Below are 71,063 nucleotides of genomic sequence, written 5' to 3' on the forward strand. Positions count from 1 at the left end.
CCAACTTTTTCAGGATCTAATGCTTCCAACGCAACTTGGCCTCAGTGACGACCATGAAGGATTCAGTCCTCGCTACGTTGTGAAGAGTGAGGATGGGGTTACTGATCGTTCTCATTTGGACCCATTCTAGGTTCTCCACAAATCTGGGTGAAGCTCATCGATTCAGAAAGAAATAGCCTAGCTTCATTGGGCCTGTGCATTATGTCCAGGAGCGGCCACTACAGGAAAATTGGGAAAAGGCGACCCTTTTTTCCCGACGCTATCCACAAGCGTCGGGAAAAAATACCCCAGGCGTCACATTTCCTCACGCTTCAATGAAGCGTCGGTGGCTCCTCCCCAAATACGACCCTCCCGATCGAGCTAGGGCCTGGCCTCCTTTTCCGGCTCTCCGCCTCCCCGAATACCCACCCTCCTTTTCCGGCTCTCCGCCTCCCCGAATACCCACCCGATCGAGCCCTAGCTAGCCCTCCTCTCCGGCACGAGCGGCTGCCTCCGCCCTCAAGCCTCCTCCCTCCTCTCCGGCGTCAACCGACAAGCCTTCAAGCCTCGAGCGAGCTTCACCTCCGCCCGAGGATCTTTCCGAGGATCTTCTCCTCGTCCCTCCTCTCCGGCTCCGACCGATTGGCCCTCAAGCGTTGATCGAGCTTCTTCTCCGCCCGAGGATCTTCTCCTTGTTCTTTGGAAGCGCCGATTCGAGGTATGCCCCCTCTTTCTCCTGTCAGCTATATACTTTACAGAAAGATGAAGAACTATAATTTCTTAAGATACTATGACAAATGATGAAGAGACGAAGAAGGGGCGGAAAGATCATTTCATGTTTTATATTTTTTATGTTTAGATCCGTAAATAACTCCCATTCTATAATTTCCTTCTATTATATCGAGCCCTAGCATCCAATCTAACCACCCCGTTCAAATGTTGACTAAGAGAAAATTGGATATATTGGTCACTTTTAGGCTGAAGGTAGATGATTATCATCAGAAGGGCAGCCGGTGTTGTAGATGACAATTGAGGACACAATTCTTTTGGTGCTATGCTATTTTATTTAGACCGTTACTTGCATTAATTCAGGAACCGCTTTGAGAATCTTGAAGATGTAGTAGTTCAATCCCCGATAGATTGGATTATGTTAATTTGGTTCTATTGCACTTTCGGCCTTAAAGCAGCTGTCGACCTGGTTGATGTTCCACACCTTTTTTCATATGGATAATTATTGGCAGTGAACAATCTGAGTATGTGCATATTGAGTCAGTGTTTTTTTTTTATTTTTTAATGAGTGTTTTCCTCTTATTCAATCTTCTGGAATTCTAATTGATTATTGGACAATCAATTACAGACTACCATAACCATCAACCTTTTTCCAACTATTTAGTGCCAGCTTTAGGACAATTAGTTATGAATATAATTTAAAATCAAGTTGATGCATTAACATGTCAAGGTTGATGACAGTTCATGAACTAATTTTTGTAAATATATTATATTAGTGAAATTGTTTAAAGAACTGTGCTGTCTGCTTCTTAACTGATGGATGAGAGCAGGTTAAGACATGCTGAGTCCCGTGATTGTTCAGCCTTCATTTGCACCTGCCGGCATGCTGCTTCTTGGGTACTGGCATTCAAAAAAGTGACAGTATCGTGGATGAACAGAATCCAGCTGCGGCGCACACGTTGGAATAGTGAAGGAAGCGAGCGGTGCAAGATTATGTAGCTATTTCTACCGCTTATGATGTCAAGGATTCTCAAAAGTGGGCTGTGAAAAACTAATAGGATTTAAAATATGCTTCTGCCACCAGAAATTTGGTTCCAACTTTGAACAGGCTGTTCGCTTTCATTTGCTCCAGCGATTAGATTTGATCTCGTCATCAGCCTGCCTTTGTTCCCAATTCCTTCCTTATCAGCATGGAGTTGCAGACTTTGTATTATAGGTTGATGTTCCTGGTAATTGGGTATTTCAGTGTGGGTTTGGGTGGGCAGTCCAGTTCCGCGTAGAAATTTTTAGCATCGTTGGTTGCAGGTTTTAGTTAGGTTGGTCCCAAGTAATACAATCTGGCTGTGATTTCAGTGTGGGTTTGGGTGGGCAGTCCAGTTCCGGGTAGAAATTTTTAGCATCGTTAGTTGCAGGTTTTAGTTAGGTTGGTCCCAAGTAATACAATCTGGCTGTGAGCCGCCAGACAAAATAAAACAGAGATCTACAGAAGAGGGAGAGAATAGATTTGTCCAACTCGTTAGTTCGCCTTTAGTTTAACCATTTCGAGATGGTCGATGAATAAGAGACATCAAATTCCCCCGTGATGTATAGCTGCGTTTGGGACTAAGAGCATAAATTTATTAACCCTTTATTTAGTATAAATTTATCATTTAACCAAATATTGATTCTTTTTTGTACATACCAGGTAACAATATGCCCCGAGGGAGGCGATTTAGAGATGTGGAGTTCCAGCATTCTCAGGTGGGATCTACTTCTGAGCAGTTCCTGCAGTTCCAGCAGCCATATGAGCACCAGCAGCACGAGTCAGGATCTCAGCACGAGCCTCCTGCTGATTGCCCGGAGGATGAGCTCCGGATCCAGGGTAATTCGATTTAAAGTTCATATTTTATGTTCATATTTGTCTTCAACTTTTTAAGACATATTTTATTTAATTTGAATAGATGGACAAGGGACGGTGAGGACGAGACGGGGACCCACTCAAGCAAAGGATGTGTGGAAGCTTCCTCCGGGTGAGAAGATCATCATCCGATGCAACGAATTGGGGCAGCCCATCAATAGAGCTGGAAGTCTTCTATCAAGCTTTTTAGGATCGGTTGCACGCAAGGGTCAGCTGTGTCCACTCAACTATACGAAGTGGAATGACATGCTTCCTTCGTATAAGGTTGAGCTTCTTAGACTTATAGAGGTAATGAATTGAATTTATTCTTTTTAATTCGACACCTCCTGTATATTAATTTGCTTAGTATTATAATTTTATTTTAGATGTTTAATATTATTATAACATTCTGAATCTTGTTGTAGGGTAAGTTTGTACTCCCTCCAGAGAGCCATGATTGGGTGCTGAAGTCCCTCAATCGCAAATGGAAAGAATATAAAGCAAAATTGAAGACGGACTTCAAGCGCGAAGGTATGACAGAGGAGGAGGTTGCTCGTGTGACTCCTCCTGATGTATACCCTCAGCAGTGGAGGGAGCTTGTTCATTACTGGTTTTCTGAAAGAGGACAGGTCACGTATATTGTTTCAATATCTTCTATTATCTTTATTATTAATATAGATTGCAAATATATATATTGAATCATATTATACTGTGTGCTTTTATTTTGGCAGACATATTCTAATATTGGTAGAGCTGCACGAGCTTCTCAAGCAGTTCCTCATACTTCAGGCTCGAAGAGTTATGCGAGACGTAGAAATGAATTCGTAAGTTCTTTTGAAACTATTTGAAATTTTACTAACATATAGCACGTATCATGATATATAGTTTGCCAATATACTTTCCGTATGTGTAGATGGTAGAGCATGGAAGGGAGCCTGGTGAGGTAGAGTTTTGTTGATGGAAATTGGACCCGGGGGCAATCTTCGGTCGAGGGAGAGGGAGCGGCGAGTCACCACGGCGGGGTGGCGACCGGTCGGCGGGCGGCATCCTCCGTCTGGTGTGGTCGGAGAGAAGCAGCTGGTCCTCGTGGTGAGGCGGCGATCCGTCAGCTGGTGGCGTCCTCCGTCTGGGTGCCTGCACACGAACCGGTGGCCGGGTTTTCCGGCGCCGGCCCTCCGACGCTCAAGTCAGGGAGGGGGCAAATAGTGTGAAAAGAGAGATAAACAGTGTCTGTAGAGTGTATCAATCTTCCCACCCCCTCCTGAGAGGCCAAGGCTCCCTTTTATAGGCGGGGGTCGGTTTACCTGCGATGTAACAGGGCGAAGCCGTAGTACGGCTCGGCATGTCGTTCAGGTCGGCGCACGGTCAGGCGAATCATTGCACTGATGTCGGCGGCGAGGGCGTCGTACAACCCGAACTAGCACGCTACCAGGCGAATTATTGCATTGGTGTCGGAGGTATGGCCGAGATCAGAGACTTATCATAGTCGACTAGACTCTGCTGGGCTAATTTGCCGTGGAGAGCTGAGAGTCCGTAGATGACAGGAGCCATGCGCATTTATTGTGGAGTAAGCCGGAGATCCGCATTTATTGTGGAGTAAGCCGGAGATCCGCATTAATTGTGGAGTAAGCCGGAGATCCGTATTAATTGTGGAGTAAGCCGGAGATCCGCATTTATTGTGGAGTAAGCCGGAGATCCGCATTAATTGTTGAGTGAGCCGGAGGGTTACAGCGGCCATGCGCAATAAATGCCAGAGGGGCGTCAGGGTATGGTCCTCGGCCGGACCTCAGAGGTGCACGGCCGTAGCAGGTGGTTGACAAGAGTAGACCTCGAACATCGGGGTTTTTCTCAGATCGGAGGTCTCGAGGTCGGTCGTCTTGAGGTCGGGCGTTCCGAGGCCGGACGCCGACTTCGGCCGTCCAGGGTCGGAGGTTGTGCGGCTTCTTAGGGGCATTTGCGTCATTTGGGGGAAAAATCTTATTCCCCCAACACTACCCCCCGACTTCCGAGTTCGAGTGGCTTGTGGGCTCGGACGTAGGAAGTAAAGTCCATTATTAAAGTTAGGGGGGCGAATCTCGTCCGCGCCCTTGCGCTTTTCGGAGTTTTTATGGCGAAACCTGCGCCCTTTGGCGCCCCGAGGTTGCTTTATTCAGCGAGCTTATGATGAAGCTCGTATCATTACGCTTCTTGAAGCGGGGGTGGCGTCTCTTGAATCGCCAAGATTGCTTTGCGGCGGATTAATGATGGGGGTCCTCGAGCTCGTCGAGGCGGTGTCTCGATCCCGTAATCGAGACCCCTTGCTCATCAATGAGTGTGCCGTTACGGGGTCTAAAGCGGACACGCGGCACGACCTAAGGTCGGACGCTTCCGATTTCGTGTTACTGGATCATAATTCCGGGGAGGTGGAGGCCACATCGGGGCTCCACGTGTCCCAGATCTTATTAAATGAGGGGAGCGGGGGTGGCGTCCGCTCGTTCCTCAAGACGATTTGATTCTGCGGACCCATGATGAGGCCCCGAGATCCGATGGGACAACGCTTCGATTTCGTACCCGATTTATTGATCCGGAGTGAATATGGTGCCTCGATCTCCGAGGTCGACACGTGGCGCAACCCGATCGGGGGATGGGAACCGACCCCGTTGATCTGGGCCGTCAGGGGGGTCTATATAAACCCCTCGAGGTTGCCCTAAAGGTCTTGTTTGGCTGCTTCTTATTTTCGTTGTCCTTCTCCCTTGCTTCCTTCCCCAACCGAACCTTGCCGTTGGTGCCCGGAGCGATTTCCGGCGATGTCCAGTAGGTTCCTACCCTGTGATTGCTAGAGTTCCTCTTTTCTTCTCCTCCCCAGCTTCCATTCGCTGCTTTTAATTTTTATTTCGTTCTCCTGTGGGAATGGGTTTGGGTCCCGAGGAAGTAGGGTCGAGCCTGTCGGGGGAGGAGCTGGAGTTGATCCGCTCCCGCTTTTTCTTCCAGCCCGGGTTTCGCCTTGAAACCGCGGGGCCTGAGGACAGGGTGACGCAGCCGCCCCCAGGTCGGATCGCGGTCTACCGCGAGACGCTCTGGGCTGGCCTGCGGTTTCCCGTTCACGAGTTCGTGAACAACCTGCTGGCCGAGTACCAGCTCGTCCCGGCGCAGTTGGCTCCGAACTCGTGGAGGACGATAGTCGGGTTCTTGTCCCTGTGCCTCGGGCACGGGATCCCGATCTCAGTAGGTCTTTTCCGCCGGTGTTTTCTGTTGAAGAAGAATCCGGCGGACGCCGGGTGGCTATACTTCGCCTTTCGGGGCGGTATGTCACTCTTTCAGGGCGCCCCTTTCTCGATTCATGAGTGGAAGGGGAAGTTTTTCTTCCTGGCGTCCGAGGCGCCTTGGGGGTTTGACCCGACATGGGGGCACCCTCGGTTGAAGGCCCTCAACAAGCTCTCCGAGCCCTCAAGGAGGGAGCTGAGGACCCTGGACTCTGTGCGAGCCCTCGGGAGGGGCAACGACCTGACCGAGCTCCTGCGGGAGGACGCCCTAGCAAGCGTGGGTCTGAGCTCGGCGCGCCCCGAGGGTAAGGGTGGTTGCGTTATTTTCTTTCCTTGTCCTTTGCTTTTACTGCCACTGGTCTGACACTTAACGAAATTTTGATTTCAGATATTCCCCATATGCCGACCAGCAACACATCGCTTTTTTCCCGCCTGAGGAGGCGAGAGGCCGAGGCCGGGGGAGCCATGCCCCAGCCTCGGAAGAGGGCGAGGTTGGCCGGCGCTTCCACGTCGGCCGGGACGGGCGGCCCCGAGGCGGGGGCCTCTGCAGCCGACCCGAGGCGGGCGCGGGTCGTCAGTGACGCGGCCCCTCCTTGCCCTGCCCCCCTTGCCCAGCGGGGGGAGTCGTCCATGGCCCGGCCGCAGCGGCCAGAACCCGAGCTTACCCGAGGCGAGCGGCTCCGGGACCTCGGGCTCAATCATGCCGAGCTCTTCCCGGGCTTTCCGGGAGGAGTCAATCGAGCCGGACTCCCCTATTCCCGAGGGGAGTTCGGCTTTTCACGATGCGGAGGTCGCACGCTCCGTGCTACGGCGTGCGATGCTTCCAGCGGACCGGGCCGAGTTCCGGAACATTCCGCTGGAGGAGGTCGTAAACGGCGCTTACTGCAACACTGCCCGAGTGAGTTTTTTTTTTTTTTTTTTTTTTTAATTGCCTTGAGTTATTGGCGAGTTCGTATGCTTTTCCATTTACGATCATCTCTGTTCCTCTCTTGGCAGCATGTCCACGAGCTCGACGCCTTGGTGTTTATCGCCCAAGGCTGTCAAGAGGAGGCCTGGCGGCTCGGCCAGCAGTTGGAGCCGGCCAAGAAGAGAGTCGCCGAATTGGAGGCGGCGTTGGCCGAGGCCGAGGCTCGGAGGGCGGCCACCGAGGCCGAGCGCCTTGCTATGGCGGGGGTGCTTGAAGAGGAAAGGGCTGCTCACGCCCTGACCAGGTCGGCCATGCGCGGTACGGAGGCGCGCTTGGGGGAGGTCCAGGCCGAGGTCGCGGCCCTCAAATATGAGGACGGGGTTTTCCGCCTCCGAATCGAGCAGCTTGAGGCCCGAGAGAGGAGGGCACTCGAGCGAGCTGAACATGCCGTGGAATTCTTCAAGGAGTCGCAAGAGTTCCGCGACATGTTGGAGGAGGAGACGGTGGACGGGTTCCTCCGGGGCTTCGAGAACTTCCGGCTGCAGATGCGCCGGTACTGCCCTCAGTACGACCTTTCGACGGTCCGTCCGAGGGAGAACCTGGGCTGGGGGTCCGACACGGAAGGCCTTCCTGCCATTTTGACATCCGAGGCGGGAATATACGAACAAGACCCCGCCGAACCTTCGACGGGGGTGGCCGAGGCGGACGGCGTCATGGAGGCGGCTCCGGCGGCCGAGACGGACGCTGTCCCGGAGGCGGTACCTGAGGCCCCTGCCCCCGACCCCGAGCCTGTGCCGGCTGAAGATCCCGAGATCATCAATGTGCCAGACGACCCCCCGGACGTTGCTCCCGCCGCTTAGGACTTAGCGTATTTTTTTTCTTTTTTCATTGTATCCGGGGTCGGCTCTTAAATGGTCGACCTCCAATTTTGTAATCGGCCTTCCGGCCTTTTGTCAATGAAAAAATACTTTTGTCATTCTGTGCTCGTTCCACCCTTTCTTGTCGTGAATGTGGCTAGAGCCTTAGCTAATCGCCTCGACGACCTCTGACTCCGTATTTTGATTTTCGGGGTGTTTAACGAAGGTGCCCCTTTTTTCTGAGTTGTGCCTTGGCCTCCTCGGATTTCAGTCATTCCGACCAGAGGGGGCCCCGAGCTTGGGTTTCTAGCAAATTTCTCTAAGTCCCATAACTCGGATCTTTGAATCGCGAAAGTCGTCGCGTTCGGCCCTCGGAGAAATCCCAAGGCATTGAGGTCGGGCCTTAGCCCTTCAAGTAAGACCGGACTAGGTCTATGCATGCTGCTATTCGGGGAGTTTGGTCGGGTTTCCGAACTCAACTCCGAACCCCTCGTAGGGAGCGCGGGCTAATAAACAAGTTATTGCCGAATGTTTTCATAGTTATCGTTCTCGGACTCTGCCGAGATTTCGGTAAGCAAGGCTGGGATTTCCAAAGGTTGCCTTGGTATTTGTGTTTGGCTGGTATACTCGCGGCCGGGACCACTTTCTCAGCTAAACATCGGAGTTTACGTAGGAGAACCGAGTTGGACCCTAATCTGTGGAGACTTTGTACAAATTGTGGAGACTTGGCGGACGGAGCACGCATAATGTAGTTAGGAGGTCGGCCTTAAGCCGACCTATTGGAGAAGCCCGGCTTTGGGGCGAGATAAGACTCCAACATTGGATGAGATTCCGTTTAGCAGTATGTAGATAAAATTTGACAAGGAGGGCGTCTAGTTAGATGTACCTCTTGCATTCTCGGAGTTATGCTTCGCATGGTGGAGTAGGTTGCCTCCCTTCCTCGTCGACCTCCGGAGTCATTTTTGACTTTAGGGGGGGCTCGGGCTTCTCACGAACCCAACGGCGCCCGCCGAGGCTGAGAGGATTTGGGGAGGCTTTATTGGTTTGCAGCTCTTTGCGAGGTCAAGGGAGCTTGAGACCCTATGATCGGACCTCGGGGCGTCCCAACCTTGGTCGAGGGATCTTGCGTCAGGTCAGCGGGTCTGTGGACGCTTTGCTGACCCGTAGTGCCTCCCGAGGTCGAGGGGGTTTGGGACTCTACGGTCGACCCTCGGGGCATCCCGACCTTAGTCGAGGGATCATTCGTCAGGTCGGCGGGTCTGTGGACGCTCTACCGACCTGCGACGCTTTCCGAGGTCGAGGGAGTCTGGTTCTCTACGGTCGACCCCCGGGGCATCCTGACCTTAGTCGAGGGATCTTTCGTCAGGTCGGCTGGTCTGGGCACGCTCTACCGACCTGCGACGCTTTCCGAGGTCGAGGGAGTCTGGTTCTCTACGGTCGACCCTCGGGGCATCCCGACCTTAGTCGAGGGATCGCTCGCTTCGGGGATCGGGGATCGTCGACCGCTCCCGTGGGTCCACTTTGTGGCGCCCCGGGTGGAGCCACCCTTTCCACCCCTCACGGCTTCTTCCCGAGGTCGAGGGAGTCTGGTTCTCTACGGTCGACCCTCGGGGCATCCCGACCTTAGTCGAGGGGTTGTTCGTCAGGTCGGCGGGTCTGGGCACGCTCTACCGACCTGTGACGCTTCCCGAGGTCGAGGGAGTCTGGTTCTCTACGGTCGACCCTCGGGGCATCCCGACCTTAGTCGAGGGGTTGTTCGTCAGGTCGGCGGGTCTGGGCACGCTCTACCGACCTGTGACGCTTCCCGAGGTCGAGGGAGTCTGGTTCTCTACGGTCGACCCTCGGGGCATCCCGACCTTAGTCGGGGGATCGCTCGCTTCGGAGATCGGGGATCGTCGACCGCTCCCGGGGGTCCACTTTGTGGCGCCCCGGGTGGAGCCACCCTTTCCACCCCTCACGGCTTCTTTCCGAGGTCGAGGGAGTCTGGTTCTCTACGGTCGACCCTCGGGGCATCCCGACCTTAGTCGGGGGATCGCTCGCTTCGGGGATCGGGGATCGTCGACCGCTCCCGGGGGTCCACTTCGTGGCGCCCCGGGTGGAGCCACCCTTTCCACCCCTCGCGGCTTCTTCCCGAGGTCGAGGGAGTCTGGTTCTCTACGGTCGACCCTCGGGGCATCCCGACCTTAGTCGGGGGATCGCTCGCTTTGGAGATCGGGGATCGTCGACCGCTCCCGGGGGTCCACTTCGTGGCGCCCCGGGTGGAGCCACCCTTTCCACCCCTCGCGGCTTCTTCCCGAGGTCGAGGGAGTCTGGTTCTCTACGGTCGACCCTCGGGGCATCCCGACCTTAGTCGGGGGATCGCTCGCTTCGGGGATCGGGGATCGTCGACCGCTCCCGGGGGTCCACTTCGTGGCGCCCCGGGTGGATCCACCCTTTCCACCCCTCGCGGCTTCTTCCCGAGGTCGAGGGAGTCTGGTTCTCTACGGTCGAGCCTCGAGGCATCCCGATTTTGGCCGAGAAATCTGAGGATCACAGACGACCCAACGTAAGAAGAGAGTTACAGCCATCAAGATGAGAGAATTATTTGCAAAAAAGGAACTGAGTCCATTGTCCTGATTGTTTTGAACCCCTAGGGGTTTCACTGGTAGTACATTCGTAGATTCTCGGAGTTCCAGCTTCGCGGGATCAGGGTCCCCTCTAGGGACTTCAATTTGTACGCCCCTGGTCGTTGCACCCGGGCGATCTGATACGGCCCTTCCCAATTTGGGGCGAGCTTTCCTTGCTCGGTCGGTCGAGAAGCCTCGGCTCTCCTGAGGACGAGGTCCCCCACTTTGAAGAGCTTGGGCTTGACTCTGGAGTTGTAGTATTGGGCTGTTCGCTGTTGGTACCTCGCCATGCGGACACCCGGGCGACCTCTCTTGTCTCTTCGACGAGGTCCAAGTTACTCCTGAGCTGGGAAGAATTGGTGTCGGGGTCGTAATGCTCCACCCTTGGAGAAGGCAGGCCGATCTCCAACGGGATGACGGCCTCAGTGCCGTATGCTAGGTTGAAGGGGGTCTCTCCCGTGGGCAGTCGGAACGTGGTCCGATATGCCCAAAGGACATTGTACAAGTCCTCGACCCACTGTCCTTTGGACCGATCAAGCCTAGCCTTGAGTCCCTACAAAATAGTGCGGTTAGTCACCTCAGTTTTCCCGTTTGTCTGGGGGTGAGCGACCGAGGTGAAGCGGTGATCAATGCCGAGCTCAGAGCAAAATTTCCTGAAATGAACATTGTCAAATTGTCGACCATTGTCAGATATAAGGATACGGGGTAGTCCGAATCTGCAGATTATGGACTTCCACACGAAGTCCCGCATGTTTTGCTCGGTGATCCGGGCGACGGGTTCGGCCTCGACCCATTTGGTGAAGTAGTCGATGGAGACGATCAGGAACTTTCTCTGTCCGGTGGCCAGGGGAAGGGCCCCAGGATGTCGATCCCCCATTGGGCAAACGGCCAGGGGGCGATGATGGAGGTCAGCAAAGCTGAAGGGCGGCGCTGGATATTGGCGTTTCGTTGGCACCGATCGCACTTCCGGACGAAATCCGTTGCATCCTTCTGGAGTGTGGGCCAATAATATCCTTGTCGCAGGACCTTATGGGCTAATGCCCGACCCCCCAGGTGATTTCTGCAGATCCCTTCATGGACCTCTCGGAGGGCATAGTCCGCCTTGGAGGGGCGGAGGCATCTGAGAAGGGAAGAAGTAAATGATCGCCGATAGAGTCTATTCTCGTATAAGACATACCGGGGGGCCTGGCGCTTGATTCGGCGAGCCTCCGTCTCGTCGTGAGGTAGGGTTCCGTCCTGAAGGTAGCAGACGAGCCCATCGATCCAGCTTGGCTCGGAGTCGATGCACATGGTGGGCTCGGGTTCCTCCGTGCTGGGGATCCGAAGATACTCGAGCGCTGTTCCCTTGGGAAGCTCGTTCATGCGGGAGGTTGCCAATTTGGATAGCTGGTCTGCCCTGAGGTTCTCCGCTCTGGGAATGTACTGAATATTGAAAGAATTCAGGGCAGATATGAGTTCCCGCACCTTTTGGAGATACTTTTGCATGGATGGCTCTTTAGCTTCGAAATCTCCTTGGATCTGGTTCACTACCAGCTGGGAGTCGCTGAAGGCCGTCAGGTCTTCCACTTTTAGTTCTTTCGCCAGCTTGAGCCCGGCGATGAGAGCCTCATACTCGGCCTCATTGTTCGAGGCCGGGAATTCGAGGCGCAAAGCTTGCTCGGCCACCACTCCGTCTGGACTGGTGAGGATAAGTCCGGCCCCGCTGCCCCCCGAGGTCGAAGACCCGTCCGAGTGCAGGACCCATGGCTGCCTCGGGGCCTCCTCCACGGATTCGGGTGGCCTCTCGGGGTCGTCCGGAAGGGTGCACTCCACGATGAAGTCGGCGAGTATCTGAGCTTTGATAGCCGGCCTGGGCCGATATTCGAGGTCGAATTCCCCGAGCTCGACCGCCCATTTGGCGATCCTCCCCGCACGATCCGACCTCTGCAGTATTTGCTTCATAGGCTGGTCGGTCAATATAGCTATCGTGTGGGCTTGGAAGTAAGGCCTGAGTCTCCGAGTCGAGATGATGAGAGCGAAGATGGTCTTCTCAAGTTTAGAATATCGGGTCTCAGCATCCCTGAGAACCCGGCTGGTGTAATAGACCGGCTTTTGGAGCTTGTCCTCTTCCCGGACGAGGACTGAGCTCACTGCAGCTGGGGAGACGGCCAAATATAAGTAAAGGATCTCGCCTTTCTGGGGCTTGGTGAGCAGTGGGGGAGAGGCCAGAAGGCTCCGAAGCTCTTCAAAGGCCTGCTGGCATTCTTCTGTCCACCGGAAGTCTTTCGGCCGTTTGAGGCTCTTGAAGAAGGGGAGGCAGCACTCGGCTGACCGAGAGACAAACCTTCCCAGGGCGGCAACCCGCCCCGCGAGCCGTTGCACCTCCTTAACTGTCTTTGGAGGCGACATCCCTTGCAGTGCCCGGATTTTCTCCGGGTTGGCTTCAATTCCGCGCTGGGTCACTATGAAACCCAGGAACTTGCCCGAGGTGACCCCGAACGCGCACTTCGCCGGGTTGAGCTTCATTTGGTATCTCCTGAGCTTGGCGAATGTCTCGTTGAGATCGGCTATGTGGTGTTCCGCCGCTCGGCTCTTCACCAGCATGTCGTCCACATAGACTTCCATGTTCCGGCCGATCTGGTCTTTAAAAATTTGGCTGACCAGTCTCTGATAGGTGGCCCCAGCGTTTTTCAGGCCAAAGGGCATCACCTTGTAGCAGTAGGTGCCCTTGTCGGTGATGAAGGCCGTCTTTTCCTCGTCTTCTGGCGCCATTCGAATTTGATTGTACCCTGAAAAGGCATCCATAAAAGTTAGCAGCTGGTGTCCTGAAGTGGAGTCGACGAGCTGGTCGATGCTCGGGAGGGGGAAGCTGTCTTTCGGGCAGGCCTTGTTCAAGTCGGTGTAGTCCACGCACATACGCCATTTTTCGTTGGCCTTCTTCACGAGGACTACGTTGGCGAGCCAGTCCGGGTAGGAGACCTCCCGGATGAAGCCGGCTCCGAGGAGCTTGTCCACTTCCTCGGCCGCAGCTCGTTGTCGTTCCGGGGCAGAGCCTCTTTTCTTCTGCTTCACAGGCCTGCTGGTTGGCCTTACCTGGAGTCGATGAACCATGACTCCGGGGTCAATTCCCGGCACGTCCGCAGGCGACCAGGCGAAGACGTCAGCATTGTTCCGCAGGAAGCTGACAAGGCAATCCCTCTCGCGGGCGCCGAGGCCGGAGCCGACCTGCACGGTTAGCTCGGGAAAATTTTCTTGTAGTGGGATTTGAATAAGGAGCTCACCGGGCTCTACTTGCTTCTTCCAGAGGGTGTCCCTCGCATCGAGGGTTTCTACGGGCAGCGAAGGGCCCATCGGGTGGTCCGGCACCTCGGTCGGTTGCTTTGCTGTGTGGGCTGCCATGTAGCATTGCTTGGCGACCAGCTGGTCTCCGCGGACCTCGCCTACTCCTTGGCCGGTGGGGAACCGCACGAGCAAATGGCGAGTTGAAACCACGGCTCGAAGGGCGTTTAGCCCAGGGCGCCCAAGGATGGCGTTGTAGACCGAGGGCAGACGGACCACCAGGAAGTCCATCCTCACAGTGCTCTTCCGGGGGGCGAGGCCGACTGTGACAAGGAAGCTGGCCTCACCTTCAACCGGGACCGCATCTCCGGTAAACCCAACCAACGGGGCATTGACTCTCCGGAGATGCCCTTCTGTCAATCCCATTTTTTGGTAGGCATGATAATACAAAATGTTGGCTGAGCTTCCATTGTCAACTAGGACACGCTTTACATCAAACCTGTTTACAATCATAGAGATGACCACAGCGTCATCATGAGGGGTTTCGACCCCTTCTAAGTCCTCGTCCGAGAACGAGATGACTTCATCAGTACGTGGGCGCTTCGGGGGTGCTCCCTGGGCGGCTGTTCCTGCCGAGGCCCGCCCAATCATGTTGATGGTACCGGCGATGGGCCTGTTGTCGCCCGGATTTTCGGTTGGTGCGACATTCTCCGCCGGCCTCCTTTCCTCATGTCGGTTCCTCACGAACCGGTTGAGTACTCCCCGTCGGATGAGCGCTTCTATCTCGTCCCGGAGTTGGAAGCAGTCCTCCGTGTCGTGCCCGCGATCTCGGTGGAAGCGGCAATACTTCCTGGGATTTCGGGGGAATCCCGTGTCTCGCATAGGAGGCGGGGGTCGGAAGAAGTCCCGACCCTCGATTTCCATCAGGATTTCGACCCGGAGAGCGTTGATGGGTGTATAGTTCTCGTACTTCCCCGAGTACGTCCGAGGCCGTGGTGGGGACCTCGGTCGAGGAGGGGTCCTCTGCTGAGGTCGCCTCTGCTGTCGGGGCGGACTTCTCAGTCTGGGGAGACTCTTCTCTCGGCGGGGAGACCGGCTCCTTTGCCGGCCGCGCTCCTCGCGGCGCTTCTTCTGCTTCTTCGAGGCGGGCTCGATTGCTCCCCGCCTGGAGGCGACTGCCTCCTCGGCCTTGGCATACTTCCGGGCTCGGGCCAACATTTCGGTGAAGTCGGCCGGGAAGCTCTTCTCGATGGAGAAGAGGAATCGGTAGGAGCGAACCCCAGTCTTCAGAGCCGACATGGCTATCGACTGGTCTAGCTCGCGAACCTCCCATGTAGCGGCGGTGAAGCGATCCAGGTACTCCTTGAGGGACTCCCCCTCTTTCTGTTTGATGTCGAGGAGGGAGTCTGACGTCCGTCGCTGGCGCCGGCTGGCAGCGAAGTTGGTAGCGAACTGCCTGCCGAGTTGCTCAAAAGAGGACACCGTATTCGGCTTCAGTCCCGAAAACCAAAGCCGAGCGGTCCCTCGGAGGGTTGCTGGGAAGGCCTTGCAGAGTATGGCCTCCGAGGACCCTTGTAGGGCCATGAGGGCCCGATAGCTCTCCAGGTGGTCGAGAGGGTCAGTCGTCCCGCTGTAGGGTTCCACTTGAGGCATTTTGAACCTCGCGGGAACCGGCTCATCCTCGATCTGGCGGGAGAAGGGGGACTTGGTAGTGAACTCAAAGTCTCCCTCTTGTCTTGCCTTCTTGCTGTGGAGCGCCGCAATCTGGCGCTCCAGATACTCAACTTTCCGGTCGAGCTCCCCCATCCGTGGGATTGTCGCTGTGGTTTGCGCCGGCTCACGGTGGTCTGGGGCTGACTCTGCCTCAGAAAGTTGGGGTCTCCGGTCGAAACCTTCTCCCGGTAACTCCCTCCAGGGAGAAGCTCGTTCTCCGTTGTTGGCTCTGGAGGAGCCATGCAAGTTTTGGCTTGGGAAAACCGGGCCGTTGGGGAGACACTCCGACGGGGCCTGGGCCCGTGGGGGGAGCGTAGGTAAGGCTTCCTCGCGCCGCAGACCCTGAACGGCGGCGGCCAGGGCCTGGACTTGCTGTACCAGGGCGTCGAACTGTTCCGGCTGGACCTGAGGAGCTGGGTCAGCCGGAGTTGGAGAATTCTGGACAGAGTGTCCAGGGCTTTGCGGGGGACGCCGGGAGATGTTAGAGGCTCCCTTACTTCTCAACTTCATGACTGCTACTCGGTCCCTTCCTCTAGCGCCAACTGTTGCTGGAAATTGGACCCGGGGGCAATCTTCGGTCGAGGGAGAGGGAGCGGCGAGTCACCACGGCGGGGTGGCGACCGGTCGGCGGGCGGCGTCCTCCGTCTGGTGTGGTCGGAGAGAAGGAGCAGCTGGTCCTCGTGGTGAGGCGGCGATCCGTCAGCTGGTGGCGTCCTCCGTCTGGGTGCCTGCACACGAACCGGTGGCCGGGTTTTCCGGCGCCGGCCCTCCGACGCTCAAGTCAGGGAGGAGGCAAATAGTGTGAAAAGAGAGATTAACAGTGTCTGTAGAGTGTATCAATCTTCCCACCCCCTCCTGAGAGGCCAAGGCTCCCTTTTATAGGCGGGGGTCGGTTTACCTGCGATGTAACAGGGCGAAGCCGTAGTACGGCTCGGCATGTCGTTCAGGTCGGCGCACGGTCAGGCGAATCATTGCACAGATGTCGGCGGCGAGGGCGTCGTACAACCCGAACTAGCACGCTACCAGGCGAATTATTGCATTGGTGTCGGAGGTATGGCCGAGATCAGAGACTTATCATAGTCGACTAGACTCTGCTGGGCTAATTTGCCGTGGAGAGCTGAGAGTCCGTAGATGACAGGAGCCATGCGCATTTATTGTGGAGTAAGCCGGAGATCCGCATTTATTGTGGAGTAAGCCGGAGATCCGCATTAATTGTGGAGTAAGCCGGAGATCCGTATTAATTGTGGAGTAAGCCGGAGATCCGCATTTATTGTGGAGTAAGCCGGAGATCCGCATTAATTGTTGAATGAGCCGGAGGGTTACAGCGGCCATGCGCAATAAATGCCAGAGGGGCGTCAGGGTATGGTCCTCGGCCGGACCTCAGAGGTGCACGGCCGTAGCAGGTGGTTGACAAGAGTAGACCTCGAACATCGGGGTTTTTCTCAGATCGGAGGTCTTGAGGTCGGTCGTCTTGAGGTCGGGCGTTCCGAGGCCGGACGCCGACTTCGGCCGTCCAGGGTCGGAGGTTGTGCGGCTTCTTAGGGGCATTTGCGTCATTTGGAGGAAAAATCTTATTCCCCCAACAAGTTTTATAAGATGACCCACACTCACCGAGATGGCAGCTTTGTCCGGGACGAGTCGAGAGATATAGTTGTATGTATTCATTTTTTATTTGTTCAGAATTTTGTTATTAATTTTACTTCTTTTAAAATATTAATGTGACTGTTTTTTTTCTTGAGAGAGATATAGGAAAGAGCTACAAATCTCATTTCAGAGCGTGTCGGGGAGTCATCATCATCCGACGCGGCCAGTCGCGTCGAGGCTCAGGTCTATGCAGAATTGATGGGCCCAGAACGTTATGGTCGGGTGAGGGGTTACGGTATCGGAGTTACCCCTACTCAGCTGTCTGCAGTGAGCCGATATACCCAAGATGCCAGACAAGGTACTAGCACTGCAGAGGTTTGTAGTTTGAAGACAGAGATGGCACAGATAAAGCAGTCATATGAGACAAGGATAGAGGAGATGAGGCAGAGTCATATGACTGATATGGCGGAGTTGAAGCAGAGCCAAGAGTTGAAGATACAATCTTTGCAGGATCAGCTTGACCATATTTCATCTTTTTTGCAGAGATTTGCTCCTCCGGTACATAACTAAATATATTTGAATATTTTATATAATTATAATGTATTCTTGTATGAGCGTGATGACTTTCGTATTTTTAGTTTCTAAAGTTTTTTTTTTTCTTGTAGGTTGCTGATACTTCATCTACTCGTAGAGATGATGATGCCGTCGACTCTTGATACATCGTAGTTTGTGTACTTACGATTTTGAGATGAATGTTTTTAGATTGTTTTAAATTTTTTTTTTGATACTTACCTCAATTTCCAAAATACGATTATGCCAGAACTTTGATAAGTATAGATCTTGGAAAGGACTTTAATTAGTATGTTCTATGTTGACTTGACAGGAACATGGTTTCAGGACAGGCAGTCCGGCTGGACGACTTGACTCCCACGATCTAGATGAGGTAACTGGAATACATCTTCTTCATGAAAGTAAACTATACTAGGTAACTAAACTTCTACATGTCAATTTTTTTGTTGCTTGCTATTTGTATTCTTTAGTAAATTCTATTATTTTTTTCTAGTTTCATTTATGCTGGTGTCTATGCACTTGATACTTATGTGTGGAATACTCCTTGATGGAATGTGGGTGGGAACAAGCGGTGTGAACTAATTCATATCCTGAACTAGTAGCGGTGTTTGAACTTTGAACTGTTGGTTCTCTTAACTATACTAGGCATAGTAGTCATAAGTTGATGGGTCACCCTAATCCACTTGTTTCTAGAAATCTTTTTGGTCTGGATGAAAATACAGCATGCCCACCCTGTTAGCCTTGGAGGTTGCAATTCTTCTGGTTCATTTATTCATAGTGGTTTTTCACCTTCTGTTACAGCATCCTCCTCTGCTGGAGTTCTTAGGCAGATACCTTGCAGAGTTGAGCTTACTTGACTATGGCTGTGTTCAGTTCTTGCCATCAGTAGCTGCTGCTTCAGCTCTTTTTTGTTGCAAGATTGACTGTTAATCGAAAATCCAACCCTTGGGTAAGAGCATGTTACTCCAAATGTTTATGGTTTCAGTTACAGGGCTTCTTAGTATATATACTGCCTGTCTTTCTTGGATGTGCCCAATTTTCTTGATGCATTTTTCCAGAACAAAATACTTCAACACTGCAGTGATTATAGGCCGTCTGAGCTAAAGTAGTGCATTCATGCCATACATGATTTGCAATTGAACAAGAAAGGATCCTCTTTGTTGGCTATTAGAGAGAAGTACAAGCAGCATAGGGTAGGTTCCTGTCTTCTACCCTGCCATCAGTTTTACTTAGTAGTTGCAAGATTCAAAACCTTAAGTTCAATTTCATTGGGCTGACGAGCACTCTTTTTGTTGAACAGTTAAAGTGTGTATCTGCATTGCTTCCTCCCTCAGAGATTCCTGCGTCATATTTTGAAGACCTCAAAGAATAATTTTCACAAGGAGAATTGTGATGTGCGACCGAAAGAATTGATGCTCCGTGATTAGATAACCTGAAGCTGGGAAATGGATGATTCAAGCGAGATACCTGAAGCTCCTGCAATGTCTTTGAAATTTTCCATCTTACCTTCATACCTTGCTCCGAGGATGCAGACGAGAAACACAGAGGAGATCTTTTGCTCCAGAAGCCATCAAAACTTGCTGGGCATTGTTCCTTCTAACTTAAAAGAAGTAATCAAACTTTGGCATTGACATCACTAGATTTTATGTATCATAAACCTCGCAACAAGAAGTCTTTTAAGGCATCATTTTTGTATGATTTAGAATCTTTCACTCAATCTCCAAGATGGAATTGTACCCAATCAAGATCCTCCTTTTTTATGTTTAAGCATAATAATATGTTAATCCTTGTTCATTGTCTATTTAGATGTTTTATAATTGTCGTCTGAAATTGAGTTGCTGTGTGATAGTTGAGCCTCTTAAGAAGACACCTGTGTCTTTTTCAAGGGACACAGCCTTGGATGGTGAAGATGCTGGTGGTCTTCAATATAGAGACAGAGAAAGCAAACCTCAAGTTCACAACTACCAGAAGTTCGCAACCCATAGGTTTGACTATGCCAACGCTTTTAAGCGTCGGCATAGTCCAAAACAAAATACGGCATGAAGCGTGGGTTGAAGTACGCCGACGCTTTTAAGCGTCGGGTTTGTATAAAATGAACGACGCTTAAAAGCGTCGGCATAGTCAAACACAAAAATACGGTGGGAAGCGTGGGTTGAAGTACGCCGACGCTTTTAAGCGTCGGTTTTGTATAAAATGAACGACGCTTAAAAGCGTCGGCATAGTCAAACACAAAATACGGAGGGAAGCGTGGGTTGAAGTACGCCGACGCTTTTAAGCGTCGGGTTTGTTTAAAATGAACGACGCTTAAAAGCGTCGGCATAGTCCAACACAATACGGTGGGAAGCGTCGGTTGAAGTACGCCGACGCTTTTAAGCGTCGGGTTTGTATAACGTGAACGACGCTTAAAAGCGTCGGCATAGAGCGACGACGCTTTTTTGACGCGTCGGGTTAAACCCGACCCACGCCCACCTGCCCGACGTCTGACCCACACTTTGTGATGCATGGCTGGAAATTCGCCGACGCTTAAAAGCGTCGGGATAGACAAAAAAAAGCGCCGGGAGATATCCTTTCTTTTGTAGTGGGCCCAATGTATTTGGGGGCCTAAGGCCGTTTTGTGTTTGAGACCTTCCCTACAGTGGGCCGGCCTAAGGTGAATTCACAGGAGGCCTTTTTTTTCCATTTTATCTTTGAGGCATTTCCTGCGGTGGGCCTTCTTTGGGCCGGGGCCTTAGGTGACCGCCTCAGTTGCCTAAGAATTGGGCCGGCCCTGATTATGTCTCAACCTCTTTTTGGATATTTGCGAAGTTTAAAGAAACACAGCATAAACATGAAGGGAGCTAATTGAAAACTGGAAACCAAAGCCAGTCCCAGTCATCTTATCCAATTCCATGTAACATAAGAAATATTTTGTAGATGAAGGTGCATTTGGATGCCATGTAGCATAAGAAATATTTCTAATTCATCTAAAAGTTACTAGTTATAATTTTATGCAAAAAGATATTTAGAATAACCCATAAAACTCTAAAGTTCATAAAACTGGAAACTTCTGTATCTTGTTTATAATTTTTCAAGCTCCTGACATCTCTCTCTATTATTGTTAGCATAATATTAGAGATCAGGTAACAACCTGCATCATTCATATTATTTTTTTTTATTAGCGTGATTCTGTATCAACATATATTATTTTTCTTTGTTAACATAGTCTTGTTAGAGTGATTTCAGAGATCACATAACAACTTGTATCAGTTAGTAATATTTTTCATTGTTAATATGATCCTATATCAACCTAAATTATTTTTTTTATAAAATCTGTACACGAGTATATATAACCTCTGAGATATACCAAATACGATGGAACAAAGAAATAAAATCTCTTTTTTTCCTCTTTTTCTTTTGATTTTCTCTTTTTTTTTGCAAATATTTTAATACGGTATCAGAGCCACCAATCACGTAACCTGCTGCCACCATCTCTTTTGCCTTTTACTTGGTCGTCATTGCCTGTCTAGAAGCTTTGAAGACCCCCATTGCCGATCTATCGATTTCTATTCCTAGGTGAAGCAACACCCGAAAATCCTCTATTTCCTAATGAATCAATATTGATTTCATTAGTAGATCTGCATATCCTCTGTTTCTGGTAGATTACTACCCGAAGATCTTTTATTTTCTATGGATCCACAGCTCCTCTCCACTGCTTTTCTTCTCAGCTTCAGATCTTCGGTCGTCTCTCCTCATCGTCGCTCGGCCTCATTCTCTCCATCTTTAATTTTATTGGCTACCTTCGATTCCTTCACCCTCCAGTTTGAAACCAATTGCTCCTCTTCAATGGTGCCTCTGTTTACGAGAATTATCAACCTTCGATTGCCTTTCCTCTGAACTTTGTCCTCATTGCAACTATAATCTTTTACATGTCATCATAAGTTAATCAGCTAAATCGATAGACATGTTAGTCCATCACGTCGGTCAGATGCATTAGTCTTCTATATCGACTTCTGATTTATTATGTCAACTCCTAATCTGCTGCATCAACTTTTGAGCTACTATAACAGCTCATATTCTGCCACATCGGACTCTATGCTGCCACATCAGCTCTTAATCTACCACCATGTTAGTCTCTGAGCTGCCATATCAGTTCCTAATCTATCATGTCATCTCCTAGTTTATTGCCTCTACTTCTGAACTGCTACTCCAGCTCTTTATCTAGTACCAGTTTTTCAGTACATTCATGATCTAGTTTTCAAACTCAAGTTGGTACTTATAGTATCATATTGAGTTTGAGGGGGATGTTAGCATAATATTGGAGATCATGAATAACCTACATTACTCATAACATTTTTTTATTAGCATAACTCTGTATAAATATATATTATTTTTTTTATTAGTATGATTTTGTTAGAGTGATTTTAGAGATCACATATCGACTTGTATCAATTAATAATATGTTTCATTGTTAATGTGATCCTATATCAGCCTATATTATTTTCTTGTATAGGGTCTATCGTTGTTAATAATTACCTTACAATCATGCAATTTCGAGGCATCTTCTTTCTTTCTTGAAAACAGAACAAGTACTCTTTAAGCTATGATTCTTGAAGCCTAACAATGAAAACCTCAGCTTTAAAATGTCTTATTCATGCATACGTTTGTCTGTCCAATGGAGTCGAAATCATTTCATGAAGTGGTCTCCCTTGTTTTCTATGTGTTCATTATTCTCCACGCTGGCTAGTAGCGGTGTTTCTATGCTTATCTTCAAAGTGGGAGCAGATGCTTCGAGACAAGTAGCATAACGATAAATTTTAAACAAATATTACTAAAGAAATGTCTTCTTTATCATGAGCCTGATGGGCGCCGACCTGCGTTGTAGCGTGATATTTCTTTAGCAAGACACAGACTTTTGAGGGCTCTTTATGGCAGTTTCACAGCTTACGCTTTAAACTCTACGATATGGTCTTCTCTTGACCAAAGAACATGTCCTTCCACTATCTTCTCTCTACATCTCAAGTGGCAGGGAGGTGATGTCACATTGATGGAGATGTGTTGAAAAATACAATTAGATTACTTCCATTGTGGCAACTCTTTTTTGGCTTCTCCTCCCATCTATTTCCATCCTTCTACCGGCGCTTGGCTTGAGGATTAATGACCTCGCGGTGGAAGGATATTTTTTAAAAATTTATATTTATTTCTGTATTCTCATAAGATATTAATTTTACACAAATATCCGATTCTTCTAATATTATTAATAAAAATCATATTTATTTTAATTAAAAATAAAATAAAATTTTGAAATTATTTTTTGTTTTTCATTGCGATCGCCGTATAAATATTTTTGTTTTACACATATACTTATTAAGAGTATTTTAATTTTTTTAATTTGAAACCGTTAAGTTTGTAACGACGTTAGATGGCGTAGGTGCATATGCAAAAATAAGAATTAAAAAAAAAGATAGATCAACAAAACAAGTGTTGGACAAATGTGTACATGCAAATATTTTTTATGCAAAATTTAGTATTTAGGAGTGTATTTATGTAAATTATTTTTTTTTTACTGCTTTCTGGAATACGATGGATATGTGGGGCCACCAAACCATCCACGCGTTGGCGCACCCATCGGCGCCCTTCGGGCAATGCAACATGGAGGGGCCCACTTCCTTTAACCAAGCTACTGCATGCTCGCATAAGAGAGGGTGGAGAAAGAAAAAAAAAAGAGAGAAGATTGGAAAAGAGTCACCTCCAAAGGTTGGATGCTAAGGTGGTGGAATTTTGGAGTTTATCATCCCTCCAACATGAAAAGTAGAGAGGTTTTGAGTGATCCTATCACTCGCTCAGACAAGCGGCCCAATGAGAGGATAGCTCAGGTGGATGGGAGAATCACGACTTCGATCACAAAATGACACGGGCGTTGAGAAGCTACACCCATGTGGCGAGGATAATTTAGTCTGACTCGGTATAGTAAGATAATTTATGTGTCATTTACTTAGTTGGTTGTGGTCTCAAGAGATCAAATTGGTCCCCATGAGCCATGCCCTCAACTTATGGGATGATGGCACCTCACATGGGCGTAATGAGGGCATGGATTCATGGGGACCATCATCGGATCTCCTTGCTCCAGTGCTCACCCATCTATCATGATGCAAGCTAAACAATCTCCCTCCATCTTCTAGCTTTTCGGGTCAAAATTAAATCAATCAAACAAGTCATTCCACGGTCATTTCTTAGCTCCCCCAACTGCACCTCCGGTTGCAATCAACAAAAGAAATTCATAAACCCAACTTGCCCTTGGCAAGTCTTTATCTCTTGGAAAAACAATTCCTCAATCGGTGCTGTATAGGATCCGCCAATGAAAGAAAGAAAATCGTCCAAAATGATCATTTCTTGCTGCTGATCCATGAAATCACAAATTAAAACCAAAACGAACATGAGATCTAAAATTATTGTAAGCATAGAAATACTAACAACGCTAGATGACCTGCTGTAACAATCTAGAACCTCATCCAAAAAGACTAGTTGGAAGGTATTTTTTGAGTTATTTAGTTCTGTATAAGTATCCAAGATCTCCTCAACGAATAAGCGATATGGGACTAAATACACGCCCATACAAATTCTCGGCTATCAAGCGCTGCGCAATACTCTACGATGCAAATCTTGCACCTTAGAGAATTCTAGATCATGGATATTATGAGCTAGTGATGCACTTTTAAATTAAAACCCTTGATATGGTAACTAGCAATCCAAGGAGTGATTTGGTGTGCATTAAACTTTTATGCATTTTCAAAATCTAGTTCTTTGATTGCAAAAGTTTTTGAATTCTAACATGGAATTGCCATAAATATCAAAACTAAAAGTAATTATATCATTTGATGCAATTAATAAGGAGAAAGAAGAGAGCATGTAAGTGACATCCTATTTAAATGAAAAAGATAAAAATAGCTCATGGTATCTCTACGTCGCAAAGTTGGTGAGTGGACGAGTCCAACGATTACATATAAATAAAAGTGAAGGGTTCTAAACTTTATTGGGAAGTACACTGAGAGGTCTTTAATAACAAAAACAAGAACAAACTCATCCCCTCCCCGGCCTGGTACGGCCAGCTGAGTTATGGGGAGGGGTGCATGGCAGGCGCTCCATGCGTGTCTCCGCTCTGACTCTGAATTAGCGGCCGAGAAGGCCCGTGTTCTTTTTTTTTTTTGTTTTGTTTTGTAATGAGATGGTCCCTTCGGCCGAGTTCTTAGCATAGCCACATATATTCGGAAACGATGCCGTAAAGTGAACAAAAGGTGCAAGGTGAGATGGTCCCCTTCGTGCGTCTAATCCTTAGATTCCAAAGAGAAGGTATATATTAATGAAAAGCTTTGATACCTAACTATGTTTCTCTCGAATCCTGGACCTCCCTACTCTTGCTTTTTCCTTGGGAAAAGGGTGATCTATCAGTGTTTCTTCATTATATTAACCCATTGCTCTGCGTAAGCCCTGATGCTTTCCTCAAGAATCCCATGGACGTGTCATGCACTCCATATTTGGCACTGGCTCCATGGAAGGAAGAGCTTGGATTTGGCTTTTGCGTTGGCTTTCGGCCAAGTCCGGATCTCCCTAGATTATAGCAGGCGACCGTGGCATGAGAATATGGGCAAGCAGGCGCGCGCGCACTTGTTTTTTTTTTTTTGTTTTGAACCCCCACACCATGGCGAGTAAATGACCCCAAATTGGTCCACTTGCATAGTTAAGTGAAAAAACAAGTTGTGGTGCTGATTCGTTGGCTTTTCATCTTAATCTTATAGTAGAATGAAGAAAAATATGATGTTGACACTGGAATTTAATTCATTCATGCAAGATGTATCTTACTTAGCACTTTCTATTTCTTTTTTCTTCCTTTTAACCTTGTTGTACTTTTCTTGATTAAGAAGTTGATTTAAAACATATGCATTGTATGAAAATGCCACGACTCCATCAATTTGCACTTGTCTTGATTTTTTTTTGTTTTTTCCGGTTAACTCTAATTGTTATAAATTGATAAAACCTTGCCCCATCTGTGTATTTATTGACAAAGACTGAACAAATAAAACCCCTAAAAAGTAATTTTTAGGGGGGGGGGGATTCAATAATGACATAATACGAATTTTCTTTCTCATGACAAATTTAAAATTTTCAATAATATAAATGTAATTATGTTAACTAACATCCGAAAAGCTTACGATTAGAAGGATAGAGTTGACAGTATATATCAAACTTAAACACCCTCCCTCACATGCCGCTTGGACTATATATATGAAGGGATAATCGAATCAAGATAAATCATAATTACGATATTAGGTAACTAGGGATAATCAAATAAGTAGCCGATCTAGAGACCTCCAAAAAATTGGAGCTTATAGAGAAAGGGTTAATAATATATATCAAGTTTAAAAACCTACCTATGTCAAAATTTTCTAATATTGTTATGAGACTTCTACTATCAATTTTTATGCTTTTTAATACTTTTCCGATTAATAGTGTTACATATTTACATATGTACTGCATTTTTTTTTAAAGCTTTATAGCAACTCGAATGGATACAGTCTTATTCAGCAAAATATCGCTTGCAAACTAAAATATGCTCTCTCTCTCTCTCTCTCTCTCTCTCTCTCTCTCTCTCTATTGCAATCCTATGTCCCTAATTGTGGAAGATTGACCTTGTTTTTGAAGGAGATGGACATCATATATCCTTCATATGAGGCAACAGGTGAAACTATCCCTGCTCCTTTCAGACATATTGGCTTTCTACTAGCACAGAAGGATTTTTCCTATTAAAAATATATTTTTATGTCAATGATGTTTTCAAATTTGAAACTAGTATCTATAGATTTTCTAATTCCGTTTTTATAATTTTTATCATGAATTTAAGGTCATTTTCCGCTAGCTAGTTTCTATGTGCTGCCTCTCATGATTCCCACATGTTATCCATCATGATTAATATAACCAAAGCCTATCTCCTAAAAGTGGAATGTTTTTTATTACCAATACATCAGTTTTATACTTACAGACAGTCGAGACTAGTAGTAAGGTCTTAAAAACATGGTAGGGTTAGGATTCCAGGGTGCGGTGGAAGAGCATAGAGGATAAGCTTTGGGTTCAAGGGTTCAGGGGTTCAGGGTCTTGCATGAAAAGCAATAGAGAATTGGTGGTTTATAAGGCTCCGAAAGCTTAGAATAGAAATTTGTTAAATGCGAAGTAATTATTGGTGGAGCTGACCTGCCATGCATTGGTTTCTTTATTTACGAACCAGATGGTATGATTAAAATTAAGCGAATCGTATAGTTACATGTGAGGGAGCATTGGAGGGAAATACTTAGAATAAAAGATTTTAGGAATGGGAATAGACTCAGAATAAAACATTTTGGGAATGGGAAGAGTAGTCACTACTTTGTGACTTGCTGTGATATATTATATTTATAGACACATGGTTACATAAGAATACAGAGAAAAAGTTTGACCCAATTGATTTGGGAATAAATTATAAATTTGAAATTCAAATTTAAAATACAAAACAAATAGCAATTATATTTGCATGTCCCAAAATTGAGAAAAATGGTTGCACGGTTTACGTTTGAAATTTAAGTTTAAAAGATTTTTTGCATGAATACCCTCCTAAATATCAAATTTTGCATGAATACCCTTCCAAAATTGATATTTGTATGTATACCCTCGTAAAATACTTGTTTTGCTATTATACTTTTTTATCTTTATTTTTGTATATGTATCCACGCCATCTAACGTCGTTAAAAATTTAACGGTTTCAAATTCAAACGACTAAAACACTCTTAATATGTAAAAAAACATTTATAAGGCAATCGAGATGGGGGACAAAAAAGTAATTTCAAATTTTTATTTTTATTTTAATTAAAATAAATATGGTTTTTATTAACAGTGTTATAAGAACCGTTATATTAGGGGCATTTGTTGAAAAAACAGTATTTTATGAGGGTACAGATATAAATATAAATTTTAAGAGGATATTCACACAAATTTGAATTTTTAAAAGAATATTCATGCAAAAAAACCAATTTAAAATGCAACAGAAATGGTAATCATGTTGGCATGCCTTGTGATCGAGGCTGGAATCTTGGGCACGAATCAAGTCTGCTATCAAAAATTATTCTGGACATTGGGATTAAGGTGAAGGATAAAGATGATACAATCTGGTTTGGAATATCTAGGATTCGAGGGGTAATATCTCGCTTGAGATGTGTTAACCTGGTAGGGCCTTTTATCATGGAAAGCATGTGGGGTGTTTATGTATGGATATGGGCTGGTAGGAATTATATGGGGAAAAACTGGGCTACAGAAGTTAGGTATTGGGTATAATGGAGGAAAGATGGTGTCAGTAATGAATACCTGTTGAATGTCGTTGGTGAGGTAGGTATAGTTTACAAGGCAATGCTTTGATAGATGAGGTGGAGATGGGAGTCATGATTCGGTGCCAGCTGGTAGGATTAAGAGGCAGGCCTTGATTAAAATGGAGTCTGGAGGCATACACGGCAGTAGATTTGCTATAGGAGGTTTTGTAAAACAAAGCATAAGTGGCTTTATGGGTGATTATTTCTTTTCCTGGATTGCAAACTGTAAGTTTACACTTAGGTTTTCCTTTTCTTGGTTAAATCTCTGTACAAAAATGATGAAAGCTATTATGAGATTAGAAGTGTTATTGCAGTTCTGTATGCTGAAAACAATTCTTTTTGAGAAAATTTGCACTTAAAACACCTATATGATCACAGGCTTGTTTACAGCGAAACCCTCTCACCACTACTAATATAGACCTTGACGAGGATGGACCAACAACTAAATTCCTGAATGGCACTAGTCTCTATTGTGGGAATACGACCTTGTCCCCAAAAACTAAATTTTTTTGTGTCTAGTCAATGGTGTATCATAATTCTAAAACTTCCGAAAAGTTCTGAATTATCTCTGTAAGCCTTACGGTGGAATGACGAATTATTAACTAGAAAATTGGTAATGAATTTGTCATGGAAAAAAGAAAAGAAGGTATGTGTATCAATAGCCAGCAGGCTTTTCTCTAATGGAGAACCACATATTATTTGTTCTTTGACACAAAGAACTATGCGTTCTTGCTACCTGACGAAGTAGGAGCAACTTACACAGGTGAATGACAATTGCAGAAGTTATCCAGCTAAGAAAACGGTACAGTTCTCCTGTTAATGCATAGGCTAGCTAGTCCATGACCCTTGAGGCCAGGCTTCTGGTCTGGATTTGGCTTTGTTTATAGGCTGGTAGCATGTAATTTTCATTCAAAGCAGAAAGAGAGAAAAAATTTCTCGGTTCTCGCATTGCGGATTGTCAAGACAAACAACTTCAAACCATTCCCTTGAATTTTAGGTATCAAAACAGTTATGTGAAGAAAATCGCTATTTCTGCCATGGTCTTGCATGTACTTGGCAAAACTATTGATGTTTTGGAAAAGAAACGTTCTGTCAATGTTTATGTTATGTGATTCTTTCAGAGAAAAAATTTCTATTTCAACCATGATCTGATGTGTATTTGGCAAAATTACTACTGTTTTGGAAAAACGAAAGTTTTGTCAATGTGTATGCGATGTCATTCTTTCGAAAATGTTGATATCCACACTCAGTGCGAGCATATTGCACTGTCCTTGAATCTTTGATTATATTTATGCGAGCTTCCTGATCAAGAGACTAGTCACCATGTCTAAAAATATGCATAGTCTTTTTTTTAAAAAAATAGATTTATTAAACCAATCCAAAATAAATATATCTGTGAGTAATAGAAATAAAATATCCAACAACTCAGAAGAGATACATGCCATAGTCCTTCACAAAATAGATCTCGTATGATTTGCAATATATGGTGCCATCCAGTAGCTACACTGTTAGCTTCTTTGTGGAAAACATTCAAAGTGTTTACAATCTAAACATGCTGAATCATTATAACTTGAAAGGTTTCTGAGATTTTAGATTTTTTCAAGTTCATAATCTATAAATGTTTTATTCTCTGTTTCATATAATTTTTTTGTTGGTCGATTGTATTCCTAAATAAGAATTCCATTAAAAATAAAGAAATTTTGAGCAATAGAAAAGTTCTATAAATCTTTCCCAATACGATGATTAAAAATTCTTATTACATATGCCCCCGTCAACCAGACTTATGCCCCCAAAATATCTTAGCTTGCAAGAGGTCAGACTCGCGCATTTAACCAAGCCATCATCCTCACTACAAATACTTATCGGTTGATGTACATGTGGTTTGTTTGACTAAATTGCATAAATAAATGTTGACAAATTCAAATTAGCGAATGGCATGGATTAGCTCAAACTCTTTCCCACCATTTCAATCATGATAAAGGACCGATCACATGATGATCATAGCAGTAAAAAGATCCAATTCATTTCATCAATCCACAATCTATTCCCATCCTGCAAATAAAAACCTTTCTATCCTACATGATATTATTTCAAGGTTGATGGAGATGGAAGAAGAAAATGGCAACCCTAGGTGATAGGTCTCATCCTGATCTATCTGGATGATAACCCAAGGTTGACCTGTCTATCTAACTCGACACGGGATCACAAGTTAAAACGCCATCTCCATCTCTCTTATCAATGTGACATTTCCTTAGAGAGGCTAAACTTGGATCCTTATGAGATAATTCCCCTTTAAATTCACTAAAAGACATCGTGTGGGACAAAATCGGACCTCACAACCTCTGGGGCCCACACCAACTTGCACGGCACGCTCCTAACAAGTTTAATACCAGGCCCGAAGCCTTGGTCCTGTCGCCCGCGCTTCTCGCAGTCGCATCGAAGCACCGCTTGCGCGGGACCCACCACACGGCCTCGGGACGCAAGGATCAACGGTGGAGATCCGCGGTGGACGTCAAATCAGAGGGCCGTGATGGTGGGCGGGACGTACCGTAGGCCGCGCAACCAATCAGCGGTCGACAGCTTCCGGCTCGTTCGCTTCCCCAAAAATTTCATGTCCTTGCATCGCGTGGTACAAGGGACTAATCATTATTAATTAACAAGGATAAAGAAACACTTGGGGGGAATCCAGTGGGGAAGGGAGCCAGTGAGATCAGGTCACCCCTCATCCGCTGTCCTTTGCCTCGCCGCGGGTCAGGAGCATGCTGCCAGCCGACACGTGCGACGGGGGCATCAACGCATTATAGAAGAGAGAGAGAGAGAGAGAGAGAGAGAGAGAGAGAGAGAGAGAGAGGAGGGATTCCGTTCGGGTTAAGAAACCCTAGATAGAAAGATGGAGCGAGAGAGCGGCATGGGACGAGGGGAGGATGGGGCTTCTCTCAGCCTCTTCTGCTTCTATATAAGGAAGGTCGAGGGGGAGAGGAGGCAAAGCAAAAAAAAGATCAGATCTGAGCGGCTGACGAGCTGCTACTTTCACAGGCTCCAACCCCCTCCCCTTCCTTCCTTCCTCTCTCTCTCTCTCTCTCTCTCTCTCTTTCCAACCTGAGCCTTCTTTGACTGGTTTCTTGAAGCGGAAACCGTAAGATTTGGGTGCAGAAAGGAGGGGGATTGGGTCGGTGTCTATTTTCTCCTTTTCTCTCTCCAAAAGCGTGGCGGCGGTGGTGATGGTGGGTCGGGGGCTGACAGAAGAGAGTGAGCACACAGCGCGGCAATTGCATCGGGGAATGCCGTTCCCGTTGCGTGCTCACTTCTCTTTCTGTCAGCTTCTTTCTCTGTGGAACAGAACCGTTGCCTACTTACTCCACCGCCTTTAATTCTCTTGTTTTTATTTCTTTCCTCGGTGACTGGCTAAAAATAGAACGGGTGCATTAACATTCGATGGGAAAGGGGTTCGTATATGTGTGTGAAAGAAGGACACGCGTGCAGGCTTTCCTCCCTTCTCCCCTTCTCTCTCTCTAACGCATCTGATCTGATATTGTCGATGATGATAACGCCTAGCTTGCTGTCCCTCCTTCTCTCTCACGCTCTCCATCTGTCGCCTGGGCGACTCCGAGACGTCCTTCTCTGGCTCGCTTCTCTACGGAAGGCGGGACTTCCGGGAACCGGTGTATGCTGGTACTATCTGGTTTCTTTCTATCCAGTTGTATATTTTTCCCTTTTTAATTCGTCATGTAGTAATATTGACATGCCTAAGACGGAGGTTTTCTATTGCTTCCATGTAGATTGGGTTGGAAATTGGTGGAGGGAATGGATGAGAGGGGAATGGGATGAAGAATTAGGCGTGGAGTGGAAAAGCGTGACTTTTGAGATGTGGGCTGTTTGTTGGGAACCGGATCGGATTAGGACGAGCCCCCTCTGTCTGCGGCGCTGGCTTGACGGAAAGATCATTGTTTTGACCGGTCCTTCGTCTATCCTTTCTCCTCCGTTTTCACCGTCTTCCTTCTCTCCCTACTCTTTTCTCTCTCTTCTTTTACTATTTTTGGCAGGATTCGTGATCTTGGCCCCCAGAATCTAGAGACAGATCTCACCGCTGCTCGGCCGAAATCATCGTCGCCGGGTAAGAACTCAACATCTCATGCGCACTCTCTCCTCCTCCGCCTCCCTTCTCTTTCGTTTGTTTTGTTCTCTCTTTATTTGAAAGGAACAAAGCAGTAGGTCGAGATATCATGATCTTGATTCCATTTCCTTTCTCTTGTCTTCTGCTATGTTATGTTGGAGGTCGTACTGGGACTGGCACTTAAAGCAAAATAAGAAGAGGACATGATTGGCTCCCAGATCTGGGTTTCCATATATGGTAAGTTTACTTTCACTCCGACTTTCTAGTTTCAGTCAAACTGGAAGTTCCGTATTTCTGTTTCGGGACGCTGTAGTATGCGTCAATATGGGTAGGTCTCTTGCTCTTTCTATCTCTTCTCGTGTCTGCCTCCAGTTATACATTCAAATAGAGTATTAGAAAAAAAAAAGAGTCTTCTTACTGCAAGAGCCAAAGCCTTCAAAATTGTATGCAAAGAACTGCTGCTCCAGGTCTCTTGCAAGTCCGCCATCAGCTGAACTTGCTCTCTTCAGATCCATCCTACCATCTGATTCCGAGATTTCTTTCTCTTGTTGCAGCTTGGTGGATTATTTTAGGTTCCTGTAATATAAAGATTATACCAGGAAGACATACGATGATTCAGCCGCAGCTAACAACTGTCGAGGCTGCTTGTATGTGGGAGAGGTATGCCAGCTTGCTCTAATTAAGTTCTTATTCTACTACGGCTTAGTTCATTGCACTAAGCCATCATAATTTTATAACATCTCGCACTAGATTGATTAGTGGGTTGAGGTAGCACATGTGATGTGGGTAAAATCTATGATTCCTTTAGGAAGCAGCAAAAGATCTGGTTCCTTGGTTTGAGTCTTGGGTCTCTCTAGTTTTTTGAAAAAAAGGGAAAAATGGTCCTAGGTATCTCATTCAGAGAGTCGTGAAATTTTTCACACCCATCGGAACTGCTACTTTGCGTTTGAGCTGTAGCTTTGATGCGTTGTGGAGGGGTTTGAATTGATCTGTTTTTTTTTTTTTTTTGGATGATGAATTGATCTGAATATCTTTAAGGCGGATTCAGATTTAAACTTGCAGAAGAATTTGTCTGCAAATCAATGAAGATTACTAGTAGGGTCTAAGTTTAGTTAAAGAAAATAACATGAAATCTCAGTGGCGGGTCATTGCCAGGTTTGTTCTAAGCTTTTACACTAGATGACTAAAGCTTGATGATTATGGATGGAGGAGTTCCAAAAGGCTTTCTACTTGGAATAAGCATTGTTGTCGAATAGTTAAAGGTTTTTTTGGAGTCCTCTAGGTTTTAGAAATACAAGTTTGGAGCTCGAGATCAAGCACATATTTCAAGAAATTAGTTACCGGTGCTTCCTAGAGACACAACTATCAGATTTTCTAATCTTCAGGTGGATGCTAGTGCCAATATTATTTTTAATATTACTTTACATAATGAGCAGCTCTAATGCATATGTGGGTGGTCCTCCTTTGGGTTCCTGAGACAAATGTTATATTAGGCTGCACATTCTAGCATACAAGATCTGGACCTTTGTGCAGTTTGAAAGTCAAATATAAGGTGGTTGTTGCAAACAACGGACATTTGATTGGAAATGATTTATTATGTTGTGTTTGCTAGAGTTGGATTTTGTAGGAAAACATAGAAAGTTAGGGCATTCTACTTACTGTCTTCTTCCCACTTGATTAGATTAATGGAGAAACTGAAGACCATGATATAGGCATACTTTATGAACCACATCATTGTCTTGAGGGTTGCAAACCAGAAGCCAAATATTTGGCATAAAGGTGAAAGATAATTGAATAAAGGTGACATGGGTCCAGAATGACAGAAGATAAAGTGAAAATATAATGATCATGTTGTGGACTGCTGCAAGGAGATAGAGCCACTGAGGTGCCACATCATCTAGGCTTTTTCTTAAACATTAACAAGATGAAGAAAGGAGCCATTCCTCGGGATTAAGTTAATATATATTTGGTGGTTGTTAGGCTATATACACAAAAAGTTCGATTAATTCAAGAAAACAAGTGCATTGCATATTGATAATGAAGATATTCTGAAATTTCTTTTGATAATTTTGGCATTCTCATTTATCAATTCAAAGTAGGTAATAAATTTATTTTGATAAGAAGGGTGCAACTTTCTTTTTGTTTAAAGCTGATTGTTAACTAGTTGGTTGGATGTGGATGATCTCACATCTCAACCATGCCGCTGATGCCGTTTAGCTCTTTTTATTGGTACTCTCGTCACAAGCCTACTGGCATTTTTATGCTGACAAGAACTATTATCACGTTGTCCTCCATAATATTATAGTTTCTGATTCTTTAGGCACATTCTCATCTTATATGAGGAGGCCTTAACACCATTATCCATCACATCATTCTCCTTAATCATTTTTTAATGAATTATTTGTTTTTTGCATTAACCTCAATCTTCTGCCATGATTAGTGCACCTTATCTTCTCCATAGATTAAACTGCTCTTAGATCCAAAAAATACCACACACTCAATGCTATGCTTTTAATCAAGAGATGCCTACAGGGCTAGGGTCAACTTCTCTTTCCCCTCTCCTTAGCAAATACTCATATCTCAATTTAACAACAAATTATCTGGCACTTTGACAATTTGTTACATTAGTATCAACATGCATATGAAGTTGGGGACTTTGATGGCATGGATTCTTATAGCATTTCTTAAACATTTTTTCTTTAAAATGTTCAAATGGGTTTGATGTTTGATATAGCCAAGAGTAGATGGATGTAAAGAATTACTTCTGGAGACAGAATGTTCAAGGGTCCATCCACTCTCAAAATAGATGCTACAAGCAGAAAAGGGCTTGACTGAATATGTTGAATTAGCAACTAAAAATAATGAATGGGATTAATAAGTAAAAAGGAAAGTGAATGAGAATAGACTACAGTGAATGCCATAGTGCATATATAGGAAAACAGATTGACCGAATATTAATTTCATATCATTCACACTCCTTTAGATGGGCCATAGACATGAGTCAAGTTTTGAAAAAAACTACTGGAATTCCCAACAGTGTTGCGATCATCACAATTTTACTTGCACTTGAGATTCTCTTTTCAGATAAAGTCCCCATTTAAGATGCGATTAGATAATTTGCATTTGACCAAGACTCAAACCTATTGACCGCAATTAGCTATATTTTATAACGATTGTAACATATTGGATTATAGTTTAGTTACTAAGGATCTGTTTAGATGCTCAAATTCATTGTTTTAGGATAGATTGAGGTAGATGAGAGAGTCATAATTAACAAAAAAAAGAAGGGAAAGAGTAGTGGAAGTGATGGGAGTGACCAGCAACCCTCTGATCCCGATTTTTGAGGATAACATAATCCATCTAAGAGATGATTTCTGATCCCAAGAAAATCAGAATTAGTTGACCAAAGACACGCCTGATCCTAAATTGTGGATAAAAATCAATCATTTATGATTTCTAACTTGTGCATTCCATCTCTCTAACGACATTGAAATTTGGGAGACTTCAACCAAGAATGTTATAGGTTAGAACTAAGAGTATTAACTTTTCAAGGATCAATTTTCCTCCTTTGACAAATATTTGGACTACCTGTTTGGATGGTTCTTGGTCTATGTATTCCTTTTTTTTGTTGGGCCAAGCATTTGTTTCTTGCCAATGTGATTAGTTCTTCATTTGATACTAGTTGCATAAGAAACTATGAAGCTGATCTGATCCCATTCTAGTAAAAAAAACATTAGTAAATTCTGAGAAACTATCAAAAAAAAGACAAATGATTATTTGAACCAATTTTCTCTTGTTAATCACGCTACTATAAATTGTCCAACACCTCTTTTAGGGTGTGAAATTTATGAAATTTTAATAAAATATTAATTTTTATATGTGAAATGATATGGTAAGATTTGTAGAATTAGAAAAGTTGTTTCTAACCTTTTGTGTGATTTTGGTGGGATCTAAGGAGTATTTATCATTCTTACAAGAATTCAGGATTTGGGATTTTAGTCTTTTTGGGGTGCAAGTTGATGAATCTATTTGGTTGTCAAATGTTTCATTTAGTAGAGCAATATCATACAAGGTGATATAGCGCTCTGAAAGTTGAGTTCTATGGGATTACGTGTCATGTTGATGAAGTAAGGGTTTTTGTCATACCATCACATCCAAACTCATTTGGGATCTTATCGTGACGTCAATTTTTAATGCCAAATTTGGGTGATATCTCTTAGAATGCAAAGTGGGATCCAATTGTTGCTCACTAGATTTCGACCTCATGTACATGTGATATTGTAATGCAATAGGTTAGATGTGTAAGCTACGGAAGTTAGACTGCTGTATATATATGTATTTGAGGATTCTCGGTTTTTTTAATTATACAGTAATTGGTGGAGGAATGATATGAGCTAGGGATTTATTTCTTCACATCATGGTTTTGCTCAAAGTGTACACTGTTCAATGTCTATAATAGCCTTTAGGTGAAATGCTATTTATGTTTTAGACGTTAATTAGGAGAAATGCTATTTGTCATAATAGCCTTTAGCTAGACTTTAATTTGATGAGGAACATATGCTTGCTTATTAAGGAATGGAATATTAGACTTGGGAAAATGATGGAGAAATCAATAACAATCGAATTTAGTTGACAAACTCCTTGAGACTCCAATCTAGGTTGGAGTTATTTTCAGATTTTGTTTCTTTTTTATTAGCTTTAAAGAAAAGATCTTGACAAACATAATCATGGGTTCATTGATTAAGTTTTGGTTAAGGCTTGATCTTAACAATCAGAAGATGTGAAGCTTTTCCTATGGATGGTGCTTAATTAGCATCTTGAAGGTAATAAAATTTTGATTTGTAAAGCAATATATCATGAAGTGTTACGTTCAAATATGATAGATGTCGTGCTGCCTTCGCTCTTATGAACAATACTAAGTTGATGCCGATGACAGAGAATAGTAAGGTATATGTTTTCAAAAGGTAATCATCATGAATCAAGAGTAAATAGTTGAACATTGAAATATTTTGTTTAAACAAGATCTAGGTCAAATTTTCTTTATGTTCAGTTATTGATGAATTTTCTTGATTGGGCTTGTCATGGGAAGGGGGGGAGAGGCGGGGGTGTAGGTGGACATTGCTAAGATGGGGTCGAGCTGATCATTTTGGCTCATTAGCTATAGTTATTATGCTTTCAAGTGGATCCAGTTTGGATGTGATCGGGGCCAATTCAAAGCTTGCTAGGAAACTTGAGATGTTGACAAATAGGTGAGTAAATTCCGTTATGGTAATTCTTGAGTTAATGATCCAAAACCCTGAATTGCTGGATTTTTTAGGTTTATTATCTGGGTGGATTGCGGAGGCAAAGAAGAATGAACGAATGGTAGGTGTTCATGTTAGACCTTAGCAAAATAAGCCTGGTCTAGTTATCCTAACATAGGTCGCTCGATTTGGGATAGTTTTGGAGCAAATATTTCTTTCTTTTTTGGTCAAACCACATTTAGAAATTCAACTATATCTTTATTTGTTTCAGTTCTTCTAGAACAATCATAAACACTTTTTCTTTTACGTGCCAACCAAAAATTAGTGTTTAATGTCTACATACAATTTGTATTCTTGAATATTCTTATTTTTGTAATTATTCACCCATTTCATTTTAATTAGTTCAACAATAGCCAAATTAGTCAACATTTATATGTTTCAATGCAACAACAGCATGTTATTAGTAACAAATAGTTTCGTTGGTTGATTAATTTGTTAGAACATATTGATGAAATGGCTGTATTAGTATTATTTTGGAAAATTCTATGGCTCGAATATTTAATGTTCTCCTACTTATCTCCTACATTACTCTTTAGGCAAAATTATGTCACCTGTTTTCACTAAGGAAAAAAAAAGAAATCTCAAAAATGGGGAAAAACGGAAAGGCAGGAAGAATGAAATGAAACAATTTTCAAAACAAAGAAGAGTAAACTAGAATATCTTTGTTTCAAATAAAAGGAAAAATTCTGAAAAAAATAGAAGAAATGAAAGAGATCCAAGTGAATGGAAAGGAAAAAAAATGAGGAACTTCATTTTCACTTTAAAATTACATATTCTATGAGTACATAGGAAATGTATCGAATCAATTCTTTCTAATAAAAATATTTGAATGCAATTTCGAATATGAAATTCAAGAGGATTGAATAGGAAATGATAAGCTGAGTCATATAATTATAATGGAATATATGATCAACCAACATTTATCAAATTTTAAAAAAAGGGTTAGAAGAAATTGTCTCATAGTTTTATTTCTCAAATCAAGAGATCCATCAAGGGAAATGTGATGCATTTAGATATAAATATTCCAACCAGAGCAATAATTTCTAAGAATATTTGGTTTTTTCTTTTTTGAATATAATAACCATTTTCAAGTAGTATTTGATGGAATATGTATGAATCAGTATTCCATTGATTGCTCTTATGTACTCAAAAAATGACATTTGTCCAAGTTTATAAAAGCTATTCTTTTTTTCCTTCTATCTGTGAGTATTAGGATTATCTCCTTTCATAGATTTGAGATTCACATCTATAAATTGAATAGCTCAAATGATCAACTTTAAAATTAGTTGTTAAAATCACTAGTACAAATTCTTCATTTGAGCAAATTGGAAACCTTTTTATTGGATGAACAATAAAGGGAAAGATTACTATTTTTATTCAAAAAGATAAGAAAGTGAATCATTGATTCATTTCATACTAGAAATAGTCATAGGAGAAATATATTTTTGTCATTAAGTATATTGACATATGTTTTTATAAATTGATATCTCATAGTAAAGCCTTTCCTCTTTGCCACAATTTCATAGATGATAAAAGCCATTCTTCTTCTCAACCAAGCTCATTTTCATTGTTGACCTCTCTGACCTTCACTGCTACTTGGCAACTTTGTCCCTGCCTCTCTTTCTCTTTTGTGGAACCTAATCCTTGACAAAGCCATCATGTGGCTTTTTGCTTGTCCCTGCATTTCTAATCCATTTCCATCATCTTTCCCTCATCAAGCATATTCATGAATACAATCACGGTATCAAGTATGCCACCACCATTATTTCCTGTTTGCTCTTTCGCTCTCTTTGTTATTGTCGGTGTACATAAGAAGATCACCTAAGAATCAAATGTCACTACCATTTGTCCACACTTTAACTCTCTTTAGCCTAGTATTGTCGGCTTTGCATGCCTATACTCATCAATCATCACCATTGGCATCACACCTCCTTTTCTTCACCACCCTTCTTTCCCACTCAAATTGCAATAATAGAAGGGATTTACCTATGTCCTAGCTAAGTTGACCGGTTCGAACTAAGCCAAATTTGGACCTAGAGTTTTCTATAGGGGTTGAGCTTAGGGTGCTAGATTCTAGGCCAATTTGGTCGATGCTTAGGTTTAATTAACACGAATGGAGTCTAGGCTGTGGGACATCCCATGTACATCCAAGTGAATAGGCCTGCAAGTGGTCCACATTAAGACTAATGCATGTATAAGTTGGATCTGACCCAATTTTCATTCAGGTGATGGTTGACCCATATCCAACACATTGACTAACTAGGATAGGTCTATGGAAAATTTTAAAACTGACTAGGTCATTAAGGTCGAGATGGATTGAATTAAGCATGACTCAGACCAAAGAAAATGAATTCATTTTCAAGGTAGGTTCGATCTAGGTTTAGGTTTAATGCATGATGAAAAAAATATACTATTCATTCTATGATTCAAAGAAAAACAAGTAGTGACAATGATATCAAGTGGGAGACAAAAATTTTTGGTGCAAATTCCTTTCTTGAGTCAAAAGTGCCAATGACTCAAATTAGGTATGCTATGTTGAGTTGATTCTTCGAATATCTGCATTCATAGGTCCAAGATTCAAATCTATGAATTCCAAGGTTCAAAAGCTCAACTCTTCAAGCAGTTGTCAGAATCAATAGTTGTTCAAATTGTTCATTTGAGTCAATTGAGAACCTTTTTGTTGGATGGTCAATAAAGGGGCAATTTACTATTTTTATTCAAAAAGATAACAAAGCGGACAATTGACACATTTGATACTAGACAATCATAGGAAATACTTTAATTACTATTTTTTAATTGCATACATTTGCTTCTAATGTATTTACAACATTAATTATACTGAAGAATACATTTTATATATTTATATTTGATAAGTAAAAACCATTCTTCTTCTCTAAAATATTAGATGATAAAAGCTATTTTTCTTCTCAACCAACCACATCTATGTTGTTGGCCTCTCTCACCTCCATAGCTACTTGCCAACTTTGTCCCAACCTCTTTCTTTTTGTGGTGCCAAATCCACGACGAAGCCACCTTGTGGCTCTTCGCTGGTCCATAAATTCTAATCCATTTCCCCCATGCATATTCATGAATACAACCATGGTATCTGGCATGGTAGTGCAGTTATTGCCAGTTTGCTATCTCTTCTATTGTTGTCATATATGAGAAGATCACCTAAGAATTAGTACTACAATCACTTGTCCTCACTTTAATTCTCTCCACCCTAGTATTATCGGCTCCACATGACCATCCTCATCTGCCGGTATCAAAACTCCTTTCCCTCTCTATCCTTTTTTTCCTCTCCAATTGCAATGATAGAACGGATTTACCATGTCCTATCTTGGTTGATCTATTCGGGTTATGTCAATTTAGGACCTAGAGTTTTGTAGATGCATTGTACTCTAGTTGAGGGTTCTAGACCAATTTGATTTGTGCTTAGTTTTAATTAAGATGGGTCGAGTCTAGGTTATGGGACATTCCACGTACATCTAGGTGAATAGGCCTGCATGTGCTCCAAATCTAGACCATGGCATGTATGACTAGTACTTGACCCAATTTTAATTCTAACTAATATATGTTGACCCATACCCGACCCATTGACTAACTAGCTTAGACTATAGAAATTTTCTTCAAACCATTATGTCGTTTAGGTTGAGATGAATTGGGTTAAGTAGGACTTGGGCCCAAAGCAATGCATTCAAGTACAAGGTAGGTCAAATCTAGGTGTACTAGATATGGTGTTGAACTATGGTGTACTAGATATGAAAAAATGACGATTTTCCAAATGGAGTATTCAATCTTGAGGCAAGCATACCAATTGAATGTTCATGCTTATTTCATTTACTAGCTAACAACTTTACCAATGAATCGATCATTTTTTCTACTTATTCTTGTTAGCACAAAATGTTTGGTGTTGGCTTGTTGTATGTCAAGTCTTGCAATGTGGTGACCTATAATCGATTACTACAGGTGTAGATTGATTTCATAATAGTTAATTATGGTGCGATTGATTAGATACTTCAGCAAATACTCATCATCTTAAAAGATCATCATAAAGGTATGTGAACACAAAACAGAATATGATAAAAATCTTTTTAATAAGATCTAATCAATGAAATATAACTAGTACAGAAAACTAAAAATAACCACAATAAAACAAAAAAATAAATACTGGCAGTAATCTCGAATTTCAAGGATGTGATAGATGGCAATGATGGTAATCATGATAGGTGGAGATATTGATTGATGGTCGAAAAAATAAGAAATGGGCAAAAGATGGTGATAGAACTAGTCGGATAATTACCTTTGCGAGTTTAGTCTATCCAATCCAATGAGAATCTTCAGGCCGTGCTCCACCAAAGTATCGAAATGAAGGATGACAGAGTCAAGAAGGTGGCTCCAAAAAAAAAAAAAGGTCAAGAAGCAGAATGAAAATGGAAGGAAAAGGATCTCTCAGGACTTCGCCGATGGTGGCACTCACTTTTCTAGGGTTTCTTCTTCTTCCCTACCAAAAGCCCTACTAAGCTTGCACCGGCGCTTCCTTCCCTCCCTTCTTCCATGCATTCAACATGCACAATTTATTTTCAAGATTATCATCCATCCTCCTCCGTTCCTAGAGATGAGTAATGATCGTGGGTATTAAAGAAAGACTAAGGCTCAAGCAATTAAGTATAGTAGTTTGGAGTTGGGTTAGGCTTCCTATCACACCTAGGTAAACTCTTTTTGCTTGGCAGTAGTAGTACATAAAAATTCAAGCCTAAACATGGCTTTGGATGGAAAACACAGAAACAACAAAAAATATAAACTATGTATAAGATGGAGTCATGAGGCTACATCAGAATGTGGCTCGAGCTTAAAACGAGGCATACATTACGAATTAATTATATATATAGACAAAATGAGTATCTATATATCCATTGGGAAGTAAACAAGAATAGTAGATTTATAATTAACAAAGCACTTATAATAATAGGTATCTTGACACTTTTGGCATGTTTGTTTTTGGATTGAATACCCCACCAAAAATGAAATATTCATTTAATGCTCTAGCAAAAATCTTAGGAATAATGACAATGTTTTCTCGGTCTTCAATTTTGGAGCATACCAAAGTTCATTATTGTTATGCTTTTACTTGGAAGATCCTCTTATCTTTGGCTCTATTTGATCATTAGCATAATTTACTCATCTTTCATTCAATTAGTCAACTACTAACACTATAGGAGAAGGGGTTAAAGGCAACATTTTTTAAATCATTTGCCAATGTGAATGTGCATTGCAAATTTTCACACCGATGCTTTCAAAAGTGTTGCATAGGCGTTGGCTATGCAAGCATGGAAAATAAAATTTTCAGCACATGCCTCAACTATGCAAGCATGGAAAATAAAATTTTCCATGCAAGGCCGTCGCGTCACCTTTTCTTGATTGATGTTTTTTAAAATCATTGCAATGCATCCACACTTTGTAAGCTGCCGCATGGCAAGAAGAATGATGCTTTTTTTGTGTCATGGGTCGGCGACGCTTTCTGCAAGCATCGAAAAAGTCTCCATATCATGGCAAAAATAACGACATGAGAAAACATCATAAGTTTGCCTAATTTGCAATGCTTCAAAGCGTCATCATGTTATATGTGTGTGTGTGTGTGTTTTAAAATTATAACAAAATCTGAACAAAACCTATATAACTAAACATTTATAACAAAATCAATATGACAAAACCTGTATCATATATCAAAATGGTCAATATGTACATAACATCAAACATAAATATCCAATGGAACTCCAAAAACTCTAAAAGCATAAATATATACATGATATCTAAAACTTCAAAAAATAGTCAAGCTTTGGGCCGTCAATGGTGAGTGGCAATCATCATAATCATCATCTATAGGACTACTGAAAGCATTGGGATCTATAATAAAAAGATAAAAAAAATATAGAAGTTGAGAATACCAAAATCATAACCTATGATAAATACTTAACCCCATACAAAAAAATACATAATAGTTATATAAAATATACATGATAAATAAAAAATACTATTTTTTAGTGCTTAGTTTTAGTTAAGATGGGTCAAGCCTAGGCTATGGGACATTTGACATACATCTAGGTGAATAGGACTGCAAGTGGTCTAAATCAAGATCATGGCATGCATGACTTGGACTTGACCCAATTTTCATTCTAACTAATATATTTTGACCCATACCCAACCCATAGACTAACTAGTCTAGGCCATAGAAATTTTCTTAAACCCATTGGATTGTGTAGGTCGAGATGAATTGGGTTAAGTATGACTTGGGCCCAAACCAATGCATTCATGTTGGAGGTAGGTCAAATCAAGGTTTAGATCTAATGCATGATGAGAAAACAAGCTATTCTTTCTATGATTAGAAGGAAGACTAATAATAACAATGGTTTGAAGTGGAGAGAGCGAGAGAGACAAAGTTTTAGTGCACGTTCATTTAGCCTTCATATACAAGTAAATAACTTTAATATTTAAAGTGTTAATGACTTGGATTAGGTTATGCTATGTTGGGTTGATTATTTCAATGTTTGATTTGTTTCAGAGGCAAATAGTGCTTAGTTCTGATTAAGTTTGGGTCATAAGAAAATATATGACTCGAATATCACATGTTTTTTTCAATAAACCACTTTTTGACCTTGAGCCTATTCATGAATAGAAAAATTGGGATCAACCACACTTAACTAGGTTAGGTTACAACTTGAGTGAAGCAAAAATATAAGAACACTTTTACATCGTGTCACTAAAATTCAAGGAAGATAATGTGGGTTACTGGCTAGAATAGAAGAAGCATGAAATGGACTTAATATTTTGTAGACAAAGACCATGGCATGTTGGTCAAGATATACTTAGTTATATGGTGTTCAAGATGGCTTCCTATATGATCTACTGAAAGGAAAGGTGGATATATGGTATTGGCTTTATGGATTGAGAATGAACTATGGTATACTAGATATGAAAAAGTGACTTGATTCGCCAAATGGAGTATTCAATCTTGAGGCAAGCATGCTGACAGAATGTTCATGCTTGTTTCATCTATTAACCAACAACTTTACCAATGAATTGAGCATTATTTTCTACTTATTCTTGTAAGCATAAAACGTTTGGTCTTGGCTCGCATTGTATCATCTTACAATATGGCTCGAGCTTAAAACGAGGCATACATTACGACTTAATTATATACATGGCCAAAATAAGTATTTATATATGCATTGGGAAGAAAACAAGAAAAGTAGATTTGTAATTAACAACAAATTAACAAAGCACATATGATAATATGAATCTTGACACTTTTGGCATGTTCGTTTTAGGATTGAATATCCTACTTAAAATAAAATATTCATTGAATGCCCTAGCAAAAATCTTAGGAATAATGACAATGTTTTCTTAGTCTTCAATTTTGGAACATACAAAAGTTCATTGTTTTATGCTTTCACTTGGAAGATCCTCTAATCTTTGGCTCTATTTGATCATTGACATAATTTACTCTTCTTCCATTCAATTAGTCAACTGCTAACACTATAGGAAAAGGGGTCCAAGGAAGCATTTTTTAAATCATTTGCCCACTTGAATGTGTGTCACAAATTACCATGTCGATGCTTTCAAAAGCATCACACAAGTGTCTGCTATGCAAGCATGGACAATAAAATTTGCAACGCAATGTCGTTGCATTGCCTTTTTCTTGATTGATGTTGTTGAGTGTCGGGAGTTAATGATGCTTTTTAAGAACTCACAAGGCATCCATGCTTTGTAAGCTGCCACATGGCATAAAGAATGATGCTTCTTTTCATCATGGGCCAACATGCTTTCTAAAAGCATCAAAAAGTCTCCACGCCATGGCAAAAATGACAGACGGAAGAAAGTGTCATAGGTTTGCCTAATTTTGATGCTTTAAAGCATCACCATGTTATGTGTGCGTATGTGTGTTTTAAAATTATAACAAAATCTAAACGAAACCTATATAACTAAACATTTATAATAGAACCTGTATGACAACACCTGTATCTTGTATTAAAATGGTCAATATGTACATAATGTCAAACATAAATATCCTCTAGAACTCCAAAAACTCTAATAATATAAATATGTACATGATGTCTAAAACTTCAAAAAATTGTCAAGCTTTAGGCTGGCAATAGTTCGTGGCAATCATCATGATCATCATCTCTAGGGCTACTGAAAGTATTGGGAAGCTTTAATAAAAAGATAAACTTTAGAAGTTGAGAATACAAAAATCATAACCTATGATAAATCATTAACCCTATACAAAGATATACATGATAATTAAGTAAAATATACAATTAGAAATAGTTATTTACTTGTACACTAGCACTTGCTATGTCAGTGCAATGAGTAGTTAAAATCTCAAATGGCAGGGCAAACATCTGCAACATAGCTGTAACCTGGTCAAGTTAAGTCCCTATGGAAGCCATCTCCATTTGGTAGCTTTTTCTTATATTTTGTATCTCATATATCATGCCAACCAACTACATTTCATAGATCTCCCTCATGTTTTGCATCTCTCTCTCCTAGCTCTGCCTTATGTTTCAGCTCTGCCTCCAGCCTACAAACCTCTGCGGTAGTCCTATTCTATCCAAACAAACCCTTAATATTAATATTCACTATAGATAATTGAGTGGAGGTGACTCCCACCCTATAACCTCTCACTCGACCATAACATTCTAGTCCCATTAATTAGGTGAAGACTTGGGCTTCAACACGACTGATTTTTTGAGATGATGATGCCTTGCCGCTAACATGCTCAGTAATAAGAGATGTAGCCTTCAACTACATTTAGGTATAAAAGTCATACATTAATGATATAAAAAATAAACTACAAATAATTGCACAAATCCGTTCTCAACACATACCACAAAATCTTGAGATTCTTTCCGAACAAAATTGTCATCTCTATGTGTATGTGTGCAATCTTATAAAACTTAACTTCACTTGGCGTTCCTCTCATGTTCTTCCAACCACAAAAAATAGAAAATAGTACATGATATATGATACATGGTGCATGATATACGTAATATGGTGCATGATACCTATTATATGATACATGTTACATGGTGTATGATACACGTTACATGATACATGATATATGGTGCATGATACATGATACATGGTACATAGTTTTAATACAAAGATTAAATAATATGATACCTGCTATATGATACATGATACAAGATACATGATGGTTATCAGAAAAATAGCAATGAAGGCTTTGATACCAATGATGGGAAAAATAAAACTAGTGGCCCTAATTTGAGGAAGAAGTCATGGGATTGGTGGCTCTCGAGTTATTTTCAAGACGAAGGTTTTCTAGGTAAAGGATATTGTGTGCTTGTTAGATCTTAGGATTAATTAGATGCCAATTTGTAGATGTATTTCTTTAATGTCTAGATACCCCAACTTTCTAATTGCTCAACAAAATTGAACCTTATCAAATGACATAATGGAAAATATTCAATTATATATTATACCTTTCCTTATTTGTTGTTAGGATTAATTAGAGAATATAAATAGAACCTATTTGGTTCAACAAGTTTTGGCTTCAATAAGAAGCCTATGAGTTTTTCAATAAAGCTTATAAGTTTTATACATGATACATAATACGTGATACATAGTTTTAATAAAAATTTAAGAGTTGTGATATGAAGCAAAAATGCCTAACAAAGAGTTTTATAAAAGCCAAAAAGTATCAAAGAAACATACAAATTCGTTTCTATGTCTTGTGTAACTCTTGAAGTCTGAAGTATGTGGAACTAATTGAGATGTTCATGCAGATTTCCTAATTTTCGAGTATAATTGCCAAATAAAAGAAATAATGTTTAATCTATGTTATTAATGCATAAAATAGAAGCTATTGAGATATTATACATAACATGTCTTTCCTCAGAAAATTAATATTATACAAGTTTCCTCCATTGTTGAAGATATACATCTGATAGACAATTCCGTGAAACCTCCTTGTTATTTCCTCTTTCTTATAATCTCGCCTCAACTTGCCCTTGAATTCTTTCCATTCGTTCAACTATTTTTTCCTATATTTCGTTTTGATCATATGCTTTATGTCTTTATAGATTTGCCTATTATTTTGTTTTAAGTATTAAGGAACTAAAAACAACATATGATAGAACGAATTGTAGTTAAAATGCATAGAATATTAATCTAATTTCCAAAGAACAGAAGACTTTGCTTATTGTTTCCATGCATGTAAGGCCCAAAAAATTCTTGATACTCTAATTAGGCCAAACTTTAAAATAGGAGGAAAATCATAAGAAAATCACAAATCAATTCCAAGAAAGAATAGAAAAGAAACAGATTGCGACAAGGATTGGTACCTCTCATAATAATCCACCTGGAGAAGATCAAGATATGTACCCCACTTGATTCCAATCACCTGATTAAAAACCTAGAATAGATTTATAAATAATATAGTTATAATTCAAAAATTAAAAAAAAACAGCAAAACCCCGACACTTATGAGAAAAAGGGATTGGAAAACCCTAGGGATACGTTAGCCAAGGAGATTAAACTAGTGGGAATAGAAGAGAGAGAAAAATATCCTTTTCGCAGATGAAGCGCTGCATGGGATTCAATTCACAAAAACCTTAGATTTGATTCCTAAAGGAATGAAGATTCATTTGCTAGACCGAACCCTTAACCCTAAATGGATGGTGGAGGAGATGAAAGGAGCGGCACTTTGAGATTCCCTAACTGGGTCTCTGAGGAGATGATGCCACCACGCCTGGAACCTGCTGTCGCTGATGCGAGAGGAGCTTGTGCCGGCGGGGGTGCTGTGAGAGAGAGGGGCTTGTGCCGGCAGGGGTGCAGGGAGAGAGAGGAGCTTGTTCCGGCGGGGGTGCTGTGAGAGAGGAGGAAAGGCTTGAGAATGGGGGGGTTACGGGGGGGTTGGGGCTGGGGAGAGTCTGAGAAGGGCAAGAGCAGTGGTTGAGAGAAGGCACGAGATAGAAAAATGATTGCACACCAACATTTCTCCAAACGACGCTTAAAAACATTGTTTATCGAAAAAGTTCCTGATGCTTTTGAAAAAAATGTCAAAAGATTTCTCAATAGGCGACATAGAAATGCATCGCCAATTAGATTTCTAGCTGTCTCCCGTACCAGGGTAATTTGCAGTTAACAACAATTAAAAGTATCGTTAATTTTCGACACTTTTAGCGAGCGTTGGGAAAGTTAAGACACATCAAAAAATTCCTGATGTTTTTAAAAGGCGTCAGCAAATTTAAGTCGCCATTGACCCCTTTTCCTGGAGTATAACAGCAAAACTCTTTTCTTTCTCTCTCCTAACTATCCTCCACATCGGCAATTTTGCACACACATTGTAGTGGAACTCAGGCTACCAGATCCATCCTGTGGGTGGTCTTACAAGCTGAATTTCACTCTCTATCACAAGCATAATGCATGCCCTTCTACTGCAAAAATCAACAAATCCAAAAAAAATTAACATATTTGGAACGTTTTCGTGTTATCTTTATGTCTGATGCATGCACTATGGCTCAGTGAGCGTCCTTCCTCACTAGTTATTCCTTTTGGGTGATTTTGATGGCAAGACACTTTTCCTACTGTGAACAAGTAGAGCTCTTGAAAAGATTGACAGTCCCTGCCGTTTTGTTTGTACTGCAAGGAAGAGTTTCCCTCCTTGTTTTCAGAAGTATTTCAAATTTGTTTTGCTGTTTTATAAAAAGAGAGATTTTTCCCAGAACTTGCATGCCATTGCTATCTAATATCTCCACCTTTATTTTTTTCCTTATGTCACTAATTGTTGTTTATCATTTAATCTTATTTTCAAATCCTTTTAGGTTTCTAAGAAAATATATGTTTTGTGGTGATAACTATTATTTGCATCAAAGATATTGTTTTAAGGCCTAGATAATAGCCAAAAAAGCTAGGTGAAATCGTAAATATGGAGATTTGTTTCTTTCCACACAATTCTATATTGAAATAGATTACCTCAATCTATTATGGTGATCCTTGAGCTGCTAATTTGTCCCTAGTGGTATTTTATATCAGTTCTCAGTTAGAACTAGCGGCATTGATAACGATCCACAGTTTAGAAAGTAGAACAGTTCTTTCCTTTCCACTTCTTTATTTTCTTGGTAGTCTATTATTCCTTATCCAAATTGCATCCTCATTTCTTTTTCTTTTTTTTTTTTGAAGTAAAGGAGGAGAAGAGAACATAAAAAAAGCCTATTCTTTACTGCTCTTTATCTTAGGTGAGCTTATCGTTTTCTCCAATTTTTAACAATCTCTTGAAATTTTATGTCATCCTGTGTTAGACTTGGTTTGTAACATCAATTACAACATTAAGAAAAGATCTTCTGCCCCTAATTATAAGTTCATTGGGAAGGGAACCTTTTTTTTAATAAACAATGCTAAATGTAAGAAAATACCTATATATTCTTTGTATTGTTAATTGCACATTTTCATAAATTTCATTAATAATTGTTTTATAATTTGTTGTTCAGTATATTTAAAATATTGTGGTAAAAGCAGATTTGGCTTCCTTCTTTTTCTTGGAAAATTGGGTGTGTGTATGTATGTCTTGGAAAATTGTGTATAAGCTACTTTTCTAATCAATGACGTTGTCATTCAAAATTAGTTTTTTTTTTTTTTTTTGTGCATGTGTTATTTGTTTACAAATTATAGCCACATTGTGTATCAAAAAGTTGAATTCATACAGCTTTTATCTCCTACTATGATTGCATTCTCATGCAACAGTTTTAATATCTTATTGCAACCGAGTAGCATATCATTACTATATATGTATAGATGTCCTGCAGCAATAAATTGACAATTTTCTCGGAAATCAGCATTGTTATTTGCTTTAAAAAAAGGAACAACACTGGTAAGGTTAGTGAGATATGGATAATAAAGCTTTTTGATTTTATTGAGATTATTTATAAGCGATTGGCTGTTTGGTATACCTACGAGTTTGCATGATGGTGAAGTTAATCATAAGACTAGGTTTGTGGATATGTCCCTATTGTCCAAGCAGATTCCCTTGCGACCATCTTGTAGTTGGACAACGGCTCATGCAACTTCAAACAATATATCAAATAAAAGAGTATCATGTAAAAGAACGTGGAGAAAAATATAATAAATATGAACTTCTCGTTGCTACAGCTGCTGCTTTTCTCTCTCTCTCTCTCTCCTCTCTCTCTCTCACTAGGATAGCTGGAAACCTAGCTCGAGGACAGGATTGAAACTAGATCTTGTGTCTTTATCAACATGGGCCTCTTCACACCCTCCACTTAGGTAGCTTATTGTTTGTCCTGATACAATCAAAATTTGCAAATCAGTAAAGCAATGCAAGGGCCTTGAGAGATTCTTTCAAATATGTTGTTATATCAGCCAAAAGAAAGATGTGGTGTATTGTCGTCGATGATTCAGTAATTTGTATTCCATATTTTTTAGTTTATCTCACAATAGAAAATGCAATTTTCTCATATTTATTCAATTAGTCTCTATGTTTCTCTGCTTTTTTATATTAAAAAATGTTTGCGTACGTATTAAGGTTGAGTGCTAGACCGATTGTTAAAATTTGGATTACATAATTGGATTATCTCCATGAACATCATTTGTTGTTATGTGAATTTTATAAGATACATGATACATATTATAGAAAATAATTACAGATTGTTAAGAGGCATTTGTCTTGAAAAGAAAAGAACCATAAACTATGTTTTGAGTGAAACGAATCATCTTTTGCTGAATTTATCTTGTTGATGTTCAGCCATTTAGCCAAATTTGACATTAGGTCAAAAAGATGATATCGAATATATAAGTAGACATTTTCTCCACCGAAAACAAAAAAGAAGAAAGAGTGAACAGAGAAGCAGACCAAACCTGTAGTCTTTTCTCTTTGCTATACCTTGCAATAGTTAAGAGATATGAGTAAACTATTCAACTATCTATAAATCATTTTCCATCAAGCAAAGTGAATATGTTATTGAGAAAGCAATTACAAATATCTGAACATACTTTAGGAATGTTAATTGCATGAGTTACAACAATTTGTTCAGTGGTCAGTCCTTGGTTACTTCAGCAAGAGTTCACCCTCCTGAGCTGAAGTATACCATTTTATAACCCAGCAGGGGCTTTAGCTATCGTTAATCCTAATTCTGTCTGCCACAAGAATAATGGTAATTATGGTTCTTCTGAATATAGGTATGTGCATGGTTCACAGGTCTTATCTTGTTAACAGATTATTGTTAATTAAACACAGTTCATTTCTTTGCGCATCACATGCATGGTGATGCTGTTGGAACCAAATATTTCATACATCATGAAACCATATGGTGGTTATTCACAGAGACCACTGCCTTATTGCATAAGAGTTAAAGCTGAGCTTCGTTTCTTTTTCTGGCTTTTTCTGATCATTGCCTAATTTTATGGTAAGGGAGCCAACTGGTTGACTTGGTAAAGTCAATGGGTGGTGGATTCCAGTAACCTGGGCCTGATCGCACCCTCATCCTAATTTGGTTGTGTTCTCAAAAATTTGATATTGTGCTGCTTGGTTTGGATGCTTATTTGAGACTTCTTGGTCCACCACATTGTTTCATGTCTTCCTTCTTCTTTTAATGAATATATATACTTTATTTTTTGGTAAATATGGATACATACATTGTTGGTACTGGATGAATTTTATGCATATGGCTGAATTTTATGTTGTTCTTTTATTTAGACCTGCATGCTTTGTTTTACACATGGTTGGCTGAACTGTTTCAAATGTTAATTCAGAGGTATTCTATTTTTAAGTGGTAGTAATTTTGTTATATTTTAGGTGCATGATACTGTTGGATTCAAATGAAAGAGTATATTTATTTTATCACATGATTTTTGACAGAAGTGTAAGACACCCTACCTTTACTTTTTATCTTGGCTCGAGTCCTGGTTGGTGTTGATTGAGCAGAAACAATTATTGGAACAGCCATGCGCATGCATGACTACTGTTTCTGTTGATCATTCCTCCCATTTTCATGCAACAATGTAGGACCAGAATGCTTGCAATATGATATTGGTGTCATTCAGATGCATCAATATTGAATGTTTCATATTAAAAAGTGTTGGCAGAATTTCAGAACATGAATATATGCACATGGCTTCTTTTTGTTTCAGTTATATTACTAATCCATTTGTTTCAGTTATATTGCTAATCCATTTGATGCAGATTTTTTTGGGTACAATTTTTTTAACTTATCCTTTTCCAAAGTAAGGTATCACTACAGAGAGTGTTTCCTGAAACAGTGGATGCAACTACACTGGCTATGTATTGCCTGCCTCCAAGAGTGCAGCATCGCTTTGAGGAAGGGCAGGCCGCTCCATGGCACTAAACAAGGGTGCACCAAAAAGGGCAGTAAGCAGGTATTAGAATGCTAGGATGCCATCTTCAAATTCAATAGATAATTAAAGAATCCTAAGTACTAATAAAGATAGTCCCCATAAAAAAGTAGAAACGATAGTAGGCAACTTAATTCAGGCTAGGTTGTACTACCATGGTGGAGCATAATTAGCATTCCTTATCGACAGTTTCTTGGCAAAACTACAAGTCAACCAAATGCTCTAAAGCATAACGACTCATGCTTAAAGTGAGGCCATGCTCATAAGTCACTCTCAATTGTAATGCTATTAATTAGATTATGCTTTTCTAAAGTAAGCTACCAGGAGGGAACTAGATAAGTGCAAATATATTTGTAAAAGAGTCTAGCCAATCAACATTGTCTTAAAAATCAAACCATCTGGAAGGAACTCCAACCAAACATGAAAGCATACACCAGCTGTTTAGTCAAGATACAGGTACCACTTTGAAGGCAAATACAAATTTCAGATTTCATTGTAGAAGTTTATCTTTCTCTGTGAAACAGCAAGCAATGCTTGTAGATTAATGGGCAAATCGAAACTTTATCTTAAATAAGCACGTTATATATTTTTGATGAATACTTGCCCAAGATCTCTACGCTTCCCAAGTTATTTCCCGATTCATCTCCTTAATTTTCATTACCCTGAAAGCTCTTTGTGTTTTAAGTTCAGTCTTTCTATCCAAGTCATCAATTTGACAAAATCTTGTTCTCTCTTTCTCTGTTCTTTTTTCAGGAGAAAAATCATGGAACAGGCTCCAGAGACTGTTGAAGTTGGTCATGACTGCAGTGACGGATAAATGAGAGAAAACTGGGTAAGTACTAGTTGGCCACTTAGGGATAAATTCTTCAAATTTCACATTCTCCGACTCTTATTTTTTACAAAGACAGCTTTTTTTTCAAAAATATGATTAATTTTTTTCATTTTATGATAATTTCTAAATGCGCTCCCATCTACTAGTCTACTAGACTACTACCAATATTTTGTATCCACTACTTGCTTTATAGTAAGTGAGAATTTTTTTTCTTCAAGCAAATTAGAGATGATTTTTTGCCTTTACAAACTCACATAAATTTGCCTGATAAATGCCTTAAAACTCGATAAAAAATGCTTTAAAGCTCTTGACAAGTTTCTGATTCAAGTAAGTTTGAATCATTTGCTGAGAAGACTATGATAAAGAGGCAGCAGCAGCTCAACCAGTTTAACCGTCACCATCCTTTTCTTCTTCTAGAGATACCATTGAGAAACACTTTCTAATCCATCCCTCATTTTTTTATAGAAATCAGAACTGCAGGCCTAAGTATCATTCTTTTGGTGGCAGGTTAATGATGGATATGTGCATGTAGAAGAAGAGCTGAAACGATCTCCCATTTGCTGATTAGGTGGCTATTTATCCGTAGTTTATAGACAACAATAAAAGTGCAGCAAAATCTAAGAGGATGGCCTACCAACAATAGTGATCTATGGAGCAAATGGAGAAACAGAAAATTCTAACAACTGATGAGAAGAGCTGCAGATCAATTGATTGCTACCATCTGCTGGAAAATATGGAGGGAGCAAAATGCTCAGATTTTCTTAAAGAAATTAAGTTCTATATCTTGTATTTTGCAAAAAAATCCTATCAACCTTCTTCAGCTAGAAATATCTCTCTTCAGTGAAGCTACTAGATCTTCATCTCAAACTTTGAAATAACCTTGTATTATTGGCACATGTTGGGAGACATTAATTTCTCTTATTTAGAAAAAGGCAGACTCACTTCAGGGTACAGAGCTTCCACAGTTGCACATTGAAGATACAGAGATCCTTCAAACCGCTTATCAGATTGTTTAGTTTGTTGTTGAATGGTTTAACGGATCTACTTGACCACTATTTTTTGTAAAAGACTATTATTTTTTTTATGTTTTTTTCTCTTGCAAATTCTTTGTAAATAGTTTCTATAAACTCTCTTGTTCTAATACCTCCCTCTTCATAAAAAAAAAAGTACCATTCTTTCATTCAATAGGAAACTTCATGGGTATTCCATCTTTTTAGCTCCTTTAGATACTAAATTAAGTTTCAGAAAAGCACCTTGAATGAATTTCAGAAAAGCTTTTCTAAGAGCTGTTCTTGATCTGAAAATTACTGATATGAGCAGAATTTGTTCAGCATGATTAATATGTCTGCTTAACTTTCTAGCGCCCTTCTAGTTCGAAATAAGTGCAGAAAAAGATGCTTAATCATTTCTAAGATGATGGCAAAACTTGTATAACCATCCTCTCTTTCTTGATAATCGAATGATTTTAGATTTCCCTTACTTCACACGACGATAAAACTTGGTAGGCAGTATCTTTCAAATATATCTAGAACTAAATGACTCAAAGTAACTCAGATATTGGTATCCAAGATGACATCTTTTCTGAATCCACTGGGACTCTTTAGTGTTTATCTATCATCCCTTTGGTTCTTTTTGCTGTCATTAGCAGTCTCAAGTATGTAAGTAGTGCACATTATCCCGTTGCAGAGATGCATACTTTCGCGTTGGCTTCCAATCATTCTTCTCTTCTAATGGCAGAAGTCCTACATCAGTTGACCGATTCCTTAAAACCTTAGTCCTCCATAAGAGATGCGCCATTGAGCTCCTTTAAAAATTAGGTCCACCAGGTGGTCCTTGCTCTTGGATGTACATCCAAAATATTCGTTAATCTAGTCTTTGCAAAAGGGGCTTGAAGTTTCCAAGTAGCCTCAACAAGGCGTTCTAGTTGAATGATCTATCCCTTTGAACTTATTATCATCAACCTGTTAGTTCTTGAAAACCAGCAGAGTTCTTGAACAGGTCATCATGTGATGAAGGATTGTTCAAGATCAAAATACAGAAGTGCCTATTTAAGAGGAAATGCCAACCTGGTAAAATATTTAACTTTTCAGTAGCTATTTGGAAGGAAAGCTCTTCTGGAAAGAGAGATGCAAGATTCTATAATGTCTCTTCTCTTTTCAGTTTGTAAACTTGTGCACCTCCCTCTAATGAAACACTCTTGGCACGCATCCAGTTTAGACGGGACTTGGGACTAGGTATGAAGGATGCCTTGGCACCTCGTGTTACATTATGTTTTGGTGATGTTCTTGTAATTTTATCTCCTTCAAATGAATCTAGTTGTGCTTTTAGGGTTCACACAGTATAATTAAAGTTCTCAAGCATATGCAAGCATCTAATGGACAATCTAACAATTTGGTGGTGGTGAACTTCTCTGTGATGACTTCAGTGATCATGAATAACACACACACACACACACAAAACTACTTTTTCTTTCTACCTCTGGGGAATAATAACATGACAAAATTTCACCTTGAAAGATTCTTTTAAAGATCTCTCCTTTTAAAGTTAAACATTATTTGCCCCAGGCACTAAGGTCTGACAGTGTGCTGAACATTCATCTGTAACTTGAATCCATTATTACAATTTTCATTTGTCTTTTATTGATGGGATTGCTACACTGGATTTTATCCAGCATTATGCTAGATTGCATCTACCAACAAGGATTCACAGTCGATAAACAAAGTTGCTCGGCAGATCTAGTTGGAACTGAATGTACGTTCCATCATTCTTCCTAGAGGACATTATGATTTCCTTTTTTTTAATTTATTCATCTTGAGTTATTATCTTGTTGCATGTCTGCAAACTTAGGGATAAATTAGCCTTTTATTCTTTTATTCAGTAGATCTATCTTTACTTGCACTGTCTTTTTTAACAGATTACAGGATTAAAGTTGTCACTAGGATGTTGGTTGGAACACCCAATCAAATTAATGTACCTGTGATGGTGGGAAAAATAAAACCCATTCAGCACCTACCTATTGTAGCTTCTTCAAATGCCCCCCTCCTCTACATTGAAGACTGAAAGACTTGTAGCTTAATGATCCACAAAACTAGTTATTTCTCATATTTAAGCCATTCAATCACAGATGTTCTCAGAAGACTCCAATTTTTTTGAACCATATTGCTATTGACTTAATGCATAACAAATCATATGCCATAATTATCAGCACCAAAACAAGATTGGGAACCAGAACATACCATTTTGACTCCTGGCCTCGTTTTTTGACACCTCCGAGAGCTCTCCAAGGCAATGCAGCTTGGTTGACATACTCTAAGTGGGATTTGAAGCCCAAGCCATTGTCGGTAGAGCTTCCTCCAATGGTAGAATGGGGGGGGGGGGGGGGGGGGGGAGCCAGCTTTTGTATTAGATTTCTGCCTCGGTCTACTGAAGGCAAGGAGAGGCCCTTCTAATAGCTTTTCTTCTGGCGATGCTGCTGTGTTTTCATGCGGGCGGACAGACTTGAAAGGAAGGAAACACTTTAGAAACGGGAAACGGAGGCACGGGCAATGATGATCCAGAGGCGATCCTGTGACCGGGGATACGGATTGGATGAGCCAACGAAGTTGGTGTTTGGTGTGCTATTGCATTCTTGTGTGGTTGCTGGTTCTCGATTTCTTCTCTGCGTTAGCTGTTTAGGAGTAGGAGCGGCCCAATACATTTAGAGGGCTAAGATGGATTCAATGGATGAGACCTTTTTTAATAATAAAATATTTTAATAAGTATAAAATATTTAAAAAAAAAGATATGAAAATAGATAGCAAACATTATTTCAATAAAAATGCATGTATGCAACAAAGGCAGATAAAAAAAAAATCAGTTTAATATAATTTTTGAATGAAAGCACGGAAAAGTAATTATGGGTCCGTAAAACTGATTAAATAACTGAGATAATATTTGGCAGTACTGTTTACCATGTCAAGCAAGAGCAGAGTAGGAAAAGGTTATCCCATGGCACTTCATGGTCAAGATAAAAAAAAAGAATTTGCCGGGAAAGGCACCTCTCTATGAGAGAAAGTAGGGGCATTATGGGAAATTCACTCCATCTAATTAATAAAAGTCTCATCCCAACTTCTCCCCCTTCAAGTGAGTACCCAAGCAGCCACAGCACAGCAGCCATTCAACCCCCCCTCCCTCCTTTTCTTTCTCTACCCTCCAAGAAGTCCATCTCCAATCCCCCTATCTTTCTTCCTGATGGCCCAGCTGGATCAGAAGTAATGTGAGGGAAGGAAAACCAAGACCAAAACCAAAACCAAAAAAGAGAAGGGATGAAAGATAAGAGTGGCTTTGGACGTGTATCAAGCAAACCAAATCCCTCCTCTCTCTTTCTCTCCACCTAAAACAAAACTACTGTCCCCAACTTTCCAAATTGCCCCTCTGCAGGCCGGGAAACTCTCCACCTCCCTTCCATCAAGGGGGAAGACTCGTAGCCAGCTCTTGTTCCCGTTTTATATGGGGCCTTTGCTTCCTTTTGGTCAGCCTTCCGGAGGCCTTTCATTGGCCCGAGGTCTTAGGCAACCGTCTCGGCCGCCTAGGGCTTAGGCCGGCCCTGTTTGGAAGCAACTGGCTTTCTGCTTGAATTTGATTGAATAATAAACTAATTGTACTCTGGAAAAAAATAATATTCCATATTCTATTTTTTAAATTGTTTATTATATATTAACTTAAACCGGTAAAAAAAAAATCAGTTTTCGTGAAAAAAACTAATATTTGTTGAGCACCAATCTAATGTCCAAGCATTTGATTTTCCTACGGTGGTTTGACACTCTACGAGCTGCTTTAATGGAAAGCAAGGCTATATCAGAAGATTTTTTCTAAAAACCGGTCTTCTATTTTATCTTTTTTATTGTAATCTGCTTGAAAATTTATGTGCACTACTTTTTCTTTAAAAAAAACAATCTTCTTCCATGTACAACTCTGGTCCCTTTTTTTCCCTCTAAAATTTAGTTATGATGGTAGGGGATGTGTATTGCACATGTTGATTATAGTGTAAAACAAATAGGTATCGATCGAATCATCTTGAACCATATTTGGGGCTCATGAGAGAGCTCAATTAGGTGAGATCATGGAAAACTTAGATAATTTGAGGATTAAAAATTCAGAAGATAGAGTGCCTTCATGAGGGGGGGCTAGTCAAGTTGAGCTTAGTCAAGTAGACATTGCTTCATAAAGAAAGAAATAATCGAGCTCGAGCAAACTTGGTAAGATATGTTTTAGTTTGATTTATGTATGTTAACACCTAAATTTTATTGGACCATAACATGCATCTAGTATTGTAAAATGAATATGTGAAGAGCATGTGGACTAGTACGCACATAGAGAGAAGTTAGCTCTAAAGATTGTGGGAATTATTGAAACTAATGTGGGATGAAAACTGAAGCATAATAATGCCGATAAGAAATGTTGTGGAAGAAGTCTCTCGATACAATTGACAACTACCTTGGAGTGCAGAGATGAGGAGCATCTTTTTGCAAGGAGTCCAAGTGCAGTAGTAGCAGGATAGGGCACTTCCTGATGCAACTGTTCTAGAATGACTTACCTGTAATCAAGTAGATATGATGTCCTTAATTATATTTTTCTAGTAGACAATTCTTTTGCATTTTTATCTTTGATATATTAGGTTATCATTGGTTGTACTTGACTTTTGGGTCTTTGATTTGCAGGATATTGAACCTATTACGGACTTGATCAGCCAGCTTTTATTGGTTGACAACTGCTGTTCCATCCACTTCCTTAATTGATTTTGTTTTCCACGGAATACTTTGTCACCTTCAACAAATATCTTGTCAAACAAAAACAAGTTTCTATCTAATTTTACATTCTTATTTATCAACTAAATTATAAAAATTGGCCAGCCAAAAGAATCTTGAAACTTGAAAGTTTAGTAAGCCAACCTGTGCTCATTTATCCGTTTGCACATAAAGCTGAAGCCCAAGAAACTATGTGGCTTTCTGGATTACCATATATATTAGAAGACAATTATATATCTATATATAAATAAATTCCGGACGCTGTTATAACGTTGTCTCCTTTAAATCCACCCGCACGGGAAGTGTATGCGCCTCTGGATCTCTCTGTTCCGGCGGAACATCGGTAGCTTAGGGGTTCTATCTTCTCTGGAACTTCTGCTGGATGTCGCTCGGCCAACAGCAGTTTCCCGAGGGCGTGATGACCGACGTCCTCGCCCAAGGCCGAGCCGCCTGTTACAAGGTAGCGTACCACCTTCCCTCCCTCTTTCTTTCTGTTCTTGGAAAAGCAAGCACGGTTTCTATATGGTGATCCCAATTCCTCTTCTCAGGCGCGGGACGCCTTCTACGCCTGCTTGGAGAAGGAGGCGGACAAGAAGCCCACCGAGGTCGCCACCGTCGGCCTTCTCTACCCCGCCGAGTGCAAGGCCTCCCGAGCGCACTTCGTCAACCAATGCCGCCCCACCTGGGTGGGAATCTCATCTTTCTTTTTCCATCGAGAGCACCAGGTTTTCGATTTATTTCTTCATTTAAAAAGTTCGTTTCTTGGCGTTGTTTTTGGATTCCGTGATATAGGTCAAGCACTTCGACCGGCAGTACGGTGCGAAGAAGAGGGTGCAGAGGCTTCTCGACAGCGATGAGTCCCGGAGAGGCCCCATCTCCCTCCCTCAGCCGTACACCTTCAAACCCTAATTTTGTTTTTTCCTACACCCCTTTCTTGATCCCATCGCTCCGTTATCGGTCTTCTCTTGAGTTAGTTTCGTTGAGATGCTGTATTGTTCTCTTGAATCTTTCGAGGATAGGCGGTTCTTGATTGCAGACCCGTCAAGAAGTTTGTTTGTTTCTGTTGTCTTGTTGCTACATTCTTCATAAATATATCCATGAATGGTGTTGTGAATCTAGCAATAAAGGGGACAGGTATTTTGTTGTTCGCTTTTTTATATCCTCAAAGATTATTAGACTAAATTGTGTGATTTGTTTGCAAAGAGGGGCATCAATCATGGATCTAAATTCTAGCAAATCTTTTAATTGCTTCGTGAATGAAGAGGGAAAAATAATGGATTGTATTTGTAGAGTAAATATAATGGATGGATTGGTAGGGTAAGCAATTCCTATATCACTAATATGAATTATTGTTTAACTCTGTGAAGACTTGTAGTTACCATTTTCTTTGGCTGATACCTAGATGAGAAGATTCTAGAAAAACAACACTCAGATTAGGATTCAAGATTTCTTGTTTTTTTCCCTCTGTCATCCAGTCGGTATTTCAAGGTCTTATAGTAAAGGGGCATTCTAGCACATGAGGATTCTGCCACTAGAGGATCTGAGAAGGGTCATATGTTGCAGCCTTACCCGTGTGCTGAGAGGCTCTTTCCCGTGTTTAAGACCTATGACATCGCGGTCACAATGAAATAACTTTACCGTTGTGCTAAGGCATGCCCTCATTTTGAGGTCTTATCAAATTCACAATTAAACACTTTATTCTGGTGATTTAGTCAGACAGCTCATTAGCTGGGATGTAATTGTTCAAGTGCGCATTTTATTAGGTGCTTGAGCTTCCACCATCTCTCCAGCCAATGCTTATACAAAGTCCTCCATCATCTTTAGGTAATCTAAGCATCTGAACTCCATTATTAGTCCGTTGTATAAAACATTAGAATTATTGATTGCATGCATATCTCAAACTATTTGACCTACATTCTGTTAATCTTTTAAATCTGAACACCTGAGATTCTAGAGGATAGATTCATGTGCATGGTTTGCATTTTTTAAAAAATTTTTATGCCTTGCATTGTATTTTTTTTTGCTGTTGATGATTTTTGAGTTTTCAGACAAAGTATCCTACATCTGACTTTTTTTGCATGCTTTTTGGTTGATTTGTTTGTGGTAACTGATTTTTGCCACCAATCTACTTTAAAAACTTTTGCTTTGACTACTCGTTGATGGTTCCTAGATTCTTCACCAAGTTCATTCCTCCATCTGGGCTTTTTTCCCTTCTCTGCATTTATTGGTTTATTATTACTGCTTGCGAACAATGTTTTCATCAAAAAATCATCTTTCATGTCTTCGCCGTCATTTGGCTGGAATTTGGGGATACTTGTTTGTGAAACTATTATTGGTTTCACGCCATCAATGCATTGTAGTCCCTTTTGCCCTCTATGACTGAGTTTTCCTATTCTGATAGCTCTTTTCCTTATTCTCAGAAAAAATATGTTCTTTCTTTGTATTCCTAGGAGGATTCAATGTATTGGGCCCACTACATTGTCAAATTTTGTCATGCACTCACAAGATGTTATGTTCCCTTTCAACTTGCATATTCTACCTGTTTGTGTTCCTTTGGTACTTGATACCTCTATTGTGACTTCATTTGGGACCTAAACTCTCATTGTTTGTGAACTTTTGCTTATTGGTTCTTGGAGTTCATAAGCTTCATTCGGGTCTTTTTCAAATTTAAGTGTTCAAATGCCCACAATTGTTTCATTCTTTGTTTGATGCCTGCACAGGTTGTTGACGCCTAATGTTCAAATTCCCATTTCTTTTGCTGTCATCTTCTACTCCTGACACACCAAGACTCTGGTGAAATCATGGATATTACTGTTCTTATATTTTTTTTTAACTTCACCGACTTTCGTTGTGCTATATGCGTCTTTCTTGACAAATTATTTCATTCATTAATTTCTATTGCTCCTTCCAAATTCCCATTTTAATATTCAGTATGCAACCAAGAGCTTGATTTGACCCTCTGTCAGATAGTCCTTTATTTCTGCTTATACTCAAGTAATAACCACACCCACACAGCGCCCCCCCCCCCCCCCCCTGGGGGTATGTTATGATTGATTATATCCACTTCTTGCTTGTCATCTTTCTGCATCATGCCCTCACCCAAAGCTACTTCAGGCTGAAAATCCTAATATGTGATTTATCTATCATTAGTGCTTTCTTCAACAACTATTGGTGGGTTGTCTTTCGGTAAGTATCGTCATCTTGTAGACCTGGCTGCCTTTTTCCTTTGGTGTTTGCATTTGTCAGCAGCCCTTTTCATTTCATCTTGTCATCCTTGACCAACTTTGGGACAATCGTGCGGCACCTGTTGTCTTCTTCTTCATGTTCATGTGATACTTGACTATTATGCACTAACATTTGTGAACCATAAACTTTCTCCACAACACAACCCTATCATTCACTCGAGAAAGAAACCAAACTTTCTCAATGTCCTCTAATTCCCTCAACGTGGTCAAACTATTTTATAATTAGCCTAATTCATGTTATTTATGTTACGTATAGAGGACTTCGTTGGCATGTGGTGCTTCATTATCAACTCCATATTGAGTTCTTCTATTCTTTACTTTCTTCACTGAAATTGTATCGTGGGTTCTCCAATTTGGCTTCATATGGTTCTCATGCATCTCCTAATCTAGCCTTTTTGTCTTTTGTCATTTATGATACATTCTGATTGTTACTTTTCGTAATTAATATTTTTATAAGCATGCTAGTTATGGTTGACCTATTTAGGCCCATTTTTGCTGCTGTAGGGCTTCCATTTTTTTGTCTTTTAAGAAATTCTTCTTTCTTCGCTATGTTTAGGAAACTTGTTAATTTGTGGAATATTCATTATTTTCCCATTATCAATATGTAGTGGCTCTTAACTACCACCTTAGGTGAGTGAATCGTGGATTCTGGCAATGGTTATTACCCTCCATTTACTAGCTTTCTTGATAATTATAGGCCCTAAAATCCCCTTTTTCAGTTCCATGTGCAACTCTCTAGGTGTTCAACTTTATCCAGTTTGTAATGTTCACCTCTACAATCAATTTGTCCATTTATGTTCTTCATATTCTCTTCTTTATTTTTCTCAAGATCCATGTTCTTTACCAATAAAAATCTTTCCCTTTTATTGGAGGGTTATGTAACTTTATTATGACTTGCTTCATGTTGAATAACTCCAATATTGTTGTACCTTATGATCTTGAACTTGTCTTGGTATTGTGTGGATGTACTATTGGCCCAACTAGGCAACCCAAGAGGGGGGAGGGGTGAATTGGGTTTTATAAAATTTTACGAAAATAACATCAAATCCCCTCAAGATTTTAAATCTAATGAAATAAACTAGATGCAACAAGTATAGCAAGTAATAATCACAAATATGCAACTAAGTATGAAAAAATAAAGAGTGAAGGGAAGAAAAATAATACGCTATGATTTATAGTGGTTCGGTCTCCTCGTGAGCCTACATCTACTCTCCGGGACTCCTTTTCGAGATTTAATCCACTATGCTTAACCAAAGCTTTACAAACCGTTTGTCTTCCGGGTGCAAAAAATCTTTACACTTGGTGATATCTGAGCTAATCCTTGGTTGATCTACTCCCTCAAATACTTCTTTGTTTATCTAGAGTACGATCCTCTTAAGCAATCCTCTCTATCACTCAAGCTAATAAGAGCTCAACAACTCTCTTATAATACTTAATCAAAATAACAAGAATAAAAGCACTACACTCAATTTCTCAATAAAGAAGGCTTTTTACTTATAAGCGCAATAGAAGCTATTTTTCCTTTTGAAATAATTTGAAGCTTTGGAAACTTTTTTTCAACACATTTAATGTAGGCAGATTCGGGTCAGATTTGATTTTCTACTTTGTAGCACCTTTTTGACAAATCAAAAGGCTGAATTTGACTTAGTGGGCGAGAGACAAAGTTGTAACCCTTTAAGTTATCTTTCCAATTTGATAAGAATCATCTCAAAAGAACGTTTGGTTGAAAAGTTACAACTAAAAGAGTAAACATATATCAGTTTGAATTACAGTTATGGGTAGATAGATTGCAGACCCTATTACTCATAACTAACGTTCCAATTTGAAAATATATTGAATATAAAAGTTGTAGCTAAGTTATCTTTTCAACCTGACAAGAATCATCTCAAAAGGACATTTGGTTGAAAAGTGATAGGATCTGAGATCCCACCAAGGCTTTCTTATGAGAAAGAAGAGAGAGAGATGATAGAAAGAACGTGGGTTGGGAAGAAGAAGAGAAGAGGATAGATAGAAGAAAATATTCTTTGCCTTCATAAGTAAAAGGGATATGGCTTTATAGCCTCACGTCCTACATTGCCAACTCACCTTGGCCATAATTAAGAGACAAACTAGGAAATGACAACTGAAATAACAGCTGGAAAAAGAACTGATAACTCAACCCACTCAACTCCTAACAATACGCACACGTCTTGCACGTCCCGTGCGCCTTGAGTATGTGTGCCAACCCGGAGGGCATAACTCCCGCATCCTGTCACTCTCTGCTACTTCAAAACGAACCTTGTCCTCAAGGTTCATATGAGCAAACTGCAGCTTTAACTTGTCATATGACTCCCATGTAGCGTCTTCTGCTGGTGACCCAGCCCAATGGACTAATGCCTCATGCACCGCATGATTTTCTGTTTTAGTCCAGCGGAAGTCAGTAATCTTGAAGGGCTCAACAACTAATTCTCCTCCTTAAGTGAATGTTGGCATTTGAGGAAGAGCTCGCCCGATTTCTTCTATCTGTTTCTTCAACTTTAAAACGTGAAAAACAGGATGTACCCTGACATCTACTGGTAAATCAAGCCTGTAAGCAACGGCCCCAATCTTTGCAATCACCCTGAAGGGACAGTACTGGTGTCTTTGAATTGCCCTCAAGGTAATATCGAGCCCCATCCACTGTGAACTTCATGGTGAGCTTATGCCAGTTGCATAACACGGGTCCCAAACTCCTTAACCATAGAATGCCCAGAACAATATTCGAACATTGAAGCTCCAATGGGTACATGTCAACTTGAAACTGATACCCCTGTATCTGTACTTTCACTGCTCGGCATATCTCTTTACATGACAGTCGGTTGCCATCAGCCACCATCACCAGAAAAGGTGGTGCAGGTGATGTAACACAACTGAGCTTCTTTGCCAAATGATCACTCACAAAATTGTGAGTGCTGCCCCTGTCAATCAAAATAGAAACTTATCGACCGTCCACTGTCTCGGAGACACGCATGGTCTGTGGAGAAGAAAATCCGGACAGCGCATGTATCGATATCTCTGGAGACTTGAGCGAGTCATGTTCCTCTTCGAATGCCTCTTCCTTGACTGCTGATTCTCCTACACCCACAAACACCTCTAATAAAAACAATTGTTGTCTTACAAGCATAGCCCGGAACGGATCGCTCATCGCAGTTGTAGCATAGGTTCTTCTCCCATCATAACTGCAACTATTCGCACATCAGCCATTTGAAGCCCACGTCCACAGGTGGTCGAGGAGGCCCTGGCGCTAGGGTTGGTCGAACAGGTACAATGGGATTTGCAGATCGGGCCACAGGTGTAGGCACTAAAGGCCTATGAGGAGGGGTAGGAAGAAGACCCATTCGAGGTGAATTCCTCCTAAACCGAAGCATCTTCTCCTCGTGCAAGCGCGCGAGACCCACGGTGTGCGCCATTGTGGAAGCTAGGCGTTCAAACTGGTTCTAGTATTCGCGGACTGTCCTAGTTTGCTGAAGCTTGGCTAATGTTTCATCAAAATTTTCATACTCGGACGATCCAAAACGAACACACATATCCCGAGTAAATTCCTGCCAAGTGACTTGGGGACGAGAAGAGGAGTACCACTGGAACCACTGTAGAGCTTCGTCTTGCAAGTGGAAGGAGGCCAAAAGGGCCTTCTTTTCCTCCGGGGTTCCTTGGTAACGAAAAATTGCTCCGCCTTGTAAATCCACCTAGTCGGCTCCTCACCCAAGAGATGAGGAAAATCAACTCTGGTATAGCGGGGCTATATGCTTCCATTCTCCAGCACGGCCAAGCGGGGTTGGCGAGGATCACGATCCGGAGTCCTGGTGACCGAATCAGCAATCTTTCATGAGCAGCGACATGTTGGTGGCGATCGTGTCGAGATGTGAATTAATGGACTCGAATTGATCGGCATGCTTGAGCAACGTCATGTGCATGGTATGTATGTCGACTTCGAGCTTCGAGAATCGGTCTTCATCAGAGGTGGAACGGGTGGTGGCCATGCTAGGTTCTGATACCAAGTTGATAGAATCTGAGATCCCACCAAGGCTTTCTTATGAGAAAGAAGAGAGAGAGATGATAGAAAGAACGTGGGTTGGGAAGAAGAAGAGAAGAGGATAGATAGAAGGAAATATTCTCTACCTTCATAAGTAAAAGGGATATGGCTTTATAGCCTCACGTCCTACGTTGCCAACTCACCTTGGCCATAATTAAGAGACAAACTAGGAAACAACAACTGAAAAAAGATCTGATAACTCAACCCACTCAACTCCTAACAATACGTGCATGTCTTGCACGTCTCGTGCCTTGAGTATGTGCGCCAACCCGAAGGGCATAACTCCCGTATCCTGTCAAAAAGTTACAGCTAAAAGAGTAAACATATGTCAGCCTAAATTACAGCTATAGATAGATAGATTGCAGACCCTATTACTTATAGCTAAGTTTCAAATTTGAAAATATATTGAATATAAAAGTTTTAGATAAATAAGTCTTCTTTCTAGATCATCAAGAATTGTATTAATATTATATTCCAATAAAAAGTTATGCCAAAAATACTAACATGTTCAGAATTCCAACATCTGCCTTCAAAAGAAATCTCAATTCCTAATTTTCATTCGTTTGTTATAATCATAATAATGAACTAAATTCATTTGTTTGTTATCATCAAAATCAAATAGTAAACCGTTGAAACAATGGGGTTAACATGTACCAAACCAGTCACTTTGCTATATGCTTTCCCTAGCCATTTAGTTTTTATCTTCTTAACTTATGACATCTTAGTAAACATGCACTCTTAATTTCTGGACTTGCCATTCTTGACCACGTCTTCTTCCCTTGCTTCTTGCTCCATCTTCCTTTAATGCATCAGTTGGATCAACACGTTGTTATCATTTATATCATCTTCTGGACTAATATCAAGCTTTAATTTCTTGCAGCAAGACTTTATTTCCGAGCATGATGTAATTATTAATCTGATCTTTATACTGGATGCTTATTTCCAATGATTCATCTTCTCCTTCAATCTTGCACTCCATGTCTGGTGGTTAACTTCAGCAGCTATTCTCTCAATTGCTTTGGTATATATTTAGCTTTTAGATTGGCTACTTCTAGTTTATGCCTACCAATTCTTTGTGTGGTGGTCTTGTTTGGACTTAGTAATCTCAAGGTTCCTGCCCTGAGACTAATTTGCCTTGTTGCCACATGTTTGCTATGTTATGTGGAGATTCCATTTTTAAGTTTTCTGGGAGTTTCAGCACCTTTGGACACTCTTACATGGCAGGACATAACGGAGACTCCATTTTATTCTCCTATGCGGTGGAGTGGATACTTTAAGCAGAATACCTTTACGTTTTAAGATATAAAGCTATCATGATATCCTAACACATCTTAAGTAACCTCAACTTGGACCCAACAAATTACTTCAACAACTTGCAGCTCATAGCTATACTTTCCCCCTGGTTAGATGGCATATGTCTTTATATAAGGATGAGGTCCTGTTGTTTTTAGAACGTAGTCTTGTCTGATTGGTTGGTTAATAGCTGAACATATCTTATCAGTTTGGTTTTATTGCTCATAATAATTCTGAAGCTCAGAATTATAACAGAAAATAGTAAAAACATTATACATTTTTATGAAGTATATGCATATGCTGGTGCACGAACGCACATGCACAGATATTTGGAATCTTGGAAAATAAGGTGCATGTGTTATGCCTATCATATACTATGAATTGCTAAATTTGTATATCATGAAGTAATGGAGATAGATGAACATAAATTCATTTTTGACAAAAATAAAATATAAAACAAATTGAGCCAGTCTATCTTTGTACATTTCAAAGAGAATCCAAGTGATTTATTTCAAAGCCAAGGATTTTGAACAGATCCATATGAAATAATAGGCCTTGAAAAAGTAATTATCTATTTCAGGTTTCTGTTTAAGTTTGTCCATTGTTGGCACCAAGAAAGAGTTTAGATGATGCATGTCATTTTTTGAAAAAAACTAAAAAGACATGTATATGGGATTGCTGGCTGCTGTTAATAATTATCGATAAGTTGTATGATAAGAAACTTTGCCGGCTTAAATAACAATTTATCTTGAGGATAGTATTTCTTTTGATCTTCTCAATGGTCCTTTCCTCCTGTAAGGGTTTATCTTTCATAACCTCTTATGTTTGCCTTGTTGAAAACACTTGTTGTCTCCCAGGAGAAATATTCAGAAGTTCTTAATATACCAAATCAAATTTCATATTGTTCACATGCCAGATATCTTATCAAACTTAGCTTTGTGCCCATCAATGTAAATATAATCATCTTTATTGGATAAAGAGATTATCCATTTTGCTGTTTCTATATTCCAAATCAAATGATCAGCCCAAGGAACTTTGACCGTTGACAAGATATAGAATTTGGATAATGGACCATAGCTTATTTCCCACCAACCTCTAACTAATAAAATATACTTTATGTCTAAAGGTTCTCTCCCAATTTGCTATCCATGTTCTTACAGGATGGTATTTGGAGTCTCCACTAGCTGCTTGAAGATTTTGAGGTCCATACCCCATCACAAGCCAGTAATTCACATCAAGAAGAGAGAAAGTGCTTTAAATTTCCCTTGCATATAATCAAAATCTTATATAATTTATCACTTGCCCACTCCTTGAAACTTGTGACATAGGCTTCATTGCTGAAAGATGTCTTCACATTGCCACTTTGTGCCGCTTCCCTCAAAGGATTTTTTTTTTTAAAATCTGTTAGTTTTGATCTCAAAAAGAGCTGGATGCAGGTGTTCCTTTCTCTTATTGCATGTATAGCCCGCTCTGTGATCCTTGTGCTTGTTTTTGTTGCTCTCTCTGCAAGACTCTTAACTACAGGTCTCCACGTCCAATTTGCATGGACCCATGGCTTTCACTGTTGATCTGCACAACACTACACAATATGCAGGGTCTTTTTTTCTTGTTTGAAGAAAAAAAAATATACCATGTCAGTCCTTACTAATGCGCAGCACTAGCACGGGTTCATCTTAGGGGTGTAGACGAGCCGAGCATGAGCTAAACATGGCCTAGCTCTTGCTCGGCTTGTTTAATAATCAAGCTATGCTCAAGCTAGCTCTTTTAATTTCGAGTGAGGCTCGAGCTATACAAATAGCTTGGTTAAGAGTTCTAGTGAAAGTTTAATATCATTGAAGGCTTCCATTTATATATTTAGAGTAATAATCTGGATTATATTTTAATTTTATAGTTGAAATATATCTATTCTTCAATATCTATATTAATTTGTGATAAATAATTATAAAAATAATTTTTGTATTAGACAATAATAACTGAAATGATAAATAATATATTTAAATTTTTTTTATATATTACTATTTCAAGCAAATTTGTAGTGGGCTTGAGCTAACTAAGCCTTGCTCTAGCTTATCTAGTTTCTTAGCTGAGTGGGACAAACTTGAGCCAAATTTTGACCTGAACTTGGCTAGCTCTTTGCTCTTTTGCCAGCCCTGCTATGTACCGCTACTTGGCATAATGTCATGCCAATGCATGCCAAGCATTAGCATGGCTCCGTATAGCACGAGACACACTGTTTTGGTGTCAAGCTGGTCGCCACCAGCACACAATACTTCAATATTTGTATAGTACTATTTGAAGCTAATATGAGATGGGCTTAAGTGAGCTAGGCCTAGCTCTTGTTCAGCTCATTTCTTAATCGAGCAAGCCAAACTTGAGCCAAATTTCTAGCTGAACGAGTGCTAGCTTGCTAACAGCTTGCTCCTTTGTCAACCCTAACTCCTATATTCCTGTACTTGGCAGAATGTCATGCATTAGCATGCCTTTGCATAGCACGGGACACATTGTTTTGGTGTCAAGCTGGTATACGACCAACACATGATACTTCAATGCTTGCATAGATCACAATATTGTTTATTTTGGCACAGCTAGTGCTTAGTTGTATTTTCCTTATTAGATTGCTAGCAACCAAATCGTCCAATTGACGAATGCCATCATATATTTTACAAAGTCTTTAAAATTCCACTACAATAACCTCTATGTGCATCTTAAATGTGGACACATAGAATGACTAAATTTGGAACAGTGCATTTGCTGGAGAAGTGACCAAAAGTTTGGTCTATGATGGAAAAGGATATTAGTGATATTAACTAGAATTTATGCGCATCGCTAGAATTTATGTGCAGACTTAATGTGTGTCAGTAGAATGAGGAAAAGCTTTAATCAGGGAAGATAATGATTTGGTTTTGCTTAAAATATTTGTTGATTGACTTTTATTGTACGAGTGCTACCTATTTGATACAATGGAGGATCTGTCGATGTCTACGTGATTTATTGCTGCAATGCTGGTAGAACTGGTCTGGTAGAACAAATGGTGTTCCTTGTGCCACAATATTGTAAGGATGCTGATTGCTGGAGTACACTCAGTACCTCGTCGGATTAAGTGAAGGTTTGTGAGGAGGAAGTTTACAAAAGAAATATTTTAATATATCTGTTGTTAGGAAAGAAGTATTCAGTGCCCCTGGATGACATAGTTCGGAAGACCTAAAACATGATGGATGGAAATAACACAAGGGATAGGCTTCATTTAAGAATAATAGACAAATAGAAATTCAGAAGGCCAACATTAAATATTTGGATAAGGCTTAATTGATATGATCATGTTTGTTAGAACATCGCATCCAGTGGATTTTAAATCTTTGTTAAT

At 41.3% G+C, this 71,063-nt stretch overlaps 4 protein-coding genes and 1 long non-coding RNA gene across 19 annotated transcripts in view; all 5 read left to right on the forward strand.

The window, feature by feature from the left end:
- Positions 1-3,520, forward strand: part of LOC148714843 (uncharacterized) — a 14,231-nt gene extending 10,711 nt beyond the window's left edge. The window contains exons 2-5 of the mRNA XM_088717237.2: positions 2,393-2,569; positions 2,649-2,893; positions 3,010-3,213; positions 3,316-3,520. Of these exons, the coding sequence (XP_088573363.2) occupies positions 2,393-2,569; positions 2,649-2,893; positions 3,010-3,213; positions 3,316-3,432 (743 nt within the window). The 3' untranslated portion in view covers positions 3,433-3,520. The remainder of the gene's footprint in view (positions 1-2,392; positions 2,570-2,648; positions 2,894-3,009; positions 3,214-3,315) is intronic.
- A 13,238-nt stretch (positions 3,521-16,758) lies between these two features.
- LOC148714844 (uncharacterized) lies at positions 16,759-17,673 on the forward strand. Its single transcript, XM_088716554.2, has 3 exons — positions 16,759-16,820; positions 16,917-17,309; positions 17,417-17,673. Exons 1-3 carry the CDS (start codon positions 16,764-16,766, stop codon positions 17,465-17,467), a joined length of 501 nt encoding a protein of 166 aa, XP_088572680.1. The 5' UTR covers positions 16,759-16,763; the 3' UTR covers positions 17,468-17,673.
- A 12,840-nt stretch (positions 17,674-30,513) lies between these two features.
- On the forward strand, positions 30,514-54,534 carry LOC120107842 (uncharacterized). Of its 15 annotated transcripts, none has more exons than XM_088716556.2 (9): positions 30,514-31,360; positions 31,446-31,802; positions 31,964-32,039; positions 32,357-32,462; positions 49,315-49,365; positions 51,936-52,002; positions 52,400-52,516; positions 53,246-53,324; positions 53,832-54,534. In XM_088716556.2, exons 3-8 carry the CDS (start codon positions 32,006-32,008, stop codon positions 53,279-53,281), a joined length of 411 nt encoding a protein of 136 aa, XP_088572682.1. In that variant the 5' UTR covers positions 30,514-31,360; positions 31,446-31,802; positions 31,964-32,005; the 3' UTR covers positions 53,282-53,324; positions 53,832-54,534. The 15 variants fall into 15 exon arrangements, 5 of the variants coding, with proteins under 5 accessions (XP_088572682.1, XP_088572681.1, XP_089785167.1 ...); XM_088716555.2 differs by having other exon boundaries at positions 30,516-31,360; positions 31,468-31,802; XR_015975678.2 differs by lacking the exon at positions 51,936-52,002 and adding an exon at positions 46,331-46,451 and having other exon boundaries at positions 30,521-31,360; positions 31,468-31,802; positions 52,365-52,516.
- On the forward strand, positions 32,469-44,969 carry LOC148714846 (uncharacterized). Its single transcript, XR_015975679.1, has 2 exons — positions 32,469-42,374; positions 42,419-44,969. It is a non-coding gene; the product is annotated as an uncharacterized LOC148714846 (long non-coding RNA).
- Positions 54,535-59,389: 4,855 nt separating the features above from the next.
- Positions 59,390-60,267, forward strand: LOC103714247 (Cytochrome c oxidase, subunit Vib family protein). Its single transcript, XM_008801433.5, has 3 exons — positions 59,390-59,570; positions 59,659-59,796; positions 59,903-60,267. The coding sequence occupies exons 1-3, from the start codon at positions 59,493-59,495 to the stop codon at positions 60,017-60,019; spliced, it is 333 nt and encodes a 110-aa protein (XP_008799655.1). The 5' UTR covers positions 59,390-59,492; the 3' UTR covers positions 60,020-60,267.
- The last annotated feature ends 10,796 nt before the right edge of the window (positions 60,268-71,063 follow it).

This window comes from Phoenix dactylifera, chromosome 2 (genome assembly GCF_051530095.1).
Source record: "Phoenix dactylifera cultivar Ajwa chromosome 2, Ajwa_hap1_PhDact_Kaust_v1.1, whole genome shotgun sequence".
NCBI classification, from domain to species: Eukaryota; Viridiplantae; Streptophyta; class Magnoliopsida; order Arecales; family Arecaceae; genus Phoenix; species Phoenix dactylifera.

What these genes read in the sequence shown, in the direction of transcription:
- LOC148714844 (XM_088716554.2), top strand. Translation starts at nt 16,764, where the DNA reads ATGACCCACACTCACCGAGATGGCAGCTTTGTCCGGGACGAGTCGAGA. An exon ending in ACGAGTCGAGAGATATAGTT is followed by an intron (nt 16,821 to 16,916) that starts GTATGTATTCAT and finishes AGAGAGATATAG; the next exon opens with GAAAGAGCTACAAATCTCAT. An exon ending in TGCAGAGATTTGCTCCTCCG is followed by an intron (nt 17,310 to 17,416) that starts GTACATAACTAA and finishes TTTTTCTTGTAG; the next exon opens with GTTGCTGATACTTCATCTAC.
- LOC120107842 (XM_088716556.2), top strand. Translation starts at nt 32,006, where the DNA reads ATGATTGGCTCCCAGATCTGGGTTTCCATATATG. An exon ending in GCTGCTTGTATGTGGGAGAG is followed by an intron (nt 32,463 to 49,314) that starts GTATGCCAGCTT and finishes TTTGAAGTAAAG; the next exon opens with GAGGAGAAGAGAACATAAAA. An exon ending in ACATGATTTTTGACAGAAGT is followed by an intron (nt 52,003 to 52,399) that starts GTAAGACACCCT and finishes TTCCTGAAACAG; the next exon opens with TGGATGCAACTACACTGGCT.
- LOC103714247 (XM_008801433.5), top strand. Translation starts at nt 59,493, where the DNA reads ATGTCGCTCGGCCAACAGCAGTTTCCCGAGGGCGTGATGACCGACGTC. An exon ending in GCCGAGCCGCCTGTTACAAG is followed by an intron (nt 59,571 to 59,658) that starts GTAGCGTACCAC and finishes TCCTCTTCTCAG; the next exon opens with GCGCGGGACGCCTTCTACGC. An exon ending in ACCAATGCCGCCCCACCTGG is followed by an intron (nt 59,797 to 59,902) that starts GTGGGAATCTCA and finishes TCCGTGATATAG; the next exon opens with GTCAAGCACTTCGACCGGCA.